We start from the raw sequence: 68594 nt of genomic DNA, 5'->3' as shown, positions 1-68594 counted from the left end.
TCTTTTTCCTGAGCTCTGTCTGTGGTCTTTCCAGTTGTTTTCCATGCTGGGACTCCGCTTTTCGGTCCTTTGTCCAGGCAGGTGGGTTTCAGGTATGGACTCTGCTGTGCACCTTGTATGACTGTGCCTGCATCTGGGGCCAGGCGGCGGGAGGCACAGCAATGGGGATCATTTCCCACTTTCTTGAGAATCACAGCTCCTCCAACCAGAGGCAGAGATCCCCCTCCCTCAGAACTTTGGGTGCTTGCAGGCTCCCATGGCCAACTTTATCACCACTGAATTATCTGGGAGCTGGAGCTCAAGAGAACAGAAGAAAAGAAAAGACAGAGGATTTCCCTCCACTTTCTCAGAAAAAAGTGCTCTGCAGTCAGAGAAAGAGGGCCCCTCCTGGAGCTTTCTCTGTGTGCCTGAGTGCCCGCAGAGCTTTCTCTTTGGTTTTGCACACCTTTGGGTCCAGGATATGGGATTAAAAAAAATGGGAACCTCACAGCCTTGCCAATGGTACTGTGAATTTTGGGCTTCTCCTCTTTGCCTATTTTTCAGAGTCCTCAAGTAGCTACTCCATGCATGCTGGCCAGGTTTGATGGCTGCACTCAATGCTAGAGGCAGGGTGGAGTATGCTGTGCTTATTCCATCCCATCTGCAACTGCGACCCTGCAAGTCTAATTAACTTTAAAACCTGTATCTCAATAATACATACAGGCACTATACCTACATAAATGTGTGGATATATTTCCTTTGAAAGAAAATACACCATGATAATTATCTATGAATAGGAGGATCATAGTATTTTTTCCTCTCTTTTTCAAATTTTCCCCACAGTTACCATAAATTACACCAGAATAAAACCTAGTAAATGTTAATTTTTTATTTTTTTTAAAGATTGATTTATTTATTTTAGAGAGAGAAAGAGGGGAGGAGGAAAAGAGGGAGAGAGAATCCTAAGCAGACTCCCTGCTGAGTGCTCAGGCCATCATGGGGCTCAATCTCATGACCCTGAGATCATGACCTGAACCAAAATCAAGAGTCAGATGTTCAACCAACCGAGCCACTCAGGTGTCCCTAAATGTTATTTTTTTTTTTAACGAAGCCTATTTAATACAATTGAACATTATAGTTAGAAGTTTATAGCACCATTTAACACAAAACATTTTTCTTTTGTTTCTATATTAGAAACCAGCCCTAGAAAATGCAGAGGTTTGGAATATTCTATTGTTTTCCCCTTTGGGAAACATTTTGCCAGTATCAGATACTATTTTGATGACTATAGATTTTTTTATTTTTTTCAAGATTTTATTTATTTATTCATGAGACACACAGAGAGAGGCAGAGACACAGGCAGAGGGAGAAGCAGGGGAGCCTGATGCGGGACTAGATCCTGGAACTCTGGTATCACGCCCTGAGCCAAAACCAGACAGGCTATAGCTTTCTTTTTTCTTTTTAATTTTTTATTTATTTATGATAATCACACAGAGAGAGAGAGAGGCAGAGACACAGGCAGAGGGAGGAGCAGGCTCCATGCATCGGGAGCCCGATGTGGGATTCGATCCCGGGTCTCCAGGATCGTGCCCCGGGCCAAAGACAGGCGCTAAACTGCTGCGCCACCCAGGGATCCCAGGCTATAGCTTTCTAGTATGTTTTGAAGTTGGAAAATATGAGTCCTCCAACTTTATTTTCCCTTTTCAAGATTTTTCTGGTTATTTGAGTTCCTTTGTAATTCCATATTAATTTTAGGATAAACTTTTACATTTTTGAAGAAGAGGCTGCTGAAATTTTCATAGAGATTGCATTGAATCTGCAGATTACTTTCTGCAGTATGTCATTTTAATATTTCCTAACAATCCATGAATATGAGATGTTTTTTTTTTGTTTTTGTTTTGTTTTTTTTGAGATGTCTTTTCAATAACTTTGGTTTTCTTCATTTCAGCAATGTTTTGTAGTTTCTAGTGTATAAGTCTTGAACCTCCATAGTTAAGTTTCCTAAGTATTTTATTCTTTCTGATGCTATTGTAAATGGAATTTTAATTTCCTTCTCAAATTGTTCATTGGTAGTGTATAGAAATCAACTTATTTTTGCGTATTGACTGTATATATACCCTGAAACTTTGCTGAATTAGTTTATAAGCTCTAATAGTTTATTTCCTGTGGATTCCTTAAGATTTTTTATGTACAGGATCATGTTATCTGCAAATAAATAGCTTTACTTCTTCCTTTTCAATTTCAGTGTCTTTTATTCTTTTTCTTGCTGATTTGCTCTGGCTAGAACATATGCTATAGTGTTGAAGAAAAGTGGTGAAAATAGGCATCCTTGACTTGTTCCTGGTCTTAGTAGAAAAGCTTTCACATAGTTACCATTGAGTATGATGTTAGCTGTGTGTTTTTCATAAATGCCCTTTATCGTGTTGGGCAAGTGTCCTTCTAGTCCAATTTTGTTGAGTATTTTTATCATACAAGAGAATTGTATTTTTCAAATGCTTTTTCTGTATCAAGTAAGTCGTTTGTCCCTCCCCTCCTTTATCCAATCATTTATAGAGTATTACATTGATTTTCAGATTTGAACCATCCTTGCATCCATGGGATAAATCCTCTTCGGTCATGATGCGTAATCCTTTTAATTCATTGCTGAAGTTTATTTGCTATCATTTTGTGGAGGATTATTTCATCTATATCCATAAGAGATATGGGTCTATCATTTTCTTCTGTTATCTTTGTCTGACTTTGGTATCGTTATAATTATAGATGTCCTAATAGAATGAATTAGGAAGTATTGCCTCCTCTTTCATCTTTTGGAAGAGTTTGAAAAGGACTAGTGTTAATTCTTCTTTAATTAAATACTTAGGGGAATTCATCAATGAAGTCATCTGGTCCTGAGATTTTTGTTGGAAGGTTTTTGATTGCTGATTCAGTCTCTTGACCTGTTATAGTTCCTTTTAGATTCTCTATTGATTTTGAGTCATTCATATTGTGTGTGCTTCTAGAAATTTGTTCATTCCATGTAGGTTATCTAATTGGTATGCAGTTGTTCATAGTATTCTCTTATAATCCCTTTTATTTCTGTAAGGTCTGTAGTAATGTCATCACCTCTATTTCTGATTTTAATGAAGTCTTCTTTCTTTGGTATCTTTTGGTCCATTGAGCTAAATGTTTATCAGTTTTGTTGACTTTTTTCCCAAGAACCAAGTCTTCATTTTGTTGATCTTCTTGTCTTTCTATTCTCTATTTCGTTTATCTCTGTTCTAGTCTTGATTATTTTCTTCCTCTGCTAGCTTTGGGTTTAACATGTCCTTTTTCTGTTATTTAGGTATAAAACAGAGTTAACATGTTCTTTTTTGGTCTCAGTTATTTAGGTATAAAACTGAGTTATTGATTTAGGATCTTTTTTTTTTTTTTTTAAGTATAAGCATTTACAGTTGTAAATTTCCCTCTGAGCACTGCTTTTGCCGCATGCCATAAGTCTTGATGTGTTGGGTCTTAATTTTTCTTCACATCAGCGTATTTTCTAATTTTATTTGTGATTTCTTTTTGATCCATTTTTGTCCAAGATTGTGGAGGTTAAGTTTTTTATATTGTAAATTTTCTAGGTTTTCTTCTGTTACTGATTTCTAGCTTCATTCCATTATGGTCAAAGAAGATACTTTGTATGCTATCAATCTTTTCAAATTTATTGAGAGTTTGTCATATGGTCTACCCTGGAGAATGTTCCATGTGCGCTTGAGAAGAATGTATATTCTGTTGTTTGGTGGAGTTTTCTATATATATCAGACAAGTCTAATTGATTATTAGTGTTGTTCAAGTCCTCTGTTTCCTTATTGATCTTCTATATATTTGTACTGTTATTGGAAACAGGATATTGAAATCTCCAGCTATTTCTACCTTCAGTTCTGTGAGTTTTAACTTCATATATTTTGGAACTTTGTTGTTAGGTGTGTTTAAAATGGTTATATCTTCTCAACTAATTGATTTTTTAATTAACAGGTAAAGCCTTTATTTCTATCTTATAATAATTTAAATTCTATTTTGTCTGATATTAGGGGTAGCCACCCTGGGTCTGGTTACTATTTAATTGGAATCTCTTTTTCCATCCTTTCACTTTCAAATTATTTGTAGGTTTGGTTCTAAAGTGAGTCTCCTGTAAGAGTATTTAGTTGGAGTTTTTTTAATTTTTAATCCATTCCACCTTTTAATTGGGAGAGTTTAATCCATTTGAATTTAAAATAATTGTGGATGGGAAAGGACTTCTGCCATTTTGCTGTTCATTTTCTATATGTTGTATTTTTTTGTTCCTCTAATTCTCCATTACTGCCTTTCTTGTGATTGACCTTTTTTCCTCTTGTATGATTTTTATTCTTTTCTTGTTTCTTTTTCTGTATATATTTTAGTTTTTTCCTTAGTGGTTACTCTTTGGATTATAAGTAGCATCTTAAAAACTATCAAGCTTGAATTAAAACCAACATAGTCTCAGTAGTATATGAAAGCACTGCTTCTTTATAGTTCTGCCTCCCCAGCATGTTGTTATTGTCCCAAATTACACATTATATACAGTGTGCCCATTAACAAAGACTTATAATTGGTTCGTACATTTGTCTTTTATTTTATTTTATTTTATTTTTTTATTTATGATAGTCACAGAAAGAGAGGCAGAGACATAGGCAGAGAGAGAAGCAGGCTCCATGCACCGGGAGCCTGACGTGGGATTCGATCCCGGGTCTTCAGGATCGTGCCCTGGGCCAAAGGCAGGCGCTAAACCACTGCGCCACCCAGGGATCCCCGTACATTTGTCTTTTAAATAAAAAGAGAAGAATTACAAATTTTTAAAAACCACAATAATACTGTGTTTTATATTTACCTATGTACCTATGCATGTACCATTATTCTTTCTTTGTATGGCTTTGAGTTACCCCCTAGTGTTCTCCTGCCTGAAGGCTTTCCTTTAACAGTCTGCATGGGGCATGTCTACTGTGACAAACTCCCTCAGGTTTTATTTATCTGTGTGTCTTAACTTTTCCTTCATTTTTTGAGGAATAGTTTTGTTGGATACAGAATTCTTGATTGACAGGGTCCCCTTCAGTGCTTTAAATCTGTCATCCCATTGCTTTCTAGCATCCACAGTTTCTGAAGAGCAATCACTGTTAATATTATAGAGGATTCCTTGTATGTGTTAAGTTGCTTCTCTCTTGCTGCCTGCAAGATTCGTTGTCTTTTGACAGGTTCACTATAATGTATTTTGTTGTGGATCTCTTTGATTTTTTTCTGCTTGGAGTTTGTTGAGCACCTTGAATGAGTAAAGTGATGTCTCATCACATTTGTAAAGTTTTTAAGTACTATTTCCTCCAGTAGTCTTTCTGCTCTTTTCTCTCTTATCCATCTGGGATCATCATTATGCACATGCTGTTACATTTGATGATATCCCAGATGTCTCTTTGGCTCTGTTCCTTTTTCTTTATTCTTTCCTATTTCTGCTCTTCAGTCTAAGTAATCTTCATTGGCCTGTCTTCATATTCAGTGATTCTTTTGTCTGCCTGAATCTGCTGTTGAACTCCTCTAATGAATTTGTCATTTCTGTTATACTTTGCAGCTCCAAAATTCCTAATTGGTTCATTTTCATAATTTTTGTCATTTTATAGATATTCTCTATTTGGTAAGAATCCATCCTCCAGGTTTCCTTTAGCTTTTTGTCCAGGGTTTCCTTTATATCTTTGGGGATATATAAGACAGTTGACTTAAAGTCTTTTTTTTCTTTTTCACTAAAAAAAAAAAAAAAAAAAAAAAAAAAGGCTTGGGCTTCCTCAGGAACTGTTTATATGAGTTTCTTTTTTTCCCTCTGCAAATGGACTATGCTTTTTTTTTTTTAAGGATTTTATTTATTCATGAGAGAGGCAGAGACACAGGCAGAAGAGGAAGCAGGCTCCCTGCCAGGAGCCAGATGCAGGACTCTATCCTGGACTCTGGGATCACACCCTGAGCCGAAGGCAGATGCTCAACCCCCGAGCCACCCAGGCGTCCCTATCCTTTTCTGTTTCTTTGCATGCCTTAGTAGGTTTTTGTTTTAAAAAAGACACTTTGAATATTTTAATGTGGAAAACTTAGAAATCATATTTTCCCATTTCCTTGGTATTTATTGTTGCTATTTGTTGTGGGTCATCATTTAATATTTTTCTGAGCTATTTTGTTTTCTATATATTCCATGTGTGGCCAATGAAATGTGTGGCCAATTCCATTAACTTAGTAATTAGCTAGCATTTTGACAAAGTTTTCTTAAACACCTGCAGACAAGAAAAGAAAAAGAAAAAAAACCCCACTCTTTTAGTTTCTGCAGAATGCCTCTGTGTTATGGCACTCTTCGTGCTTAGCTGAGCCATCTATAACTCTGCCTTTCCCTTCACTTCTTGTTTGCAGGAACCTGAGACTCAGCCATACGTCTTCTCAGGCCTTTCCTGAGCATCTGTCCAGCCCTGGTCATGTGCTTGGTCTTCTTAATTCCTTGGTATACTTGGTAGCTTTTAAAAAAAATCTCATATTCCCCCATGTATCTCTTTCCGAACCTCTTTCTTTCCAGGCTTTTTGGTTTTTTATTGCTTGTCCCATGTATTGTCCTTTACCTTAGTCTGCTGTGACCAACACATTTGCCTTGAAATGTTTTTTTTAAATATTTTATTTGCTTATTTTAGGGAGAGAGAGAGAGAAAGAAAGAAAGAGCATGACTTGGGAGGGGGAGAGGGAGAGGGAGACAGAGAGGGAAATAAGCTCAGCAGACTCCATGCTGAGTGCAGAGCCCAACATGGGGTTTGTCATGGGGCTGGATCTCACGACCCTGAGATCAGGACCTTAGCCAAAACCAAGAATCAGATGCTTAACTAACTCAGCCACCTGGGTGCCCCATGCCTTGAAATGCTTTTCGCAAATGGCAACTGGGAACCTGCCCCAGCTCTGGGAATGCTGAGTCTGGCAAAACAAAAGCCATCCCTTACACCATCCTTCAGGGAGCTGCTAGACTGGTAAACAAGCAAACAAACAAATACAACCTCAGTTATTTGAGAATAAGGTTTTTTTTGTTTGCTCTTCACTAGCAACCTGCATTGGGAACATGAGCTACTATTTTCATGTACACCATTGGTCTGGAGAGTGTGGAATGAGGTGGGCAATTTAAAATGTAAAGCATTCTCTGACTGCAGTGTGACAGCAATAAGTCTCAGTAATTGCGACAGCCTCTTTCTTTATTAAGCTTCCTATAAATTCTTGACTAGATTCCAGAGTGTTACAAAAGTTGATTCAAAAGATTTTTTTTCCAGGTTATTAGTTGATTTTTGTGGCTGGATAGAAGCTTTGAGTTTTCTAGTCCACCATTTTCAGTGATCTCATTTCCTACTTTTTTCCTTTTTGAATCTTATAATGGATCTTTATATATTCCCAAAAAGTATGTGTTACAAATCTTATTTTATTTTTATTAAAAAGGGATTGTAGGTTATCTTTTGGCCCCCTTTTCACCGAATACTGTTTAAATTCATCCATATTTGTGTGTGTGATGTTGTGGTTAATGTTTTGACTGCTGAATGGTATTCCAGCGTAGGAGTATTTTCAGGAGATTGTTTAGCTCTTACTGTGTAAATATTTTGTTTGCACGCCTTAATTGAGATGAGGTAGTGTAGGAGATGGCTTGTTTTTCCAGGTACCAACTAGCAGGCCATTTTAAGGCACCTAGTATGTGCAGCATGGTACTGGGCTCTGAAGGGTATGTTGGCATGGGAGGGTAGGCCCAGCTGGTGCCTAATTCAAATGTGAGATAAGAAAGGTGGGTACAGAGGTGACTATTTGTGAACACAAAGATGGAAGGAGAGAATTCCAAGGCACCACTGACAAGCTTTGCGGGAAATTAGAGATAGATGGTAAAGGATCAGAAATTGAAACAACCTCTCAGGATCTCAAGTCTCAGAAGCTGGGGTATATGTGTTTGGGGGAAAGGATGATTCTGGGAAGGAAAGCAATGGAGTTTTGGAAAACAACAATGCACAGCAGGATTTACATCGTATGAATGTTTCAGGCTACGTTGTTCTTCAGGTTACTCCTGGATCAAGGTGGAAGTTTTACCTCTTCTCTCTGATTTTGGAATGCTTTTCCTCTAGAGTCTAGCTTGCCTTTTCCTGTCAGGTGGAAACCTTCATTTGCCTCTCTGCGTGGCTCCTTGCCGCCCTGAGTCCCAGCTCCTGGCTCGCCTGCTTGCCCAGCCCTCCCCACTCCCTGCCCAGGTACCCTGCGCCTCCCAGGTGAAGTTGGGGCAATGCTCCTCTGCACCAGCTCCAAGTCACACCATGTGGCTTCTTGGCTGGTAAAGCCCCCATGGCCTTACCATCTCCTGCTGCCTTTAAAATGCTGGAATTCCTCTGGGGTCCAGCTCAGGTTCTGCTTTCTCCCGTGAAATCTTTCCGCATCCCTTTCTTCCTTTCCAGAACAGCTGTCATATCTGGAGAACTTATTGGGATTTTGTACTCAACCAAAGTCACATATTGTTGAAATGACCTAAAATCTTTAAAAAATGTATAACCTGAATCTATTTATCTTTCTTCCATAAATAAACTATTCATATTCTAGGATAATATCTGAGGGAAGAGTTTGTGCTTAAATTATTGAGGGCAAAAGCAGTAATCCTGTTGAAAATACTCCATGTGGTTACTCTGCCATTTAAGTTAAGGGAGTTAAGGTTTAGAAATGTTTGCACTTAAACAGCATTTATGAAGTGAATGTGTACTCGACTTGTGTATCAAGAGTTTGAGGTCGTCAAAACTGCCCCCTCTCTGTTGCCTGAGGCATAGCTGTCCGGCAGGGCAGTTGCCGGAGCTGGCCAAGGGCACTATCCAGCCAGGTGCTCGCCACTAGGTCTCTGGGGTCAGGTGCCCTCAAAGCCCCATCATGAAACTGGTCACTGTGGCTTACACATGCTGCTCATTGGAAACATAGCCTTTTGCTTGGTATTTTGCATTCATCTGGTATTTTAAACCAAAGCCAAGTTTCTTCAGAGGCTTGTCAGCAAAGCTTCAGAGTTGAATGTTGCTGCATGGCAGTGAAATCAACTGTGGGCCTTGGACACATCGAATTGGACTTATGTAATCAGTGGGGCTGGGGGGACATTAGGACAATTCATGCGTAAAGCACAGTGTGTGCGTAAGGCAGGGTTTGGTTTTTTTTTTCTTAAATTTTATTTATTTATTTGAGAGAGAGAGAGATAGAGAATGAGCAGTGGGGGGGGGGGGGGGCAAAGAGAGAGAGAGACATGCAGACGCCCCGCTGAGCAGGAAGCCTGATGTGGGGCTCGATCCCAGGACCCTGAGATCACGACCTGAGCCTAAGGCCGACACCCAACAGACTGAGCCACCCAGGCACCCCATAAGGCAGGTTTTAGTTTGAGTTTATGAAGGCAAATTAGAGATACAAAGTCCCTGTTGGTTCAGTTTTCTGAGTAATTACATCTTTGCCAAAGTCAGCCAGTCCTCTCCGAAGGGGGTACAGGGAAGCCACTGTTTTAGCTCTCGGTGCAAATGCAATTTCTTTTATCTAACTGGTTAACATTCGCTACCCGAGGGGAATCTTTTGACTCATTCAGCATTCCTACGGCCTTGCATTTTATCTTTTTACATAAGAAAATCGTCTTTTATGTACACGGAAGGTGCTTAGGTAAAATTTTATTAAAACCTTATTGCGCATCCCCGGTGCTCCATCCTCATCCCACCTGAATGACCACGTCTGTTGCTCACAGTGATGCTGTGGGGTGGGCAATCGTTTAGCCTGCTTTACAGATGAGGAAGCAGGAGCCAAGCCATTAGGAAGCCTGCCCCAAGGTGGGTTCGCTCGGGGGAACCAGAGGGCCGTGCTCCCACGTGCTGCACTTCTGTGTGCTGCCAGTTGACATCTATCTACTGAAAGAATAAAAGGTGGCCTAGATTTAGTGGGGATGTCCTCTGAGACCCACACGTAAGGGTACTGAGCTTGGAGCTTCCAGATCCTTCCCTCGCTCTGAATTTGTGTCCAGACTGCAGAAGCCTCCTGCTTGTTTCTGAAAGCACCACTCCTCTGCCTAGGACATGGCCCTCCAACCCCGCGCTTCCAGTCATTCTGGAATTCAGAGGGCAGTTAGGCAGCTCTGCTCTCTGACTTCTTGCCAGCTCTAGGACCTTGGTGAGCACCGGCTACTTGGGCTCCGTCCTGCTCTTGAAGCCGAGTTAGAACATAATGGCTCCAGTTCTAGCCACAAGCCTAACCTAGGTCTACAGTTCACATTAAACATTAGCTCGCATTGCCTCCGGGTTGGAAACCAGTGTACCCAGAAGAAATTTACAAAGAGACAGATGTTGAAATATTCTGTGTGCTGTGTGCGGACAAGGACAAGGCTATGTTGTCTAAAGTCCCTATTCGATCCTCATTTTTTTCCATCCCATCCCAGTGGCCTTTTCCTCTCTGGCCCTTCAGTAACCTTATGCCCGAGCATTCCATCTCCCTCTTTCTTAAATGCCTCTGATGAAATATGTATACGTAAAGTCTCTGACTTCATCCCCGAAGAGGTCGCTTTAAATGTGGTTTCATTCCCTGGAGGGATGGTGCCGCTGCTGACGACCAGTTGGCAAAACTCAAGATTCGGGGCACCAGAAAAAAATGCTTTTAGATGCTCATATGCCGAGTCCAGAGGGGATTTGGTCAGCAGAATTGTTAACTGGGGCCACCGCATCCTACCTTTTGCTTCCCACAGTCGAGTATTTGGTGCACGCGCTTCTTCTGGATGCTTGTGTTCTATTGCTTTCTAGTGGGAACGGGTTTCTCCACCCCTTCTCACTGTCTGTGATCTCGGTTCTCTACCGTTCCACTGCCTGCGGGTGCAGCTAGGTCAGAGAGTGGGAGAGAATGAAGAGAAAGAGGGATGCTGTCGTTTATTGTATGCATTGATTTAGGACGTAAGCCTGTCCACTTTTTTCTTGGTCAAAGCAAAAAAAAAAAAAAAAAAAATGCAGGAGTCACGTGAGCAGGGTGTTGATCAAGCATACAGGACTGAAAAGGTAGATGTCTAATTTATCATATGGAAGCTTTGGGAAACGGGACTCTGATCATTTCCCTGTAATGAATCCGTCTCTCAAGAGACCTTTTGCCCCAAAAAGCGTTGTCTTCTGTAACCTGTCCAGATGCATTTTAGCATCTTGCTTGTCGATGTGACTGCCAGTGTCTTAGAGACATTGACAGTTTAGGTGATTTCTATTAGCAGAAAAATATGGGCTGAATCGCTTTTCTTCTTAATGAATGTGTTGTGTAACATCCAGGCTGACTCAGAATACAGGTGCATGCTTTAGCTCTGAGAAGGGAAAAGAAGGGGGAGAGCCCAAGCCCGACAAGGTGTGGGGAGCGGGGGGGAAGGGCAGCACCCACCAGCCCAGACCACCCTGTGTGGCAGTCTGAGCCTAAACCCTCTCTCTGGGAAAGAGTTCCTTGCTGCCTGTTTGTATCCCTGAGTAACCACAGACCCCCGCCCTCCAACGTGGGATGTTAACCTTGGAGCAACATGGAGATTAGCTGCAGAGCTGAAGCAGAGTCCCAAAGGGAGCTTGAGTTTTGCGGAGTCTATGCAGCCCTCTTTACCATGCATTGACCGGACACGAGGGCTCGGGACGTCCGAGCCGAGGACTGGAATACTTCAAGGTAGGAAGAACCCCCTCCCAGGAAATGGACTCCTCCAATTTTCTCACATGATTATTCAGGCACTTTCACTTTTCCATATATAGGAGTCACTCAGGAGCAAGCGGTGACCAGTCGGAGGGAGTGACACATCCAGACTTAGGCCCTCCCTCCTCACCATCCTCACCTTCCTCTCACGTGCTCGCAGGCGTTCGGCAGGAGGGAGCCCTGTGGCTCTGCCAAAGACGAGCCTGTTGGATTTCTAGAAATAAACAACAGCAACAACAAAGCCACAAAACAAACCTCAGGCAAAGTCACAGCATTGAAATTGTTCCCTTGAAGAGACTGAGAAGCGTGCAAAGATGAATGGCCCGGTGGATGGCTTGTGTGACCACTCTCTGAGCGAAGAAGGCGCGTTCATGTTCACGTCGGAGTCCGTCGGAGAGGGACACCCGGGTAAGTAGGTGACCGTGACCATGGGTGGATGGCAGCCTGTGCCAGGGGAGTCGGTTTACAAGGGGCCTTGGAAACAGTCTGGGTTGGTTTCTATGCAGGACATCTAGGTGCACCCTACGAGGCACTTCTTTAATTCTATTAATTGGTAGTCTTGTAGGACAGTCACTGAGTATGAAATGAGAAGTTGTCAGGTAAGGAGGCCGTGCGGGCTGGTGCTGCTGCCTGCCTCCAGCATCTCAGCACGATGAGGCTACAGCAGAGAACACACAGTGGGTTGACTGAATGTATTATACGTTGGACACGTATCATCAGATAATCAATTTGATGTATATATATATATATATTTTTTTTTTTTGGAGGGGGAGATAAAGCTTTATTATCAATGAGTGACTTAAGTCAACAGAGAATGTTGGACAAGCCCCAGTCACTAAGCTTTGCACGTAAGGCCTGTGTAGTCTAGACATGAACAGCACATTCCAGTAGCCTCTGAGAGATAGCTCACCAGGTCCTGAGGACCTCAGGTATGTTACCCAAGACAAGTACAGGTGACCTCCTGGAGAAGAAGAACATCCGAGCAGGTTTTGGTGATGTGGGGACATGAGCAAGGCTCGCACGTGTGCCAGTGAGGACAATGATCAGAGCCTCAGGTCAGTGGTTCTCAGACCTCGGGGAACATCCCCACCACCCAGCGGGCTTGCTAACGCAGAGTGCTGCGCCTCCCCTGGTGTCTCTGATTTAGCAGGTCCTGGGTGAGGCTCAAGGTTTGCATCTTTAATAGGCTTTCAGGCGATGCTGTTGCTGCTGTGGGAACCACACCCTGGGAAGCACTGTCCTAGAAGGATCCTGGGGGCTAGACACACTGATTTATGTCTTTTAAGCACTTCTTCAAAATTCATCTGAGTATTTGAAGTTTTGGTAACTTACCACCAAGGCTACCTTTTCTTCGTCTTCTTCAACCATGTACTTTCCTGCCTTGTAACTCAGCTTTCGACATCTCGCACCACTCTTTCCATATGCTTTAACCAGTGGTTCTCAACAGGGGGCTGTTTTGCTCCCCTAAGGGCATTCCGTATTGTTGGAAAACATTTTTGGTTGTCGCAGTAACTCTGCCTGCCATGAGGGGTTGGGGTGCTGCCGCATTTAATGAACAGCAGCCAGGTGTGCTTCTAAACATCCTGAATGCACAAGACCCTCCCCCCACAACAAAGAATTTTCCAGCCCCAAATGTCAATAGTATCGCTGTTGAGAAACCTTGGCTTAAATTGAGTTTTGTATGTGACTTAGCTCATTTCAAAGCAAATAGCCTCTTTCACTGTGCACAACTTTATGTGGTCTCTAGGTTTACCACTCTCGTAACTTTGGACTCATTGCCATGTCTCACACATGAAGACTATACATGGGTTAGGAGAAAGATTTGTTCCACCTGGAGGATGTGGCTGCTCGGATGCACAGTGGCCAGCGGTCTCCTCGTACCCCTAGCAGTGTGCTCCATGGATGGAGAAGATAAATTCTAGCCACCAGTTGGCTGTTTTGTCTACTAAATGATAGCCTTTCAATTTGTCCGACTCTCCTTTCACTTGCCACAGTCGATTAAGTGTCCATGTAAGTCAGCTTCCCCTAAGGCTTGGTGCTGTCTTGCTTACTGTTCCAGTGCTGACTACATCTCCACCAGGAGAATTATATAGATGCTCTTTTGGCTTCTCAGAAAACCAGCTATTGGCTATCTTAAAGCTACTGAATGATATTGATAGAAATTCTGAAAGCCTAAAGACACAGTTCAGAAAGGGCCTCCTTAGGCATTTCTTTAGTCTGTGGAGCTATCTTAGCACTCTTGCTTGGCTCCAGCTTTATGCCTAATACCCCTTATCCCACCTTCCCATGTGGACTGGGGACATGTGACCCGCGTCCTTGAAACAAGCAGACTCATTCGTGGTCGGCCCTAGGAGTCCTGATGGGTAAGCCTAAAGTGGATATTTTAGCAGCAGACCTTCCTTGGTAGAAAGTGCAGAGGCAGTGGCCTCAGACAACCTAGCTTTACACTCAGGATCTGCCACTGGTGATGGGTTGAATAGAAAGCCTCAAGGTTTAGTAGCAGTTTCTGGAGGAGAGTTTAGAGAATTCCCCTTGAACGGCAGATTAATATTTTAAGTTACATTGATGTTTAGCATTTTAAATGATGCACTTATGAGAGCAGAACCACTTGGTTCTGGATCTGGAATCTTAATTTAAAAACTGAAAAACAAAAAACAGAAGGACATGAGGAAACTCTGGGAGGTGACGGATATGTTTATTACCTTGTTTATTGTAACATAACAAAAGTGTATTCACGTGTTCAAACCCCCCGAATTGTTTAATTTTGTGCAGACTTTTTTTGTACACCAATTATACCTCAATAAAGCCGGGGGGAAAATGTATTAATCTGTTAAGAACAGGGTGCCTGGGTGGCTCAGCGGTTGAGTGTCTGCTTTCGGCTCAGGGAGTGATCCTGGGGTCCTGGTATCAAATCCCACATTGGGCTCCCTGCAGGGAACCTGCTTCTCCCTCTACTTGTGTCTCTGCCTCTGTGTCTCTCATGAATAAATAGATAAAATCTTTAAAAAAAAACTGTTAAGAGCAAACCTCATGGGGATTTTGAACATTAAATGAGATGCAATATATGTAAATAGATGTCGCTTTTACTTCTGAGTCTGGGAACATTGACAGTTTGCACAACCCCAAGGCCAGAGTGGATTTTTCCATAGTGCCATGGCAGGGTCTGCAAACTCAACCTTAAGACGAGTAGTGGAACAATAAGATTGAAGCCCAGTTCCTGTTGAGCTGTCATAAGTCCCACCTTGACAGAGATCTAACCCAGCTCTTAGGACATCTAGCCTACGGGAGGCGGTGTGACCATGGGGGTGACCTGAGAGCTGCTTAGGGAAGGATTCTATAGAACAGCAGTGGTGTGTGGAAGCTCTCTTCTAGAATTCCTACAGGTGGGGTGGTGGATCTGGGCCTGGCGCCGTATACACAGTCCATCGCAGCAACGCATCTGTTTGCTCCATCTGATTTTCACATGTTGGCACCTCATCTTACTGATGTTATTAGCCAATTTAGGTTCTATTTCTAGGAGTTTTCTAGACTTTAGACTTAAAGGGAATATCTTGAGGAATGACAGACTTTTTAATAGGAGGATGTGTGTGTGTGTGTGTGTGTGTGTGTGTATGAATTGCTTTAGTCTCTTAGGACTTATTTTGGAATGTATTTCTTTTTTTAGGGAACTCTATGAGTTTATATAATAGAAATCACCCACAATTAGGCGGGGATGGGAAGAAATAAAAAAATTTTCAAAAAGCTCCTAATTTTTTGTATTAGAAAACTATATTTGATATGTAAACCTACCAAAATATCTGATTATTTTACCATTTCAGCTGGCTATACCTAGTACTTCTGTGATTCATACACATATTCATTCTTGTCCAGATAAGATCTGCGACCAGATCAGTGATGCGGTGCTGGATGCCCACCTGAAGCAGGACCCCAATGCCAAGGTGGCCTGTGGTAAGAATCACCCGCTCCCTCCCTGCTTATGACCTCAGTGGGCTGAGCTTGAGGCCTTTGCCTGTGCCAGGGCACTTGGCATGGCAGAGAGTCAGGGGCCCAGCGCCTGGAGGGCCCCCGAAGGTACCATCCGTGCCGCTCAACCAGGGCCTTGGCCAAGGTCACGGGGCAGGGGTGCCCCACGTGGAGACCAGCACCCCCGTCCTCATTCAGTGCCACACAGACTGTTCCCTCCTTCTCCAGTGCCACCCCAGCCCCTGCGTTGGGCACTGTGGGGACCCGGGCCCTCTGAGGGTGGACCACACCTGGTGTCCTTGTGGATAGCCAGTGAGAAGGTTGGCCCGCCTCCATCTCAGGATCTCAGCCTGGCCTGGAGCCTTAGCATTGAGGGGCAGGAGAGGTGTCCTGGATGCAGGTGCGCGTCGACCGTACTCTTTAGGATAGCCCAACGCCTCACACGGATCCACGCGGCAGTCCAGTGGGACTATTGTCCCCAGGGAGCAGCTGGGGAAGCTGATTGAGAGGTGAAATAGGTGGTTCAAGAAGACACAAGCAGGGGCCCTCGCTGCAAGGGAGGTGTGACCTGTCCTGTCCAAAGTGTAGCTCCCCAGGCAGCATTCACGCATGCTCGGCACAACTGCTGGGCTTTAGTCTGTTTGTTAGCATTATTCTTTTATTTCTGGAACCCGGGCTTGGGAAGACTCTGGGCGGGAGGCCTGGGAGTGGGGCTCCCCCGCACAGGCTCACAGCCGCTGACATCCCCCCTCCCTCACAGAGACAGTGTGCAAGACGGGCATGGTGCTGCTCTGCGGCGAGATCACGTCCACGGCCACGGTGGACTACCAGCGGGTGGTCAGAGGCGCCATCAGGCACATTGGCTACGACGACTCTGCCAAGGGTGAGGCGGGGCCTCAGGCCAGAGCCCCCTGCAAGTGTGAACACCGCCGGGGTGGGGGGGCCATCGCTGGGCCCGCCTGGCCGGCTCGGGGGCGAAGTCTCCAGTGACAGCGTGGTGGTGCAGGTGACAGCGCCCAGCTGAACTACCCGTGTCACCCTGGAGCAGGCAAAGGCTTGGGGGGAGAGACGCACCCGGGAAGGGTGTGTTCTCGGCCAGGGGATCTTGCTGTGCTTTGCAGTCGCTTTGCAGTCGCTCGTCTCTCGAGGCCTTCGGCTGTGCTTCCCCCGCAGATGAGGAAATCCAAGCACGGGAATGTCACTAATTTGTGTAAGGTGACAGCCCACGAGTGGCTGCCTGTGTGGACCCCTGTGCCTTCTGCTCCACGCGGCTTCTTGCTATAGACAGAGAAAAAGTCGACTTGGCCCAGAGCTGGTACTCCGGGCAGGTGAAGGAGCCGGGCAGTGCGGGAGCTCGCAGCCCAGGGAAGGGGCACAGGCACCAGCGGGACTGGGGAGGAGCCCCGCGGTTAGGTGGAGGCGACAGCTTTAGGGAACAGAGGGCCCCAAAGCCAGCCCAACGTCTACAGCCAGGCCCAGCCCGGAGCAGCATCGGAGGACAGCCTGCGGGAGCCAGATGCCACGGGCCTGGGTGCGCTGGCACCCCCTCCTGGCTCTGGGGCGCCGTGTGCTGCCGCTTGCGGGTCGGGGTCCCCGGAACGATGCGCTGCACACGTGAGTGACGGCCTCTCGCCCCCGAGGCTCAGACACAGAGGCTCGGTGCCCCTGACTTCTGAGCTGCCCGGAGTCCTCGCTTGAGCACATGAAAGTTTAGGGGGCTCTCGGGAATCAGCGGGAGCAGAGCCAGCGAGCACGGGCTGACTTCCCAGGCGGCACAGCAGGGTGTTCCTAGAGGCCACACGCTGTCCCCGAGCGGCAGCCTCCCGATGTGCTACTGCGCAGGGCCTTCGCCCCGCCGCACGAGGAGGAGCCCATTGCCTACCTGCGGGTGGACCTCATTCAAAAGCAAGTCTTGTTCTGCACGAGGCAGAAGGCAGCCTTCCCAGGAGGCCACGTCTCCTAGAGAGAGAGCAGTGAGAGCCCAGCCCTGCTGCTGGCTGCCAAGGACTCCCCAGTTGTGCATTACGCCTTCTGCATCTCTCCTGATCACTCTACGAGGTGCAGTAGGAGGTGCCCAGCGGGGAGTCGGTGGCACAGTGCAGTGAGGGGAAGGGGGAGGGAAGGTCCGGGGATGTTTAACGAGAGCCGGTGGGATTTGGGTGTGTGTGGAGATGGGGAGTTGGAGGAGGAGCATTCCACCCGGAGGTCCAGGTCCGCCCTGAAGGCTGCACCGCGAGAGGCTGGAGCAGTTCAGCTGGGAGGGGCTGCGTGGAGCGGAGGGGCCTGGTCCTGCTTCATTTGGCAGCAGGTCCCACGCGAAGCAAGTACGGAACCAGTAGACTGGTTGGGTGGGTGGGCGGGTGGTTTTAGTCAGCTCCTGCTGCGGTAGGGAGAGCAGCCTGGCGAGAGAGTGCGGGTTGCTCAGCTTGTCACTAACACTTGTCCTTGTGGTGGGGCCGCTCTGGGTTGCAGCCCCTCATTCACGCAGCCCCCATGGCCAAGCCCAGCAGGGCCTGAGGACCTCCCGGGAGAGAAGTGTGTGGTATGGGCACCGAGCCCCTTGCAGGGCCTCCTTGGGCGGGGCTACCGCCGGCCAGACCCCTATGGAGGGTTCCCAGCCTGTGGCACCTCGCCTGGGGGGCGGGGGTGCAGCCTCCATCTCCAGGCCTGAACCTGGGGGATGGAGACACAGCTTTTCCATTCTGCTCCAGGCCCTCGTGCATAGCCTGGTATCAGAGGACTCTGGGTCTGGGAGCCCCTCTGGACAGTTGCCGTGTGCTCTCTTAGTTCAGTCTAATTCATACCCGCGTGAGGCATACACCTGGGCTTCTGATCTATAGGGCTAGAAGGTGATTTTCAACCCAGATCTTAGGAGGTGCCTAAGGGGGCAAGACCATGCATCATCCATCTGCTCTTCAGCCAGAACAGCTGTACCTCTTTATCTGATTTTTGTGTTGCAGTTCTGTGTAGGATATATATTTTTGATCTAGGCATAACTTAATATAGTAAAATGCACCATAGAGGATTTTCTTTGGCCAGAGTTCCAGATGATCCTATGGGAAGGATACATGGGCTTCCCCATCCCTGGGCCTCAGCTCTGAGCCCAGACAGACCGTAGCTGGTTAGAGACCACCCCCGCCCCCAGCTGAGCAGCCCACCAGGAAGCTTGCAGACCCCTCTGTCCGACACGGGTCCCCAGTAAGGCCCACATTCCCTCCTGCCTAGGCTTTGACTTCAAGACCTGCAACGTGCTGGTGGCTTTGGAGCAGCAGTCCCCGGATATTGCTCAGTGTGTACATCTGGACAGAAACGAGGAGGATGTTGGGGCCGGAGACCAGGTGAGCAACGTGGAGCAGGGGTGCACGGTGTTGGGGGGTCAAGGTAGTGTTGTCTGTCTCCGCCGTGGCTGGGAGCCCTGGGGAGGAACTAGCCGAGGAGCTGGGGAGCTGGGGAGCACCGGATCGGGCTCACGCCCACGCGGATGCTGCGTGCACCAGGCACCCGATCCGTGCCGGAGCACCAGCCGGGGTTGAGATTTGAAGAACGTTGTCCCGTCGTCTAGAGCGGGCCTTGCTCAGTCGGCCCTCTCCCCCGTCCAGGGTTTGATGTTTGGCTATGCCACCGATGAAACGGAAGAGTGCATGCCCCTCACTATTATCCTGGCTCACAAGCTCAACGCCCGAATGGCAGACCTCAGACGCTCGGGGGTCCTCCCCTGGCTGCGGCCTGACTCCAAAACTCAGGTGAGCCTCCTCCTCTCGCCTCCCGTGGAGCCCCAGACACACACGTCCACACACATCCGGCACCCACCCACCCCCAGGTCCTCTTGATCCCTGTCATTATTAAGATCCAAATGCTCGGTCTGGGCACTCAGAGAATTGCTGGTCATGAAAGGAACTATTTGTGTGGAAACTCTTTGGGTCTCGATGTTTGCTCCCCCAGTTTTTTTATTTATGGGAAGTTTGTAATATACAGAAGATTGGAATCAAGAGTTCTAGAAATTTTTTTTTCTTTTTTTGGCCCTCTTAGCGTATGTGCACTCGGGTCATGTGATTCCCTGGTTCCTGCCACGTAGCGCTTACTCGGTTTCAGGCTTTCGGCCACTGCCCTTCCACCTCCACAGGTCACCACACCTTGAGCACGGTGCTGTCTGCGCCTCGCTGGGGCCCTTTACCCTGGTTTCTCATAAAAAGGCTTTCCCTCTGCTATTTGGGACTGTCCCCCACAGGCCCTGCTCCATGCAGTGGGGAAATCCTCACCCAAGTCCACATTTGAAGGTCGATGCTGATGCAAGTGCTAGCGCACATGGAGGCACCCTGTCCTCGCCCCCTCGCTGCCCTCTTTGACCCTGGTGACCCCGCTGGCCCCTTTCCCGGGGCTCCCCCCCTCACCGGTTCCTCTTCCACCTCCACAGGTCCTTGGCACTTCTTGCACACTCTCTCCCCCTCCACCCGTGCTCACGCACCACTTCCACCTTGTCCCACTCGACGCCCAAAGCTTCCACCTGCTGGTGTCTGAATCAGCAGCTGTGTTTCTCATCCGCCCTGCAAACACATCGTGTGCAGCCTCACCGTCACCTCCTCCTCAGCTCAAGGGAGTGCGACAGACCCCCCCCCCCCAACAGTGCCCTCTCTGTCTCCACCTTGTCTTGCTGCTCCGGAGCATTCCCTAGAGAACATCTCTTCTGCTCCAGCCCAGTTCCCAGCCCAGTTCCCAGGCCAGGACCAGGATCCACACCGTGGCCCCCCAAGGGCTCTCCCTGCCTGGAAGCTCCACTTAACTCCCTTTGGACTTCTCACTTCCTAATACTTGCTCAGACTCCTCTACACCTTTCTGCTCCCTACAGGGGGAGGCGGGGGTGGGGTCGGGGACAAAACCCACCTTCGAATGCTTATTATTCCGGCATTCAAAGCCTTTTAGGATCTCCCGGTTTTACCTGCCTCTACCTCCCCTCCCCTAGTTGTTGCTTAATCTGGCTTATTGCACTCGGGTTCCCCTTGTTTCTTGGAGCTTAGCCCCTGTGCTTCCACCCTTCGCCTCACCCAGAATCTTCTCGGGTTCTTACCTCCCTCCCAAGGTCAGTGGCCAGCGGCGCTCCCACCTCCTGTGGTTTTCCCCAGTGACCACCACCTGACGGGGCCTCTCTGGCCCCCATCCCGTTATCCCAGCTGCACAGAGGTGGGTCCTCAGCCCAGGTGGGAGGCTGCACAGGGCAGAGGCTGAGCCCAGCTGAACATGGGGCAAGGAAGTGCCTTTGTGGCCTAAAGAAAACAAGCCCTTCCCGGTGCTCCCCCCGGGACCTCCCCCCCTTCCATGGGGAGTGGAATCGGCAGCCCTCCGCAGGTGTTCTTGGAGGGTGTGGGCCAGGGGAGCTAACATACAAAGACCATGGTGGCAGCAAAAGAAAGGAGCACACGGATGCTGGCACGCCCAGCCCCGTCTGGTGCCAGAGTCGTACTGTGATGGGAAGTGGGGTAGAGATTCTAGGAACAGAGAATCCTAGAACAGGAGTGGGAGGAGGTGGAGCCACAGGGCTTTTCCCTTTCCTCCTGCAACTGTGAGGCCCAGAGGCACCCCCGTGGGACCAGCTGAAAGGGGAAAGGCCTGCATCACCTCGCATGGTTGTTGAAGTCCACAGCGGAGATTGTGGGGTGAGATGTGCTCTTCTAGGGGTTCCCTTCGTGCAGGGCTCCACGGAAGCCACTTACTGTGACCTTGGATACCAAAGCCCACCTGGCTGCCCCACTGCCAGGGGGCCGAGCCCCTGGCCTCACAGAGCCCTGGGTACGGGGCCGCCCGAGCCGTGCGAGCGTCCCTGCACGGCTGCCTCACGGTGAGTGGCCCTGTGCCACGACCAGTCTCTAGGCCGGCCCCATAGCCTGTTTGAGAGGAACCTTCATCATCTAACCAGAGTGTTGACTGTGAACAGGATGAGTCTTTCCACCTGAACAAATTCTTGCTGCTGATACGGAGAATCGCGTGGCATACGGGTGGCTATTTTTGTACCTGGTCAGAGTGGTGTTTTCCACGGTGTATTTTTCCCCACATCTTGCTGACACGATGAGATAAGAGGCATACTTGGAACCCTCTGCTCCGCCACAGTTGTGTGCTTCCACGCGCCTGTTGCCCGGGGCCTATGCCCGGCCGAGGGGGACGTCCAGGGAGTGGCAGCGTGGGGGATCCCGGCCCCAGCAGCTCCTCGGGGCGCCAGCCTTCGCCTGAGGCCTGATGCTCACACAGTGGGTCCGGCCCCAGAGCCCCCCACCGGGCCTGCCCTCCTGGGAGCCCCCACCCTCCCACCCGGTCGCACCTGTGTGTACATAGCCCAGCATTTAATGTTGCTCTCGGTACACAGATGTCAGTGGGCACCTGCCCCTCGCACCAGGACCGGACATCACCTGGGCAGGGTTCTTTCTCCTCCTCCTCCTGGACTCCACCCTCTTGTTCTTTGAACCAGGCAGGACCTGGAGTAGGAGTTTGAAACAGGCCCAGTGTTTGGTGGATACCTGAGGGGCCTTGGGCACAGTCCCAGGGGGCACCGGTTGCCCTCCGTGCCTCTCAGGGCCCTGGGGTCGGGAGTAGTGCTGTGCCCGCCAGCCAGCGCTGCAAGCAGGGACACGTGGCGTAGCTGCACCTCCACAGGCCCCACACACCACAGGCTCCCTCCCACGCTGCTCTGGTGGGTGCACACTGCCTCGGTGGCACCGGGGCCTGTGGCTCCCACGCGTAGCTCCGGGGCAGAGCCCAGCTCCGTCGACATTGTGCTCCTGACCCAGGTACTTATGGTCAGAAACCTCAGCTCTCCTACCTTTGAGACGGGGCTGGGGACAGCTTCTCCGGGCTTTGGGCATGGCTTCTAGCGCACGGCACTCTGCTTTCCCAGCCTCACCTGCCGTCCTCACCGTCCCCATCCCCCTGGCTCTGCAAGCCTGGCGAGCACAGACTGCGGTCCTTTGTCACCGCTCAGATCCGGCCGCGACGTCGGGCTCTCGGGCTCACTGACGTGTCAGCGTAGCACAGGGTCTGTGCTGCTGTGGGAACGACACCCGATTTGGGATTGGGCAGCACAGGGGATTGGCTCTCTGGCTTTTCACTGACTGCTGTGTGACTTCAGACACGTTGCTCCGCTTCTCCTAGCCTGGTTCTCATTCTGTAAAGTGGAGATGAGAATGCCTCTCTCGCTGGGGTGGCTTAACTATGACTTGCTAATGCACAGGATGGGCACAGAATTGACCCCATTGGGTAGAAGTGAGTAGGAGAACTGCCCCTGTGGCTGGACATGCAAGGGTCCGGCAGGCGGGCTCCTTCCCTCCACGTGCCCTCCGCTTTTCAACTTCCCTTAGCTCAGACACCCGGAGGCTGGACATCCAGAGCTTGCGGCTCCCTCAGTTTCAGCCAGCCTGACCTGAGCTCCTCTCACCCTGTCCCTACAGCAGGCAAGTCCCCTGGCCCCATACGCTTCCAGAGCCCCTCCACTGAGGGGCTGGGGCAGGCAGCCTGGCCCACGGACACCTGTGCCCAGGCCGTGGAGGATCAGGAGAGGGCTTTGGCTAAGGGGACATTCGCTGGCACTCAGAGCCCTCTGAGATAGAAGGGGAGGCATCTAGTTGGGTCACAGATAGAGAGGAAACTCTGTAACCCTGAGTCTCTAAGTGGCACTAATTGTGGTCATGGGTGGGAGCAGCTTACGCTTCATACCCAGTCGTCCCATAACACAGGGCAGTTGCTCCAAGATGAGAATCTGTCAGATTAACTTTCCTGGAGGCCTTTGGAGGACAGGAGGCCCCCCACCCTCGTTTGGCTCCTGGGAGCCCTGCCTGCCTCCCAAGGGTCTGTGTCTGGCAGCGATGTGTCCTCAGCTCAGGGCAGGGCCTTACAGCGTCTCCTCCTGCCCCTGTGACCCAACAGGTGACAGTTCAGTACATACAGGACAATGGTGCAGTCATCCCTGTGCGCATCCACACCATCGTCATCTCCGTGCAGCACAATGAGGACATAAGCCTGGAGGACATGCGCAGGGCACTGAAGGAGCAGGTGATCAAGGCCGTGGTGCCCGCCAAGTACCTGGACGAAGACACCATTTACCACCTGCAGCCCAGCGGGCGGTTTGTCATCGGAGGTCCCCAGGTGCGCCCTTGCCTCTGAGCAGAGTCCCGATTTGTCTCTGTTACTCCCTGAGCAGGAAGGACAAGGTAGCTTGGTGTGGCCCAGCCGTGTGTGGCCCTGGCCCCAGCATGAGGTCAGCTGGCGCCCCGTGGTGCCGGCTGTGTGTGCGTCAGTGCACGAGGAATTTGGGACGCGTCCCCAGGGACTCTCCCACCTTGTGCAGCCTGGCCCTCCCCCAGTCGTCGTAGCCCAAGCTGCTGCCTTGCCCTGCTGAGATGCCAACCCACCGCTACGGAAACTGGCCTTTCCCGGGCGGCACTACGGGGCCCTGGTCGCAGGTTACCTTCAACCCGTGTGAGGGCAGGTGTTTGGATGGGGACCCCCGTGGCCCCCTGTACCTCAGGAGAGAGGACATGGAGGTTGACTGAGCTCCCTCAAGAGGTGCTGACCTCTGCCTGGAGCGCCTCAGCTGGGGAGTCCCCGCAGTGGGTTCCGTGACCAAATTTAGGGCAGAAACACTGGACAAAACACTGTTCCTTGGGGGGTTTCTCAAAGCCCAGATGTGCTGCTAGTGGGATCCGTGGATCTCTAAGCAGCAGGATAGGGTACGTAGTCTTTCCCCGAAGCACTTAACCTGGAGCCCCTGCCCTTTAAACATTGTGATGCAGACGCGTGAGGAAATGGGCACCCCGGCGCCGGTCGGGCGCCACCAGCGCCACCAGCCGGGGCCGCAGCGCAGGGTGTGTCTGTCCCCGTGCAGTTCCCTCCCACAGCTGGATGTCTCCAGCCTGACAGACTCCCCAAGACAAGAGACGGGGGTAGGAGGAGCTGGCCATGATTCCAGAGAGCCTCCGGCCCATCGTTGGCACCTTCTGACGGGGCGCCGGCAGGTCACACCTGGCTTCTGTCACTGTCAGAGACTGCGCTGGGGTTAGAGCCCAAGGCGCCCAGCTTTGGGGGGATGGTCTCTGCCTCCCACCCACCCTCTGGTTCTCATCCCCTCCCTCCCTTCCCTCGTGTCCCCCTGCAGGGCGATGCGGGCGTCACGGGCCGCAAGATCATCGTGGACACCTACGGCGGCTGGGGGGCGCACGGCGGCGGGGCCTTCTCCGGGAAGGACTACACCAAGGTGGACCGCTCGGCGGCGTACGCTGCGCGCTGGGTGGCCAAGTCCCTGGTGAAGGCAGGGCTCTGCCGGAGAGTGCTCGTGCAGGTGGGTGGGCCCCACGCTGAGCGCCCCACCTCTGCCCCAGCGAGGGCGCGTGCACCCTGAGAACCTGGGCGGGGGGAAGTCTGCAAGGCGACAGGCTCATGCGGAGAACGCTCCCTCTGAAGGTGGTGAGGGGTTGGAGGCAGACGAGTCGGCGAGCAGGTCGGGCGGGTGACGGGTGGCTCCAGCTGCCCCTTCCCAAGGATATCTGCACCCAGGCTTCTGTCCCCTGACCCTGGTCTCTCCTGGAAGGTTTCCTACGCCATCGGTGTGGCTGAGCCACTGTCCATTTCCATCTTCACCTACGGAACCTCTCAGAAGACAGAGAGAGAGCTGCTAGATGTGGTCAATAAGAACTTTGACCTCCGGCCAGGGGTCATTGTCAGGTAAGAGTGCCACCACTGTCACTGCTGCCCGGCCCTTGCTCCTCCCTCGCCCAGAGCCTCGGCTCCCCTGGAAGGGAAGCAGGGGGAAGGACTTTGAGCCTCCCTGAAGCAAGAGGGCCTGCGGCCCCTGGCCCTGCACGACACACACCCCAAATGCAGGATGTCTGCTTTTCGGGCCGAAGGAGGCTGTGTAAGGTTCCTACTAGCCCAGAGACCCCGACGCCAGTGAGGCCATCCTGGAGCAGGTGGGGGATCTTAGGAAAGTCACCAGAGGGCCGAATGCTGAGAATTGAGCTGGCTGGTCCGGCCCAGCTGCCCTTGCTTCTGATGCCGTATCCCCACTTTCTGGAGCTTGGCGATGCGGTTGGTGTGCTCCAGGCCGGTGGAGTGGACGGAGAGGAGAGAAGCCCAGGGAGGCCAGGGCTCAAGGTCTGGGGCCTGGGGTTGTGTGTCTGATCGGACTGTCTCCGAGCCTCTGAGCCTGTTTCCTTCGGGCCGGTGGTAGTTCCCGCAGAAGACGTGGTGTGGTGTAGACAGCAAGTTGATGGGAGATCGCTCAGAGTAGTGACACTCCACGTGGACGAAGACCATCACACACTGTTAATTATTCCTGTGCCCAAAATTGAGAAAAACTGTTCCTTTTCCCTTTTCCTTTTAAAATGACCCTTTTCTGTGCTGACTGTGCAGGGATTTGGATTTGAAGAAGCCCATCTATCAGAAGACGGCATGCTATGGCCATTTCGGAAGAAGCGAGTTCCCATGGGAAATTCCCAAGAAGCTTGTGTTCTAGAGCCGGTGGGAGTGGGGCCTGGCCTGCCCCTGAAGGCATCTGGGTGGCCTGGTTCGTCTCCTTTGGGGTCCCGGCTCCCGGCTCTCACACGTCCCAGACTCAGGGCCCCGACTGCCCTCCCAGGGAGTGCCTTCCCCCCATTACCCGGTCCTGGACCAAGCCACACCCCCAGGGTTAGCCCTGCGCTGTCATCATCGCTGTGAAGGGCAGGAGGCTTGCTGGTGCTGGGGGGTCACACCTCAGGAGGGTAGTCACGGTGTTCCCCTGCTTTTCCCTCTGACCAAGGCCATGTTAATTTAGTGGGAAAGCTACCCCTGTTGAGAGTAAACCCCCCTCACTCCCCCCTGACCCCCCCCATCAGCGATCCTGGGTAGTAGCCTCCCAGGCTAGGCATCTGGCCGGGGCAGGAACAGGTGCTGACATCTCCTAAACGTCTGCACATGTGCCAGGGACCCATGAGCTAATTACCGACATCATTTCTTCTTCACTGCAACACGATGAGGTAACACCTTGTGCCCACTTCTATGGGGGGAAACTGAGGCACAGACTGCCTAGGTGACTTTCCCAAGGCCCCACAGCCACACACATCAGGACCTAGGAGCTCTGACTCAGGAACCCCGACATGCCCTGCACCCCCCAGCTCTGTTCCCATCTCATGCCAGACACAGACCTGAGCCATGACAAAGCAGATTTGCAGCGAAGCTGTGTGGCCTCTGCCCTGAAACCCTGTCGTAGCTGTGACTAGGGGATTAACCCCTGGCTCTCGTGGTGAGCCGTGGGCAGTGGTATGTGAAGTCGGGACAGAGAAGTAGCTTGCCCTAGCTCAAGTGGGCAGCCCTAGACAGGGGACCGGGAGCCTGTGTGCTTCAAGTCCTTGTCTCTCTTTGGCCTCGTTGTCTGAATGCTTTCAGAATGCGTGGGTGAGCCCTTCCTCCGCCCCTCCAGAGAGGCCAGTTGTGAGGCAGAGCTGAACCCCCTGGGGTAGACAAGTTGGCTTGGATGTCCTGAGGAAATTCTGGCTTCACCAGATGGCTTCTGGGCCATGGTGCCCAATAGGCCCGCGTGGCCCTCGGTGTGCTGGGGCCTTGGAAGCCACACGCTCACCTGCCCTCCGCCTCCTACCCCTGGCCAGCACCTCCTACCCCACGTCCTCTGCCTGCGCCTCTGACAGGGGCACGTTGGCCTTCTCCCTAGCAGCCTGGGCCACAGGCTCCGGGAGGGGCCTCCACGGGCCCCACGAGAACACTGGAGACTGGGCTTCCTTCCTGGGCGTGTGGTGCCAGTTCTGGCTGGACAGACAGCCCAAGGAGCCTCATCTGGGGAGCAGACAGCCAGCACCTGGGCTCTAGGCCTGACCCGCTTTCTGTCCTGGAAAAGGCAACTCCTCAGGGGAGAAGAAAGAGCCTGGAGCCTCCATCTCAACCTGGAGCTTGTGTCTGCTCTGGAGGCTCTGATGTGTCTGTGGGCTCCGGTCACCCAGCAGGTCTCAAGCTCCTTCCAGGAGAGGGAGGCACAGGTTTGCAGGCGGTGAGTTCCTCTCACTCGGGGCGTGTTAGAAGTCAAAGTTCACAGCTGTGTACTTTCCCCACCCTCTAGAGAAGCAAGATATTTTTTGGGGGGGGGAGGTCGACACTGTTTATAAGAAACTAGAACCTTTATTTGTTAATAGTTCCTGCTAGGACAGGATAAATAAAGCCGAATAAACAGTCCTTCAGTGAACCAACTGAAGGAACAACTACTCTATGCTTCTTTAAAAGATTTTATTTATTCATGAGAAACCCAGAGAGAGAGGCAGAGACACAGGCAGAGGGAGAACCAGGCTCCCTGTGGGGAGCCCAATGCGGGACTCAAACCCAGGACCCTGGGGTCACGACCTGAGCTGAAGGAGTTGCTCAACCCCTGAGCCCCCCAGGTGCCCCTCTGTGCTTAGCTTTTGTCTGCAAACCTCCAGACACCGCACCTTCGAGGAGCAGCCCCCAGCCCCTAGCGAGGGAACTGTACCCCCTGCACCATGTTCCCCCACCCAGGGCCCCCTGTCCCGGGCTGGAGGGGCTTCTCCAGCATAGTTTAAGGTTTCCTTCCCCACCAGCGACCTCAGTCACCATATTTCCATATTTATTCCCCACCACATTCCCTGGGGTTTCCTGGGCAGAACCTGAGGCCCAGAGGGTGAGGGTGTGACGAGGCACCCGGCTGGCGAGGGGGTCCCCGTCTCCTCATGCTCCGTCACTGCACACTAACCCCCCCACCCCACCGCCGGGGCCTGGTCTGCTCTCCCTGCGAGTTACCTGCAATAAGATCATCGTGAGGGGGGCCCTCGGGTGGTTTTGTCCCGGGGCCGAATCATTGAAGTCAAATGAAGGGAGTGCGCGAGGGTCCGGTCAGAGCCGGGCCTTTAAATGGGTTTAAATGGGCATGTCTCCCCCCACACACTGTGTGAGAATTAACAGGTAGCGTTTTTTATCAGAAGAGTGTGGGGGCCGAAGCCCCCCTGAGAGGCAGTCTCAGAGGCTGGGGGAGCAGGGGTGGGACTTCCTGCACCGGTTCCCACAAGCAGGCCGCGGGGAGAGGGACCTGCTCCCCAGAAACGTCCAGGTCCGGGCCAGGAGGCTGTGCGACAGCGGGCAGCCGAGTCCTCGGAGCGGGGCCAGATGAAGGGGAGAAAGCCAAAGGCCACGGTCCCGTCTGAGACAAAAATCTGTGACTTGAGCAGCCACTACGTGGGCCGTGCAGTGACCTTCTCCTAGAACACAATCCACGTCTTGTAGGAACACAAGACACCCGTGAAACATTGGCGTGCTTCCTGCGAGGGAAGGCGCCGAAGGAATGGGCTTTCTGGGCATCGAAGGCCAAATGTTTAGCGAGCAAGAGGGAGAAGCCACTTGAGAGCCGCGAAGCCCTCGCATGTCAGTGTGTGGAAGTGGTGAAGGACACGGGGCAGGGTGGCCGGGGGTAGGAGGAAAGTCAGGACCGTGGGGTGTCCTTGGAAGCCAAGTGAAGACGGTGTGTCTGAGGCCAGGGAGGACTCCCCCACGTGAAATGGTACCGATGGGTAGATGATGGGAGGCCTCAGGAGTCCGGTGACCAGCGTGTGGAGGTGGGTGGTGGCTGGGAAAAGGAAGGCGAGTCACTAAGATGTGCATACGGCCCCATCCCCCACCCCCCTCAGGAGGCATGTATTGGGGAGGATGAGGAGGAGGAAAGAGCTTGGTCTGAAAGGTGTCTCGGAGTTGGCAGAGGATGGAGGAGTAGGGAAACGAGAATGAGAAAGAATTGGCATCTCAGCAGTGGTTGGTTGGGGGTGAAAGTCTCGGAGAGGGAGATTTATTATTTTTATTTTAAAGATATTATTAGATAGAGGGCAGGAGTGGGGGCGGGAGGGGCAGAGGGAGAGGGAGCCACAGACTCTCCTTGGAGCAGGGAGCCCAATGACTCGGGGCCCGGTCCCAGGACCCTGAGATCATGACCTGAGCCGAAGGCAGAAGCTTCACCCCTGAGCCACCCAGGCACCCCTGGGGTGGGGACTTTTTAAATTTTGTTTTGCGGGTGTGGGGACTTTAGAAGAAACTTTTGCCTGTGACAGTTTCCCCAGAGTACGTGTGACACAGGCACAGCGTGAGCAGCAGTGTGACACAATAGCCAAGATATGGAAACAACCTAAGTGCCCATCAACAGACCAACGGGTAAAGAAGATGTGGTCCAGACAGACAACGGAACGTTACTCAGCCGTGAGGAAGGGCGGCCTACCACGTGCAGCAACTTGCACGAACCTGGAGCGCGTTCGGCTAAAATAGGTAAGTCAAGCAGGGGCGCCCGGGCGGCTCGGTCAGTTAAGCATCCAACTCTTGATTTCGGCTCAGGTCATGACTTCGGGGTCCCGAGATGAGCCCCTGGTCCCTGGGCTGTGAAGTCGTCTGTCTTCTTACCATGATACTTTCATGAGAGAGGTTTTGAAGAAGTTAAGGAAAAAGGACTGTGTGCTGGGTGCAGCTCACGGCAGCCCTTGGTGCAGAAAAATGTGGGTCGATAAACAATTTAGCAGGGAGCAGAAAACAACCCCAGGAAACGGTGGAGTTTGCAACCCAACATCCACATCCAGAAGAGTGTTGGGTGTCCCCGAAAATAAGGAGGTGACATGAGAGCCATCTGACGCGGCTCTCACGAGACAGTAGGAAACTCAGAGGTTGTAAAAGGGAAATAACTCACTAAATCTCATTTCACAAAGACGACACTTCCATGCCGAGGGAGGAAACACAAAGGTCAAGAGATGCGACAAGTGAAAATGTAGCTGCAATTTCAATGGTCATGGAATCAGATCAATAAGAAGCGACAAGACCCCAGTAGTAAATGGACAAATTATAAGGACAGGAGTGGGGATCCCTGGGTGACGCAGCGGTTTAGCGCCTGCCTTTGGCCCGGGGTGCGATCCTGGAGACCTGGGATCGAATCCCACGTCGGGCTCCCGGTGCATGGAGCCTGCTTCTCCCTCTGCCTGTGTCTCTGCCTCTCTCTCTCTCTCTCTCTGTGTGTCTGTGACTATCATAAATAAATAAAAATTAAAAAAAAAAAAGGACAGGAGTAAACAGATGTAATGAAAGAAATAGGAAAAACCACAAGAAATGAAAGCTGCTCATCTATATGTTTCAAGAAATTAAAAAAAAAACCTTTTTAAAAACCGCAATATTGTATTTTTGGCAAACAGATGGCTGAAAATTAAAATGTTCCTAAAATCCAGAGCTGGCAATGCTGGAAGCAAAGGGGCGTTCCCAAATACAGCGTGACTTTGGTTCTTTGTTCTAAAAATATAAATGTCCTGTGTGCTTGGTTTGGGTCAGGGGTTGCGAATGCTTTGCAGGATAGGGTGGGCCAGGTGGTCGCACCCGGGGCTGAGGAGGGCAGGAGGGTGGGCTGGTGGGCGCTGAATCCAGGTGAGGGTGGGAAGGGGACTCTTGGGGAGAAAGCCCGGCTCTGTTCCTGGCCACCCAAAGAACAGGGCTCCCCTCCTTGCACCAAGGTTGTGGGGGCTACTGTGGGGTGTTGCGGGAGGCCCCACGGGATGGCCTGGGATGCAGGGGCCCAGAAGAGTCCCGCTCTTCCCAAGCCACGGCTGCAACTGCCAAGCCAGTCAGAGCAGCCTGAGAGGACTATGGAGCTGCAGAGGAAGAAGCCAGTTGAGGCCACTTCTGAGGACCACCCCCCGCATTCAGTAAAGGGCAGACCCTGTCCCAGGGCAGGACAGGAACCTCGGACCACGATTCCCCTCCGCTGCGCTGGAGGAAGCACCTGGCCTGTGGCCCATCCAGCGGGGCCTGGTCCTGCGGCTCCAGGAGGGCTCTCCCCAGGGCTGGGAGGATCCTGAGGCCCGGCCTCCCTTCCAGTTATGAACCGTGCTCATTCTCTAGCAGGGGGGCAGCCCTGGGACCCCAGCTCTTCCTAGGCTTCCTAGGAGGAAGAGAGGGGGCCCCAGCCTCTCCCTGAGTCCCCTGGCCCACCCATCCCATCCACGACTCCCAATTGCAACCACGCACCCGCCTCCCTCCTGACAGGTGGTTGATCCGGGTGGGGTGGAGGCCGGTCTATAACTATGATGACCTAAGGCCAAGGGGGCTATTCTATTTTCATCCTTGAGCTGAGGGACCCCTAAGACAGCTGCAGAGGGCTGATCTCGGCCAGGGCTGTCCCCCTAATACTTCCAGGCTGGGCCCCGCCCCAGCGGCACTGTGTTCCCTCCACCTCCTCGCACCCAGCTCCGAGGGGCAGCTCTGAACCTCCTTCCAGAAAGCAAGGGAGGGAGGGACGGAGGGAGGGGAAACCTCACCTCCTCAGCTCTTGGACTTCAGCATCAAAACATTCAGAGTCACTGACTTCCGAGCTATTTCGATTTGTGTTCGATCTCCTTTCCATTTCTCTGCCTTCCTTCTGTTTCATGTCCCGTTCCTAACTTTCCGAGCCGCGTGTTGGTTCCAGTGGCTTCTAGATCCAAACTTCCCTCGAGGAGTCATAAAATCTCCACGTGGTTGGTTGTCCTTCAGCTGTGCCACTTGTTTCTAGTTCCAGCCACAGGCAACGACAATCATCTCTGTCGTTTGTGCTTCTCAAGAAGTGCTGTGTTGAGGTTTCCACCGCAGTCCAAAAAGGGGAACTTGGCTTCCCTGGGCCTGCTGGTACAAACCCCCAATCACCGTGTAATCTCTCACCTGTGTTCAAATGTGCTTTTTTAAAAAAAAATTGTCTATAAGATTTTATTTATTTATTTGAGAGAGCAAGCACGCGCGCACGAGTGGGGTGAGCAGCAAAGGGAGACCATCTCAAGCTGACGTCCCCCTCAGCGGGGAACCCAATGTGGGCTCCAAGCTACCGCCACGGAGATCACACCCTGAGCTGAAACTAAGCGTCAGACGCTCCACCGACTGAGCCACCCGGACGTCCCAAATGTGTTTTATGAATATTCTATGTTTGTTTTAATTTAAAAAAAAAACACACTCTTTTTACATAAGTTTTATAAGCTCATATTTTTCTCAGCTCTTACTTTTTCTCTTATAAATAGATTCTGGACAGTATTTTAGTAAATAGTGGTTATTTAAATTATTATATTATCATTTCTAGGAAATACAAGGAGTTAAATTTAATGGATTGACATAATTTGATATTTCTTTTTTTAAAAAAAGAGTTTATTTATTTATTCATGAGAGACACAGAGAGAGAGGCAGAGACACAGGCAGAGGGAGATGCAGGCTCCCCATAGGGAGCCCGATGTGGGACTCGATCCTAGGACCCAGGGATCACGTGCTGAGCCAAAGGCAGATGCTCAACCGCTGAGCCACCCAGGGGTCCCGCTAATTTGCTATTTCTTAAACAACATGCTATCATGTGAGGATAGTTCAGCCACCGGAGACATTAGACATCTCAGAATACTTTCCCTCTGCCGATGCTTGTGTCCCTGTGACAAGAGAACAGTGGAGGTCACATCACGATCTCCATAAACAGTAGTTGATGACAGCATGCCTGGGCTCTGCTGATTGCACAGAGATCATGTGTGCGGAGCAAGGGGCCCAGGGGCTCTCCTGGGGCTCCGGACCCAGCAGAGACACTGCCTTGTTACCAGGGCCCTGCCGGGGGTGAGCTGAGCTCAGCTCCTCGGGGCAACAAAGGTGAGTACAGGCTGGGCTTCTCAGCTCTGCTCTACCTCCAGGTAGAGAGGCATCTGGGCCACTGGGGCCCTCAAGAGTGAAGAGCCTGCCGCAGTGTCACCACCATCTGTATAGTGCACGTGCCAAGGACCTTGGTGGCAGCCTGTGCCAAGCTCTGCAGCCTTGACACTGGGGGTTGGGTGTGAGTTGTCGCGCCCGGCAGCCCAGCTGAGCCAGGATCAAGCATGTCCAGGGCTGGATGTAAATTATGGCCAAAGAGCAAAACCGGAGTCTCTAAGTGATGCCGTGAGCAGTCCTGGGACCTGAGGCTGGGGCAAGGTCCGCCTTGCAGAGTAATAGCCCCGGCAGGGCCTGTCCAGGGCCTAATCCACCGCTGTGGGCATGGAGGGCAGAGCAAGCGTTGGGGAAACCATGCTTAAGATACTCTGGGGTCGGCTGGAAAAACGAATGAACCAGGTTCCAGAACTTCCAGGCTGTGCCGCCTCGGGTACGTTCCGGAACATCACTGAGCCTGCTTCCTCCTCTGTTGTAAGGGAGTGAAGACCCCTTAGGAGGAGGCCCCTCCCTCCAGTGAGTCTAGGGGAGACATTGGTAGACGTCGAAGGCCTGGCTAGTCCCTGGTACCTGGCAGTGGCTCCGGAAAGAGCCGTGGTTGACGGGAGGCTCCTCCGGGGTCATAGCCTGAGCCAGCCTCTGTGGACAAGCAGAGATGGGACAATTAGCCCGCAGAACCCTGACAAAGGGAGGCACGCAGGGCAAATTCTCTGTACCCGTCAGGCTAGCACGCGGGAAAAGCGGGGGAAGCAGGGGAGGATTGCACGGATAGAGCCTGGGGCTCAGAGCAGTAAACGGTGTCCCCTGTTCTCCCGTGGCACCTGGACTAAGTCGCCCTCTGTGAAAGTGGGGCGAAGAACGGAGGGGGCGATGGGTGACATTTGCCTGCAAGTCCCTCCCACGGGCTGCAGTTTTTCGTGCAGCCACCAGAGGACAGGGCCGGCTCACGCTCCCTTCTCTGGGCCCGGGGAGATGATGGGGCTGAGGGCTCCCCCTCTCTCACCTCCCTCTCCTCCCTCTCCTCCCTCCCCTCCTTCCCCTCCTTCCCCTCCCTCCCCTCCCTCCCCTCCCTCACTGTGGATCAAGACTTGATTCAGAGCCCCTGAGAGGTCAGGACGCCCCTCCCAACATTCCATCTCTAGAACCCGGTGGTCAGGTTGAGGCAGATGTTTGTGTATCAGCCCAATCAGATTTCTCAGGGCTTCGGTGCCCCTGTGCCCCCTCTTCTCGCAGGCAGTGCTCCCCATTTCTCCTTTCTTGGATTCCTTTTCTCAAGGGGGGAAGGACTGTGCACATGGGTGCTATCCCATGCAGGGCTTGTGACCAGACCAGCGTCCATCAGCCAGGACCTGTCTTTACGCCCATCTTAAAGGTGCTCCGACCATAAAGGTCGTGGCTCAGTCGTTTGAGCATCAACTCCTGGTTTCAGCTCAGGTCATGATCTCAGGATCCCGGGGTCAAACCCCACATTGGGCTCCAAGCTCAGTGGGGAGTCTGCTCAAGATTCTCTCTCCTTCTGTCCCTCCTCCTCCTCCAAAATCAATCAATCCTACACCAACCCATGGCCCCACCATGGCGTAGCCTCTCAGTCATGGGGTGCTGTAGCTCCCTGTTGAGGATTGACTTGACTGCCTTGACCGCAGAGGGGCGTGTAGGTGGCTGCTGGCTGCCAGTGCACCCCCTATTGTTCCTGAGCAAGGGGGAAGCTCAGAAGTAGCCAGGTGGCATTCCTTTTTCTGGGGTTAGTGGCCGCCCTAGGGAATTGGCCATTTTACACCCACAGAAACACGTGCACACACACACACAAACGCACTTGGACGTGACACACAGCCACACACTCCTGCACCGACACAGGCAGAGACACACACGGACAAACACACGGTTGATATGATACCTGTGTATCGTAACCCTAACGCCCCAGACATGAAAGTCACACGGACCTCACAGTCCTGTCCACAGGACACGTCCTAGGGACAGTGCTGCTGAGTTGCCTGGACAAGGCTTTTTGGTGGAAGCACATGTGGCCAGTGGCCGGTGTCCCAGCAGTGGTCGCCTGCCACAGTTGCAGTCCTAAAGGCCGTCTCCCAAAAGTCCCTCCAGGCCTGGCTCCTGGCCTCGCGCAGCGTGGGATCCGTGGCCCCGTGTGTCCCCTCAGGTCTCAGGCGGGGGCATGGCCACGTGGCTTGGAGGCACAGTCACGGCTCTCGCAGAGGCCAGAGCCCACGCTCAGTTTGCAGGGGCCGAGTCCCCCTGGCTCAGGCCACATAGGAAGCATACATTCAGCTTTTTATATTTCTATTCCTATTCTTATTTTTTTATAGTAACAGCATTCCGCAGAGAACCAAGGGGCGTCGAGTCAAGGTTGTTTGAGGTTAAGTGTTGATTTGAAGCTGGATCTGTGTTTGTGGCTCTCCCTGGGCCAGTGACTCGCAGCCCGGACACCCACCTGCAGGCCCCCCTGGCAGGAGCAGGAGGGAGAGAAGTGGCGACACGCAGCGGCTGGTCCCAGAAGACCCTGGTTAGGAACAACACAGATGCCAGGGAAGCCCCGCTCTACCCCCTTCGACCACCCCCACCCGCAAAAGGCGAGCCTTGGGCCGGTGTGTGGAGACACGACCCCTGACACTTGGTATGCATGGGGCAGATTTCCCCACACCTGTCATCCTGCCAGGGCCTCGACCCGAATTTTCACCACGGGCTACCTCTTCAGCCCAATGGGTAGAGAGTCTTGCCACGGCCACTTTGTAGACGAGAGTCTGAGTCTCCGTGCAGCTTAGGGTTGGGCCAAGGGGCCCCTTCCGTCTGCAGAGCCTGCTCCTGCCACCTGAGTCCTTGTCCCTGTCCCATGCGGCTGCCCTGCCCTTCCTGTGGGTTTTGCACCCAGGCTGGTACCAGGCAGGTGCTTGAGAAATACGGGTGGAAGCTTGAACAATGAAACAGATGAAGTCCATCGGGCCTAGAAGGTTGAGGGGGGCCTTATTTCAGAATGAGAGTGGTGGGAATGGTCAAGCCTTCTGGAAATCCAGTGTCTGCCCCTCACCTGGCTGTTTCATCCAGTTCCTTGACTTGTGAGCACAGCAGAAAAAGAGGCGACCCTTCCTAGGAGATGATCTCCCTCAAGGTAGGCCTTTGGGACATGGCCCTGAAGGCTTGGCCAGAGCAGCCAGGGAGAGCTAACCACACGTCACTGCAGCCACCGGGCTCGGGAGGGTGGTGGCGGCGGCAGGGGGCCTCTGACCCACCCCTGTGCGCATCCCAGGGGGCAGCCAGGTGGGGCCGCTCGTCTCTGTCTTCAACGCTTTCTTTCTCTCTTCCTCTCATGAGGGAAAAGGGGCTTTGCTGAGGTGGACTCAAGATGTAGACCCTGCTGGTGGCCAGAGGGAACCTGTGCCCGGGAGATGCCCTGCTTCGGGCCTCAGAGGCAGGGCCCCTCACCGCGTGCTGGTGCTCCCAGGGATGAGGGAGAGCCAGCCAAGGGGACCAGGAGAGCACAGGGACTGGGCCCCGGGCAGAGGGCGTGGGGAGTCTGTGCCCGGGAGTGTAGGGAGGACAGAGCTTTCTGGAAAGGGGGCCACGGCCCGACGTGCAGCGATGCCGACGGCCCATGATGGGAGGCCTGGGCACTGCCCACTGAAGCATCACCGGGCGGTTGTTGGTGATCTGGGTAGGGGCAGAGTGATTTAAAATAAGCCTCTATCTGATTCTTCTCCTATCTGATGCAACAAGCTCAGTTCTCCTTCCGAAAATGATCCAAGTCCCCCTGCCCTGGCCAGTGCCCACCTCTCTGCCCTCATCCTGGGTTCTCCTCTTCACACGCCACACTCCAGCCACCCTGCTCTCCTTCTGTTTCCTGTTCTAGGACCTTGGCACGCACCATTCTTTTCACCAGGGACGCCCTTCTGCTCCGTCCAAATGGCCACCTGCCTCTGGTCCCACAGGTCCCCGCTGAAATGTCACCTGTTCTGAGGGGACTCCTCTCCAGACTCCCTTCCTAAAGTGGGTCCTCTAGTGTTATTTTCTTCCCCAGGACATTTTAGCTTCTTCCTCAGGGGCCCACACAGCCGTGTCGTACACCTGCCCGCTCGCCCTTCCCACAGCCCCCTTTCCTGAAACCCCAGGCTTCCTTGCACCGGGCTCCTCGCTTTTCCAAGTTGGTTTAACGTCACTTCTTGGAAAGATCTTAACCACCCTGACAAATTGAGCCCAGCCCCAGCTCTTGCTTGTTGACACTGTAGGGGTTTCCTTTCCAGCAGTTACACAGGCTGGAATTCCTATGGGGCAACATGAGCCTGTGTGTCCTCTGTCCTCTCCACTGGATCCCAAGGATGCCCCCTTCTGCTCACAGGTTCTATGTGCCGGGCCTGGCTCACAAGAGGGACACAGGTCATCTTTTAGAAGGAAAAAGTCAATCATCTGTCTCTCTCTCTCTCTGTCTCTCTCTCTCCAGCATGGGCAGCAGATCCCCTCTTGGGAGAATGATAAGGACTCTTCTTTGCCTGCCGGACCAGGACTCCCTGACTAGCTCATATGCCCAGAGAGAATGTGGATTACATGCTTTCAACAGAGATCTTTTTGTCCTTAGCCACAGAGATTTTTCTGTTTCTTCCCTTAGTAAAGGGCTCCTCTCTGTGCTCTTGTACATTGGTAGGTTCCTTACTGGGGGTTTCTATTTCTCTCACACCAGAGAGGACAAGAGATGGCAAAGTTGCATTCGATCAAATATTCCAGGAGAAGCTGATCTCAGAGGAGGAAGGTGTGGAAGATGGGGCGAGGGGAGGTGTCTGGGTTTTATTTATTTATTTATTTATTTATTTATTTATTTATTTATTTGGTGGTGTCTGGGTTTTAAAGGAGGTTCTTGACAACGGCCAGTTTGGAGCTGGGAGTGGGCCCTCCCCCAGATCATGCCAGGTTCTTTTAGAAAGGGAATAGCTGTCAGGAGAGAGAAAGGCTGGCCGCTCTAGCTACTCAATGACTGGACACCCCCCTTCCTTCCTCAGGATGTAGGTGGTGACTTCAAGATCTCCAAGCCAAGGGGCTATGAAGTTCAGTCTTGGTCAACGTGATGGATGCCCTGCCCCAGGCTGGGCCAAGGTAAGCCCGGTGGACCTTTGCTGTCCAGGACCATAGCCACCAGCCACATGTGTCCAATGAGTGCTTGAAATATGGCCCATCCAAACTGAGATGAGCTACAAGTGTAAAATACACACCAGATTTTAAAGATCTAATAAGAAAAGAAAAAAGAATGAAAAATAGGTGATGTATGATGATTATATACTGATTATATGCCAAAATGATAATATTTCGAAAAATTTTTAAGATTTTATTTATTCATGAGAGACACAGAGAGAGAGGCAGAGACACAGGCACAGGGAGAAGCAGGCTCCATGCAGGGAGCCCGACGTGGGACTCGATCCCAGGACTCTGGGGTCACGACCTGAGCTAAAGGCAGACGCACAAGCACTGAGCCACCCAGGTGCCCATAACATTTTGAATGTAACAGGTTAAATAGTATTTAACTTCACATTTTTTTAAAATGTATTTTAATGGGGTTGCTAGACAGTTTTAAATGAGCTTCATGGTTTGTATTTCATTTCTAACAGGGACTGTCTACGGTGTAGGCAGCCGGGGTGGCACTGTGGGCTCAGGGCCCCCCGCGGAGGGTGGGCAGGTGCCAGGAATGGGAGCAGCTCCCCTGGTGTGGTCAGGAAGCCCATGCCTGTGGCCTGGCTGCCCTCCAGGGGGCTGTGAGGGACTTCCTGCCCCATTCTTGAGCCACTTGATGCTGAAAGCTCCAGAGAACTTCCTCTTGTCTCAGACATCCAGGTGTTTTAGAAAATGAAACCTGGACTGTAGCCAATATTTGTCCCAAACGTGGGCCTGAAGGGGACACTGTTCCAACACCCCAGAACCCCAGGGACGAGCATTCCACATGTCTACAAAGAGAGGCTCTGGTCCCTTCGGAAATGTTTTCAGAGTCTAGGCCGAATGGGCCGGGGGCGGGGGCTGGGGGGTGGCTGCAGTGCGCGGCCAGGGAGACGGAGGGGCGCGCCAAAGGCCATCGCACACAGATGACCGGGACACAGCCCGGCCCGGGGCCAGGAAGAGCAAACCCCTCCCGACAGTTCTGCGTAGACGCGCCGTGGGCCGTGGGCCGGGTGGCAGCGCGGGGCTGAGCCGGGAGGGGCCCGATGTGGGGAAGGCTGCAGCCCAACTGCCCTGAGGAATACGGGTCGGGGTGGAATGGGGAATACCCGCGATGGGAAAGGTGCCTTGGGTTCCAGAACAGACACGAGGCTGAATCAACGGGAAACCGGCAGATGGGTCTCTAACTGCCCCCCCCACGGGGCGCCAGCGCAGCCCACCTGCGGCTTTGCTGGGGCGACGGGTGGAGGCAGATCCCTAACCTAGTAGCTGCGGCCCCGGCCGGCCCTGCTGGCTGCCCGTCCACACCGCTGACCCAGCTCGGCCCGGCCTCGCCTCGCAGCCCAGTGCGAACAGCCCCTGGTGCCACCCTGGGGTCTCGGCTCCGGGCTCCAAAGCGGTCTGGAGCGGCCGTCCCAGGGAAGGGACGGCTGGACCCGGAGCAGCCCCTGCCCGTAGTGGCCATCCCCGCTCTGATGGACGCTTGTCCCCGGCAGGCTGCTCGAGGCACTGCAGCCGCACCCGGTGCCCCCGCGCTGTCCTGTCCTCCTTACCCTGCTTCCCTCGGTTGGCCCAGGGCAACCTCACCAGCGCCCAGGAGAAGACTCCGCAGTCGGGGCGCAGGCCGGCAACCGAGCCATGAACATAAGCGAACCCTGAGCATTCCCGCTTCCGGCTGCCGGGTCCCCTGCCAGCCTCCCGGAGAGCGGGGTTTGTGAAATACCAGCCTCGTCTATGCCCTACGCTCACTCATGCTCCGGAGCCCCTGCTTACCAGCCACACGGCGCTCGGGAGAGACCCTTCATCCCAAATGTGAGCCAAAGATCAAGTTTAACGATGTGGTCCCAAATTACACATCATTACACGACAGGAGGCCAAAGGAGGTCTCTCCTTCCCTACCAGAAACCTCTGCTCGTCCACGCCTCTCTCTACAGGTAAGGCTGCCAGATAAGATACAGGGTGACCGGTTACATGGAAACTTCAAATAAACATGAAAAAAATTTTAGTACAAGCATGACCCCAATATTACATGTGACACATTGCTATTTAAAATGTTATTTGTTCCCTGTACATTTTTAGGATTATAAACAGGTCTCGCCGCTCTGGGAAAAGGTATGGGGTTTCCTTGAAAACTTAGAAACAGAACTACCGTAAGATCCAGCCATCCCACTTCTGGGATGAAATTTCCTTTGGAAATGGAAACAGCTTCTCTGAGATGTATCTGCACTTGCCCGGTGATTGCAGCATTATTTACAAGAGTCAAGACATGGAAACCACCTGAGCGTCAATGGATAAATGGACAAAGAAGGTGTGGTTTATGCATACAATGGAATATCATCCAGCCGCAAGGAAAAAGGAAATCCTGCCACTTGCCACAACAGGGCTATAAGGCGTGATATCACCTATATGTGAAATCTAAAAAAAACAAAACAAAACAAATTCATAGACACAGCATAGAGTAGTGACCACCAGGGCCTGGGAGATGGAGGAAATGGGGAGATACTGGTCAAACTGTACAAACTTCCAGTTATAAGACAGATAAGTTCTGGGGATCTGATGTATGGGATGGTGAGCATCTAGTTAATGATGCTGCATTATGTTCTTGAAGATTGCTTAGAGAGTAGATCTTAAATGTTCTCACCACAAAAAAGAAGTGGCAAATATGTGAGGTGACGGAGATGTTAGCTGGAGCTCCGGGGGCAATCATTTCACGATATGGGAGTGTCTCAACACCTAAACTCACACCAATGTCGTATGTTGATTATATTTTGATAAAGGCTAAAAAAAAAAAAAAAAGAAATTGCCTAAAACATGATGTGCTTCTCTGGTGGCTAGAAGGGAAATGCTCAGGGCGGAGCGAAAGGCTGTGTTGATACAGTGTTGTGAATTTTTAAATAGATTGGCATTTTTAGGTGATAGAAAAAGCTTTAGGGCAGCCCGGGTGGCTCAGCAGTTTAGCACCGCTGTCAGCCAGGGCCTGATCCTGGGGACCCGGGATCAAGTCCCACATCAGGCTCCCTGCATGGAGCCTGCTTCTCCCTCTGCCTGCGTCTCTGCCTCTCTCTTTCTCCTCTCTGTATATTCTCATGAATGAATAAATAAAATCTTTTAAAAAATAAAAAAAATAAAAAAAAAAGCTTTATTTACTATGCAATTCTTCTTTTAATCAAATGACATTTGTTGGTGAGGCACTAATGTAGTGCGTGTGTGGGTGAGCACGCGTGTGTAATGTCTCCGGGGACAGCTTGAATTCTCCTTCAGCCGTTGGGCTGCCCGCCCCACAGATTTCTGAGATTAGACCTTAAACTATAGTTAACTAGCAAATTAGCTTCTCTATCTCTTGGTAACCCGCCGAATAAGCAGGCTGCTCCAACTGTGGGCATATTATAGCCGAGGGTTTAACACAGATAAAAGGAGGGGCACCTGGGTGGCTCAGTGGTTGAGCGTCTGCCTTCGGCTCAGGTCGTGACCCCGAGGTCCTGGGATCGAGTCCCACGTCGGGCTCCCTGCAAGGAGCCTGCTTCTCCCTCTGCCTGTGTCTCTGCCTCTCTCCCTCTCTCTCTGTGTGTTAGCAAAGACACAACCAGAGGGAGAAGCAGGCTCCCCGCAAGGACCCCAGTGCAGGACTCGATCCTGGATCGATCAGGACCTGAGGTGAAGGCAGATGCTCAACCACTGAGCCATCCAGGCGTCCCTAAATATAAATTTTAAAACTGCCTGCAGTTTTTCTGTAAGTTCGATATGGCTACAGAATAATAATTTAAAAAAGAAAATCAAGGCTCAAAGACTTAAATAACCTGACCAAGGCCACGTGGATAACAGGTGGCTGCTCCAAATTGCAGCTTGGGGGTATCCGAACCCCAGATCTCCATCCTCACCCACGTGGCCCTGGAAGTCCCAGCTGCCTCCCCTGAGGCCCTGCAAGTCCACCCAAGAGGACCCCTCCTCCTGTTCCTTCACCTGCAGAACAGTCCTCCCTCACCCAAGCCATGTTGAGGGCCTCTTGATGGAACTGGTCCCCCACCAGCCCCAGCTCCCCCTCCCGCCTGGCCAGCACCCACCCTGAGGTGGTGGCAGGCAGCAGCAAGGCTCCAAATGGACCCTGGCCGGCTCCCTGCTCCTAGGGGTGGGGTTCTCTTAGCTGAACCCCCACGCTCCAAAAAGTTCTCTCAGTCTCCCCGAGGATCTCAAGATTTTTCAGACCACTCACAGGTCAACATGGTGGTTTTTCCTGCCTTAGTTCCCTGTTGTTACCATCCCTACGGAGAGAGTCCCCCCTAGTCAGGGGGCTTGAGCAGGGACTCTCATCAGTCAGGGCTTTATGTGCTTCTCCATCATTTAAAGGAGTCAGCCCTGCAGGTTAAAGACCTCACCCATAGCCCAGATGAGAAACTGCTGCTGTCCTGTGACCTTCCAGGTGTGGCCCTGCCTCCTCTGGCTCAGCCAGAGCAAAGGGGGGCGTGCAAAGGGTTCACCTGAGACTCTGAACCATGTGCCCATCAACGTAGCTGTGGGCTCCGGAAGCGGGGGCCGGGAGGCCGGGGAGGGCAGTAGGCAGCTCAGTGGTGAGATAAGCCCCGTGACCCACGGCTCGTCCTAGCTCCACCTGGCCACCCTCGGCCTAATCCATGGCTTCTGCATGGCCTGGAAGCAAAGGGCACCCCTTCCCAGAGCTGAAGAGGCTCTGGAGCTGGAACAGCCCCAGGAAGGGGTCACATGGAGACCTCCCTGTAAGGTGTTGATCTGTCCCTTTGCTCTCCCGGGAAGAGGGTGCAGCCCCGCTATATTCACTCCTGCAGGTGGGCATGTGGGGGCAGGTGGCGGTGGTCCCGTGCAGGAGTCAGCAGCCGGGCCCAGGCCGAGGCCGTGTGCATCCGCCGGTGCCTGGGCATGTGCAGTCACCCTTCACGGCCGGGGAAGCTGGCAGGGGGAGCGAGCCCCCCCTCCCTGCCGTGAGGTGTCTCCCTGCTTACGGGCCTGGCATTGCTTTCTAGCAATGAAACGCCAGGACACCTGCACCCCAATGTTTCTAGCAGCAATGTCCACAATAGCCAAACTGTGGAAGGAGCCTCGGTGTCCATCGAAAGATGATGGATAGAGAAGCTGTGGTGTATGTATACAGTGGAATATTCCTCAGCCATTAGAAACGACAAATACCCACCATTTGCATCCACGTGGATGGACCTGGAGGGTATGATGCTGAGTGAAATAAGTCAATCGGAGAAGGACAAACATTATATGGTCTCATTCATTTGGGAAATATAATAATATAATATAATATAATATAATATAATATAATATAATAATATAATATAATATAATAAATTGTGAAAGGGAATAAAGGGGAAAGGAGAAAAAATGTGTGGGAAATATCAGAAAGGGAGACAGAACATGAGAGACTCCTAACTCTGGGAAACAAGCAAGGGGGAGCAGAAGGGGAGGTGGGCAGGGGGGTGGGGATGACTGGGTGATGGGCACTGAGGGGGGCACTCGATGGGATGAGCACTGGGTGTTATGATATATGTTGGCAAATTGAACATCAATAAAAAATAAATTTATAAAAACAAAAAAGAGCCCTAAGTGCCCCTCCAGCCTGAGTGCCCTGTGAGGGAATGTCGCTGTGTAAATAAGACAGCTGCTTCCTGACTGGCCCTTCCGCGAACAGAGGCCCTCGTGACAGGAGCCTCTCTGGGGTGGAGAGGGACCCGGGAGCCTGCAGCCGCATAAATGGTGCTGCCGGCCTCTCCCCTCTGGCCTGAAGGCAGAGATCCACAAGGGTTCTGTTGTCTGGGTGAGTTTACCCCATCCCTGCTGTCTTGCTCAGTTGACGGGTTGCAGGCCGTGAGAGGCAGCCCAGTGGTCACGAGCCTAAAAGGGCCAGACTGGGAAGGAGGGGGCCTCCCCATGGACCACTGGGAGTCGTTCCCAGAAGCATAACTATGGATGCAGGAAGGTGGGCTTGAGACGTCCTCAAGCCCTGCTGTGCTCCTCGGCCAGGCCCACCCTCCCTGGGGACTCTGCAGAGCCTGCCAGTGAGGAAGAGGATGGCCTGCCAAGGGGAAAGGGACACCCCAGTGGTGGGGAGGGGATGGGACACCCCATTGCTGGCCCTGGTCATCTCTTATTTTTCCTCAAGAGCATGGTCCCTTAGACCCTGCAAGTGAGGGTAGCTGAGGGTAGAAGGACAGAGGGAGGGAGTGACCCCATCCCTCCTCCCAACAGCCTGGGAAGGACAAGTCAGGGTTGTCTCCAGGGCACAGAAGTCAGGACAGGAGACGTGAGTTCCCACTGTCACACCACGAGGTGTGAACAGAGACTGCATCAGAAGCCAGGCCCTCTGACCAGCTCAGGTACACGCCACCTCCAGCCCCAGAGGTGGGGCGTGAGACCACAGATGATGCCAGGGGTTTCTGAGGATAGGTTGGGTCTTCCCCGAAGTCCTGTCCACACCTGCCCTGACCCTCAGGCTCAGCTGTGTGCCTAAATCTTGACAAAGCACAGCAAGGGGGAAACTTTGCAGATGCTTCAGATGAGCCAGTGGTGCTTTCTTCCTGCAGGAGGAGTCACTGGGACGGAAGCCATGTGGCTGCGCTGTTTGGCCCTCGCCCTCACCTTGCTGATGGTTTCTGGCATCGAGAACAATACGAAGGACGTCTGTGTTGGAAACCCTGGCATCCCTGGCACTCCTGGGTCCCATGGCTTGCCAGGCAGAGATGGGAGAGATGGAGTCAAAGGAGACCCTGGGCCTCCAGGTACTGGGTGAGACCCTACCCTCAGCTGATAGAGTGACCTGTTTCCAGGAGGCCCACCTGTCCAGGGCTCTGGGCTGGGTCCCACGGTCAGCGGGATGGCAGGGTATGGTGGGAGGTGTCTGAGGGCCTTAGACTGGAGCAGCCCTGAGGAGTTTACCCTCAAAGTGCCCATGGGGTGACAGGTGAGTCGGTTACACTGATAAGGGAGGTCCCTTCACATCAGCCCCAGCCCATCTGTGGGTGATAAATACCACACACCCATGTCCCCTTCTCCCTGCAGGCCCCATGGGCCCCCCTGGAGGAATGCCAGGCCACCCTGGGCCTAATGGGATGACTGGAGCCCCTGGTGTTGCTGGAGAGCGTGGAGAAAAGGGAGAGCCTGGCGAGAGGGGCCCCCCAGGTGAGCAGGACGGGGCAAGCCCGTGGTGCCAACACAGGCCCTGCATCCGCGTGGCCAGTTACGTGAGGGATGACGGGGGTCAGACAGTGCCATGGAGGTCCCCAAAGGGCATAGCGCTCACCTAAGTAAGAGCAGACGAGGCCGAGGGGAGGAGTCAGAGATGCCCAGGTGCAGGCCATGGCGAGGACTGATGGGTGTTGGACACGCTCCACACATCACGACTGCTGGTGGCACACGCAGGGCATCAGGTGTGCCACAGGGACAGCGCTGAGAGGCAAGGAAGGCCCTTCCTTGGGCTGAGACCCGGGGGCACTCTGAAAGGAGCATGGGGTTAGATGGGGTCGAGGCAGGTGATGTGAACGGGAGCCCCCCACGCAGACGGGAACACCAAAGCTCGGCCAAGGTCCACCAGGAGGGTGCAGAGAGAAGCACGTGCTCTACCCCTCAGTCAGAGCAGCCTCCTACCTCAGTGTTTGAACCCAGGCCTCCTGGACAACTGCCCACTCCTGACTGAGCTGCTGGCTGGCCAGTGGGGGGGTGGGTGAGGTTGAGGGAGGATGATGGGTCAGGACCAAGGGTAGAGACCACGGTGCAGGCCTGTTGTGCAAGGCAGGTAGGTGATTCCCCGGCTCAGCCAGGCCAGAGAGAGAAGACAGGTGGAGGGGACCTTGCCTCCAAACCAGAAAAACCCACAGGAGCGGGCAGACAGAGCCACCGAAGGACAGGGCAGGAAAGTAGAGGGGGAGGCCCGGCAGGTGCAGGGTGGACAAGGGTGTAGGCAGTGTGGAGACACACTCCAGGGCCCGAGCAGTGGGCGTGCAGAGGTAAAGGCAGGATGCCAGGCTTGCCGCTGTCATCGGGCCTGCTTGGCAGCAAGTGGGGATCTTGGTTGGCTTGCCCCTTATCTGGGGGGCGGGGATCTCTTGACAGGACTTCCAGCTTCTTTAGATGAAGAGCTCCAAACCACACTCCACGACCTCAGACATCAAATCCTGCAGACCATGGGAGGTAAGGGGTTCTCCAGGGCCGTCTAGCACAGAGGGCCCCCCATAAGTACCCCCATTCCCAGCGTCGGGCTCCGGAACCCAGAGCCTTGGCAAACAGGCAGGGATGTGCAAGTCTTGGGGGGAAAAGAATGATCCTTCCCTTTCCTGATGCCTTCGCGTGGCCCGGAGCAGAGGTAGAAACAGATCGTCTCCCTCAGTCAGCGGAGCGTAAGCTCTCGGCTCTATCTTGCTTTCTATGGAGTCTCAGGAAATTGGAGTTTCTGGCACATGATAGAGAGTCACTAAGTAATAGTTAAATGCATGAACGAAGGAAGAAGATGATGAGAGCACGGAGGGGACTTTCGGGAGGCCCGGGTGGGCAGGGGAGGCGAGGCAGCAGAGAGGGCACGAAGACAGGGACAGGGACTCTGAGCCAGCGGCGGGGGCCTGACTGGGTTCCTGTGCTGCAGTCCTCAGCTTGCACGAGTCCCTGCTGGTGGTGGGAAGGAAGGTCTTCTCCAGCAATGGGCGGTCCATTAATTTCAACGACATTCAAGAGTTATGTGCCGGGGCAGGCGGCCAAATTGCTGCCCCGATGAGCCCAGAAGAGAATGAAGCCGTTGCAAGCATTGTGAAGAAGTATAACACTTACGCCTACCTGGGCCTGGTGGAGAGCCCCGACTCTGGAGACTTCCAGTACATGGATGGGGCCCCTGTGAATTACACCAACTGGTACCCCGGGGAGCCCAGAGGTCGGGGCAAAGAGCAGTGTGTGGAGATGTACACAGATGGGCAGTGGAATAACAAAAACTGCCTGCAGTACCGACTGGCCATCTGTGAGTTTTGAGCAGGCCTCTAAGGCCACAGGAGAGATAGGGCCCTGCCTTGCCTTTCAGCCTCCATCCTGCAGATGCACCCCCCCCCCCCCCCGCCGCCCCCAACCGATCTCTGAGATGCTATAGCTCCATTCCAGCAAAATGGATCTGTGGCTGGCTATCAGAGCGGGAGGCATGCTTAGCCACCCCGCTCCCCGGACAGGCCCTGAGTCCTCAGCCACATCAGCATCGGGAATCATGCTGACACTCCCCCTGAGCCCCCTCCCAACACCGCACACCCAGGGCCACCCCTAACTTGGCCCTTTGGCAAGAGTCGGAGACTTCCTTCTTCCTCTTCTTGCCCAGTTCCTTCTTTTCTAGATGGCAGCAGTGAGGCCCTGGGTTGGAACTCCATCCCCCTACCCACATCCCAGATCACACAGGTGTCTGCTTCCTGGCCCCCTCTACTCTCACTCTGCAGGCCACCCCGGGCCCAGCCTCATCAAGATTTGGCAGTTCTGGTCAAGTATGATAGAACAGGTGGGCCTAGGGAATTCCAGATGTGTGGCGCTACGGAGGCATGGGGCATCATGTGGCCTCCCTCCGAGGGCACATCTGGTCGGTGTCTCCATGAGGTCAGAGGGCCGGCTGGTGCCGCAGCATGGTGGAGGCCGGCCTACCCTAATCATTGGCATGTACCATCCACTGCCTTGAGTCTCGGGTTGCCTCTCATCTCCTGACCTAAAAGCAGCCAGTCTACACCCTAGGGAAGATCTCACCCCCGACCTCAGACATAATCCAAGTAATTTCCTGCTGATGGACATGTCCCCACACCAATCCGGATCTCAGTGAGGTGTTCACATCCCTCACCCCACCACTGGCTGTTTACTGAGCACGTAAATAGCGTAAGTGTCCCAATTCTATGTACGCAGAACCTTGCCAACACTCCTAATACATTTTATGGAATATGATTCATCTTTACACAATGCCATGGGCCCAGCCTGATTTTCCCCATTCTTATGTGAGGACCCAAACTTAAAGAAGTTAAATGTTTTGAATTTTATTCCTTGGAGCAAGTGGCAGAGGCTGTGTTCAAACCTATCTGCCTGGACCTGAAGCTCATGCTCATAACCACCTCACTCACCTCTGACTGGACAGAGATGATTTAAGTGTAATAAATCATGACTGCGTTAACGTGAGTTTTCATTGCTTTGGTTTCAAGAAACAACATATTTCTTTATTTCCAAAAATCAAATTAACACTGGCTCCCCACTTACCCGAAAAATGGAAAATTCGATCTCAAATAATGTCTTCTTTTTGGGTGGGAGGGGCAGCCCGCTTTCTACCCCAAGTTGTAGGAACGTATGGCAAGCTACAGAAAACATCTGGAAGAATGTATGGGCATCCGTGTTGATGGCTGGCTTCAAGATCACTCCCAATCTAACTCCACATGGTTCATCTGTGGGTGGGAATACAATGCCTTCCATTTTCCACGTAGCCACCTGAGTTTTCCGTGGCCCAAAGGTGGTAGCATTCAGGGCCCTGTCCCAGCCTCTGTGAGCCACCTCAGTCTCCTGTCCATGTGGAAGGGGACCATGTCCCCATGCCCCAGGGATGTGTGGGGATCAGACCATGGTTCTACTTGCTTGAGGAGGCAAGGAACACGTATGTGTCCCTCTTCCAGGAAGGTCTCCCCTCTTTTCCCATCTTTACACCTTCAAATGCCCTCCCTCACTGCATATACTTCTTTTCTTGGGCAAAAGGAGGTTCTGGATCAAACCCCACAAATCCGGGTGGGAGTGAGCAGAAACATTTCTCATCTTTCTCAACATTAAGCTTCAATCTGGTCACCCTGCCACGTGTGCTTAGGGCCCAGCCAACAAATTACTGAGTCTTCCCCCAAATTCAAAAAAAGCAAAAGTGGGCAGAGTCTTTTCATTGTTTTATAGGTGAGCAACCTAAGCCTCTGACAATTGATGTCTTCTCATTTCTTATTCGCTTTATTTTTATTTGATTTATAGTTTATTTACTATGGTTACTGTATTATTTGCATCACTTGAAACTAATCATTCCTGGTTTGTAAGGAAACCATTTATTTTTTTTTTAAGATTTTATTTATTTATTTATTCATAGAAACAGAGAGAGAGAGGCTGAAACACAGGCAGAGGGAAAAGCAGGCATCATACAGAAAGCCTGATGTGGGACTCCATCCAGGGTCTCCAGGATCACGCCCCGGGCCGCAGGGGGCGCTAAATCGCTGCGCCACCGGGGCTGCCCAGGAAACCATTTATTTTTGTTGATCTTATCTACAACCGTCTTTTGGGATTCTCATTTTTCCCTTAATATTTCTATTATAATTGATTCTCTCATATTTTGTAAATACTATCTATGATTATATTTACAAATCACAGAAATTGTCCTGTTCCTTTTAATATTTATTTCTTATATGCCATTCTTATCTCATTATACAGCAGGCTGAGAGGCCCTATATTTTGTTGAAGACCCTCAATAATAAATATCTTTTTGGGGCACAAAGTGTATAATGGGAGCCATTGAAAAGGTTTCTCCAAAAAAAAAAAAAAAAGAAAGAAAAGAAAAAGAAAAGGGTTTCTCCATTGAAAATGTTGCTCGTAAAAAAAAAAAAAAAAAATTGCTCGTTTCTGATAGATACCTTTCTGTTTTTTTGAAAGATACCTTTTATCGAGGTAAAGAAAGTCTTTTTCCCAGTTTGCCGAGATTCATTTTAATTGTGAATGGGTATTGAATCGTGATTTTATTTTTAACATTTTCTTTAGTCTGTTAACATCTAAAGGGTGCCGAGCATGGGTTAAGTCACTTCCCACAGTGATGTACTGGCATCTAGAGCTCACAGGTGAGAATAAGAGGGTCTAGGTGCCTCATCATGTAAGGCTGGAGAGATGTCTCAGGAACCAAATCGTGGAACCTGGAAGGAGAGGACTGTTCATGGTGGGTGGCCTAGTAATTCTTTCTCCTTTGGTCGGTATCAGGAGGACTAAAGAGGGCAAAGGAGGATGACCCACCTTGGGTGACGTGTGCACTTCCATAGTGGAAATGATCCTTTCCATGGGGATGGGGAGGGGACTGTCCTAGTATCTTCCTAATCTCAGCAAGCACAGATGCCCAAATCGCTTTGCCTTTCCCAATTAAGTCACTAAGGCAGGACTGAGGCATAATTTCCTGTTCTAAAGTTGCTCAAGTCCTGAAGCAGCAGAGGGCCTCATCTTGCTGGGGAGGGAGAGGGCACAGGGAGGTGGCGATGGGGGGGGGGGGAGGGCGGAGAACAGAGCTGTGAGCAGGAATGTTCTAGGGCCATGTGGATTGCCATCACCTGGATGGAGCTTCCCAGGGGCTATATGGGTGTCCATGTCGTGGAAGCTGGCCAGGTTCAAACACTGCTCATGAGCAGGTTGCTCCTTGGAACACAGGAACTTGAAGACCAAGAATGGAAATATCCATTCTCCCGATGTTGAGGGTGAGGAACATGCAGCTGGAGCCTCTCACAGAGTCCTGTAATCAGTCATACAAAAGGACCCAACAAGCAATCAGGGTGGGACAACAAGCGGCAGTGTCCCCACTGACATGCAGTTCCTCCTGCGAGCAGGTAATGCCCATCATTCTCTCTATCCCCCTTCACACACAAACATGCAAAGAAACAAGAGAGAAGACCACTGCCCACCCTTTACTTCCAGAAACCCCACCAACGGCCAGGGTGGTAATGATCAGAGACGAAATGGAGATCAGATCCCAATGACAAAACTCATGGACAATAGTCATTTGTTTGGACCATGTTTTAAATCAGCCTTAGAAGGTTTACAATGCAGGGGTCTGGGGAAAAAAATGTATGAAACACTGTGAGTCCATGTATTCATTTTGAGAACAGGGTGAGCATCAAGCTTCCAGATTGTACATATTCACTTTAAGACTCTTCATCAAACTTGTTACATGTTATATTAGTGAGTGACATGGATTTATTTTTTGATATTGAACCGTCCTTTCATTCCTGGAATGGATCCTCCTTGGTCTAGCGGCTGATGCTCTCATCACACTTACCATATGCCAGGTACTACACGTACTAACTCATGTAATCCTCATTGACCCTATTATGTAGATGCTATTTTTGTCGCCAGTCTACAAATAAGAATAGTGAGGCCACATAGAGATTAGAGTGATTTGTCAAAGCCCATGCTCATGCAGGGACCGGGCTATGAATACACGAAGTCAGATTCTAGAGGCTGTGCTACTGACCACGGATGCGTGGCTGGACTTTAATACCTACCTTCGACCTCTGGCTTTCAGGTGGCTTTGTGTCTGCTCCACGTTGTTTAATTGTTCTGATATTAGCAGTAGTGGAGATATATTCTTCCCATGATTGGAAAATCCAAAAAGAGGCTGGGTTAAACCTGTAAGCACATGTAAAGCTTCTGCTCCTTTTGTGTCTGCTCATGGTCACACGGTCAAGCCGCCAGGGGGAGGGATGCATGCAGAGTACCCTGCACATCTCTAGGGGCAGGCTCTGTGAAGTACCATGGGGAAGGGCATGGATTATTTTTTTTTAAGATTTTATTTATTTATTCATGAGAGACACAGAGAGAGAGAGAGGCAGAGACACAGGCAGAGGGAGAAGCAGGCTCCCTGCGAGGAGCCCGATGCGGGACTCGATCCCAGGACCCCGGGGTCACTCCCTGAGCAGAAAGCAGACACTCAGCTGCTGAGCCCCCCAGGTGCCCTGGGCATGGATATTTTATTCTATGATATGGAGAAGTAAAATCTCAGGAGCAATGATCCAAACTTCTATGGTCAGATTTGCCAAGTTTATTTATTTTGTTTTTGCAGGGTTTTTTAATATTTTATTAGTAGCTTTATAGTTATGTCCTTATTTGCCTCATTAATTTCATTATTTTAATGTCTATTCTTTCTTTGCTTCTTTCTTTCTTATACTGGCTTTTAAAAAATAGCAATTTCTCTGTTACAGAGAGTCAGCAGTCCTGGGAGGACTCCTACTGAGGCTGGCTGTATTAGCGTCCACGCTGCTTATTTCCTACTGTGTTTGGTCATTTTTACAAAATTTTACAAGGGGAACTCAAACTTAGCTGATCTTTATCTGAGGAAATCCTGAGGCACTATGGTGCACCAGGGTATGATGGGTGGACACACTTGAAAACTATTTTTCATCTTGGCATAAGCAGCAAAATTCAATAATATCTGTCTTAGCAAATAATAATAATAGCAGGCATTAAAACTCAGATCTAGGCGAGGACAGGCTGAAGAATGTGCATCTTCAAGGGAAGATCTCTCCCCCAGCAGAGTCAAGTCTTTCTCATTGTCCCTTTGCTCATCTCGCCGGCCTCCTGCAGTGTTGTCTCCCCTGCTCCCCAAGCCACTTTCTCTCTAGTCTGGAGGATAGAGGGTCCTGGCTTATGTAATCCTCTGTTTCAAATTCCCATGTTTCTGGGATGTCTGCCCATTTGCTGCGTGGGTCGGATGTTCTTTGTCCTCTGGGCCTGGGGCCCTTCAAAGTTGTGTCAATGGCACCAGGAAACCCAGTCCTGAGAGGGGTCTTCTGGCCAGGGGGCCCCAGGAATCTGGAAAGGCTACCGGACGGTGCAGAGTGACCCTGAGTACACAGAGATGATGACCCTTGAGACACCAGAACACCAATCCCAAGGCAGGTGGAAGGGAAGTGGCCCCACCCCGACTCCCCACCAGGGTAAAAGCAAACTTCTCGAAGCTGTTTGGTAAGACTAAGTGTTTCAAAGGGTGAGTGCAAATTTGGAGGAGGGCAGGAATCAAAGGTCAGGTCAGGGGCTTGAAAAAGGCCACTTGATCAGGTTCTGGAGATAAGAGGCGGACGCTGCTGGAAACCAGGTGTGGAGGCCCCGTGGACTTGGTCTGCTAGCTGTTCCAGACACCCTTGAACCGGTCTCTGCTCCTGCTCTCTGCTTGTCCCCCCACCCTCGCTCTCTCAGGGGACCCCTCCTGCGTGCCCAGCCCTGGCGTGCATCGTGGAGGCAAGCCTAGCAAACGCGGCTCCTGCCCTAGAAAAGTAGCTGGGAATGTGGGCACCGATGCCAGCTCAGGCTGGAGCGACATCAGGGGAGCTGCCCCGATGCAGAAGGGCTCATTCATTCTCTAATTGTTTGCCCAGCCGGGTGACTGCTTCCAGGCACCCTCTGGGTGCGGCCAGAACAGCTGAGAGCAAGATCCCTGACCTGCAGGCGTGCTTGTCCTAAAGGAGAGCGGTGGGCAATGAATGTGCAACTAAAGAAACAGGGCGGTTTTGCCAGGAGGTCACTTAGAGGGAGAATGACTGACCGAGTGGCCACTGAAAACTAAATGGTAGAGGAAAGCCCTTGCCCCCAAGAGAGTATTTAAGCTGCGATGGGAATGACAGCAATGACGCAAAGATGAGGGAAGTGTCCCTGGCTGGAGCAGCTGTGGTGCAAGTGCACACGCCCAGCTTTGAACTTGCGTCACCTACAAACACTTCCTCCCCTGTGCCTCGTCCTGGGACATCTGTGCCTCATCCAAAGAGGACATCTGATAAATGTCAGCGTTTAATCCCTGCTCCTTCCCCCACAACCATAAACCAAACACAAGTGGAGGGGTGAACTAGTGAGAGCCACGGACACAGGGGTGAGGCTGTATACAGTGGCGTGTGCCGACGGGTGTGTGCTCATGCACGAGCGTGTGTTCGGTAGCATGTCTAATCGTGTCTCTTCTAGAAATAAATATCTGGAGGGAACTATTGCCTAGACTGCGACTCTGGAGGATCAGAGGGGCAGAGCTGTGGGGAGGGATGTGTGGGAGGGAACAGCAGAAGGAAGACTTTTAGGGTGTTTAAGTAACCAGCTGCCCAGCACTGGGCCAGGGACCCCGGCCGCGGCATTGGACAGCCGCCCAGCATACAGCCGTTCTAGGGACAGTTGTTTATTAATCTGGGGTTGAAGGCCAGTCCAGCACTGTCCCCAGTCACCAGGTTAATTAGGCCTGACATCCCTGGGCTAGAAGACCTGCTTCCCTGCCATAGCCTCCGTGCTTTGAGGAGGCCCTAGTAAGTCATTTCTGGGGGACGGAGGCAAAGGCCCAGGCCAGGGGTCCAGCGGGGGTTTTGGTGCGGTGGTTGGGCCTGCTCAGGGCCTGTCTCCGTCTGACCTGGGGCATTTGTATCCTTCCAAGGTCCGCTTGGCCCTTCTGCAAACTAAAGGGTGGTCTTTTCAGCCAAAAGGAAAAATGGAAGTGGGCCATATATGCCAGCAGCATGTTTAAGCCCTGAGCTTGGCTTCTAGGATGATTAGGGGAAGTTAGGAAAAAGGAAGGAAGGAAGGAGGGAAGGAAGGAAAGAAGGAAGGAAGGAAGGAAGGAAGGAAGGAAGGAAGGAAGGAAGGAAGGAAGGAAGGAAAGAAGGAAGGAAGGAAGGAAGGAAGGAAGGAAGGAAGGAAGGAAGGAAGGAAAGAAGGAAGGAAAGAAGGAAGGAAGGAAGGAAGAGGCTTGCATGGCCCTCCAGGGAAGCCTGGAGGAAGGAAGGAAGGAAGGAAGGAAGGAAGGAAGGAAGGAAGGAAGGAAGGAAGGAAGGAAGGAAAGAAGGAAGGAAAGAAAAGTGAAGAAGTATGTGATCAAGAAAGTTCTCCTCCAACATGACTTCCCACTGTGTCCTGGGGGAAGGGAAGGGTTAAGGTAGCTGACAGGCCAGGGAAGGCAAGGCCAGATGCAGTGGTCAGGGAACAAGGGCCAAGGACACTGGGATTAGAGGCCAGAGAGGCCCATGGGGGCTGGGCTGCCCAGCTCCTGGAAAGGAGGCCAGCTTGAGCAAAAGCTGGATGGGACGCGGAGCCAGGGAGACATCTGGGCAGCATGCAGAGGATCCTGCCAGGAGAAGGAACAAGAGCAGACAGCTGGACAGGTCCAGCGTGAACAGAAATTTCGGGAGCCCGGGTGCTGGCTGGCAAAAATGACCTCTCCGCAGAAAATCTCAAGCCAAGGGAAGGAGGAATCCGTCTCATCCAGCCAGGATCAAGTGCCCTCGGGAGCACTCCGGGTCCTGAGCCCCACTCCCACCCCCACTCCCACCCCCAGCAAGGGCCTGTCACACAGTAGAGACTTCCTACAAGATGATTGACAAGCTGCCTGGGAAACAGCTGAGGCTGATCCTGAGGGCAGATGGAGCCTGGAATAAGGGCTTTTTAGGTGAAATGAGAGAATGGATGCCATAACCCAGGCCCGGCCATGAAATGAGTCTTGTGGGGCCGCGGGCTACCTGCTAGAGTTCAGTCTAACTTTAGGGTCCGTAGGAAGCAGAAGAGGGAAACTGAGGCACCCTGGGACCTCGGGAAGGGAGTCAAGAAGGAGGAGCCGTGGCCACAGCTCTCACAGGCGGTCAGGGCCCAGGGGAGGGCCAGCTGCGATCGCCAAGCCGGGGGGTGGGTGGGTGGGGGGAGCAGGGGCCCTGGCCTGTCTCTCCTGCGTCAGCGGCTCTGTTGGAGTCCCTCTGTTTTCGCATCCCTAAAGCACCTCTGCACTTTTCATGTGTCCGCGTCCCCAGTAGTTCGGGAGTGATGTCAAGCCAAGAGTCATGATGGCCCCTGCTAGGTCTGCTGCCCAACAGGGCCCAGCACCCACAGGAGGTGGTGAAGGCCGATGAGGCAAGAGGGGACACAATGATTTTCCTTGACTTTCTCCACTCGAAGGTTCAGGACCATGTTCTTGTCTTCGTCACTTCCTGTCCTTCTTCTGTGTATGATGACAGCGGCCAGCGCAGATAAAGAAGCCTTGAGTGAGGCCCAGAGGACATGCCCGGTGGTGACCTGTGCCCTCCCGGGCAGAGATGGGCGAGATGGACTCAAGGGAGAAAAGGGCGAACCAGGTACGGGACAGGCTGCTCTGACTTCTGAAGTGTCTACGTGGGTAGCGATTCACTCAGAATTGTCCCTGCAATAGGTCATCTTCTCCAAAACAAAGATGCTTCCCTGGTCCTCAGGACCCCACATCTCCACACGGGAACCCACAAGGGGTGGGCGCCTGCAGAGAGCGGATGTCCCGCCAGTTCAGGGAACTGGCCCTTGGAACAGGCTGTCCTCTGGAACACAGGATGACTTTTTGGGGGGAGGGGGGTGGGGGGGTCACCACTGGTTCACTGAAGGTTTTCAGGCTCAGTGTAAATTGAATGGAACTTCTGGAAAAATTGAATGAGCCGCAGCCCCTGGATCACTTTTCCTTCCTCTTATAACAGGGCAAGGGCTCAGAGGCTTGCAGGGCCCTCCAGGGAAAGTGGGACCTCCGGGAAACACAGGGGCTCCCGGGGCTCCAGGACTAAAGGGCCACAAAGGAGACCGTGGAGACAGTTCAGGTAAGGAGCTCACCCCAGCGCAGCGTGGGCCCAGGGGACTCGCGGGCCGGAGCCTGCTGCCAACCCAGGACACTCGTCCCCCTGAGCGTGTCGCCGGAGTGCAGACTTCCAAACCCTGCCATCCCCTCCCCAGGCCTCTGTGGGAGACAGGCCCTGGCTTCATCCTCAGCGGACACGGTCTGCGTGGGTCTCCAGGATGGTGGGGAACAGAGGTGTCCTCTCTCCGACGCCGGGTTTCTGTCTATTGTCAAAAGAAAAGCATGAAAATATTCGGTTTCCTAGGCCCCCTGAGCCATGGGCAACCCCAGGACAACGTAGTTCAGAGTCAGATGAAGTACATTGACCTCTTGTTAATATCTGCCAGCTGGCCCATCAAAATCATAAAAATATTAAAAAGTTGGTCTGGAATAAGAAATGAGAGAGAACGATTAAGAATGATGTTCGAGAAGGAGAATAAACAGTTGGGCTTTTTCTTACAAAGGATTATATAATCTTGCAACATTTAAGCAGGATGTGAACAGAAGGACCCAGAGCCATAATGTATGAGTTATTTATCATCATTGTGATTATTATTAGTTCAGAACAAATAGTTTACGAGAGCCGCTAGGTGTATCTCAGAAGCAGGAGTCCCGAGGTTTTCTTCCTTTTGCTGCTTCTCTGTTTCTTCTTTGTCCACAATAATCATACTCTTCAGCAAGCTTTATCCCTCCCTTCTGGCAAAATACTGTCCTCTCCAATTGAGAGTCTTCTTCTCATTAAACGCCCTTCTCCCTCTCACTTTGCAGTTGCTGAGACCAGGCTGGCTAGCCTAGAGAGGGAGATAAGGAGCCTGAAATCAGAACTGGTCCACATCAAAAACTGTAAGTTTGTTTTCTGCCCTGAATGTGGCCTTGGCTCTCACCTTCCTCTTGCGGGCTTCAGGTTTCGGGGAGGGTGGACACAAGCTAATGTTTAGGAACACTTACTGTACCCCCTGGCCTGGGAGAGGTCGGCATTCCCTCATTCCATCCTTTCACCGGCCCCACCTGTGGGGACGATACCCAGGTTATTTAGGTGAGAAGAAACAGGTCCAGGAAGTATAGATAATTCATTCGCTGTCACACATCTAGGAAGTAGCAGAGGAAGATTCCACCCGAAAGTCAGCCACTTGCAGCATCTTGGCTCTTTCTGCAGCAACCCCTGCCTTGGATAGCTATCCATCCATGCCTGGTGCCCAAGCCTGGCAGGGCGGCCTGAGCATGCTTCCCTGTGTCGCCCTTGCGCCAGGACCGTCTGTAACAGATGTTTGTGTCGAGGGTGGGATCACCCAGAAGGGTGTGAACTTTCTGCCAGAGTCCCGCCCTCTGGCTGAGGAAGGAGGTCTTCCTTACTAGGATCTGACCTGCTGGTTGAGCATGGGGCTCTTTTTCAAGAGGTCTGGGGACTCCCGGGGGAGGGCTTTCTCGCCTACTGTCCTGGGCTGAGTCCAAGCCCAGTCAACCTCTCCCACCCATTGCAATTTCAGTGCAAACCTTCTCCTTGGGCAAAAAGACTGGAAAGAAGCTCTACGTGAGCAACGGCGAAAAGATGTCTTTTTCTAAAGTGAAGGCTCTGTGTGCCGAGCTCCAGGCCACTGTGGCCACCCCTAAGAGTGCTGAGGAGAACAAAGCCATCCAAGATGTGGCCAAGGAAGAGGCCTTCCTGGGCATCACGGACAAGGTGACCGAAGGCCACTTCATGTATGTGACCGGAGGGAGCCTGGTCTACAGCAACTGGAGGAAGAATGAGCCAAACAACCACGGCTCGGGGGAGGACTGTGTGATCCTCCTCCAGGATGGGTTCTGGAATGACATCTCCTGCGAGTCCTCCTTCCTGGCCGTCTGTGAACTCCCAGCCTGATGAGGCAGCTTCCTCAGCCCCCTCCCGGCATTCCTGCTGTGCTCTCTGCTGCCCTGAAAGAGAATTCATGGTCCCCTTTCCCAGGCCCTCCTGGTGTTGGCTCATTCCTTCAGGGGGGTGGGAGGAAAAGTGTTTGTGGGGTGAGGAAGCGAGAAGAGGCTGACAGTGGTCCAGTTGGTAGCGCAGAGCACTGCACCTGGTCAGAGGTGGCCATGGAGAGGGCCGGGTGAAACCCCTCCGTCTTTAATGAGTACACCATGGCCCACCAGGGACCAGTGGGGACCCCATCTGTGTCAGAGCAGTAGGCCTCAGCCTCCAGGAGGTGCAGATGCTTGCCCCTCTGGATGCCAAACATTCCTACCTTCTGTGCCTTCCCATGGCTAACCAAGCCCTGTCGATGACAAGGGTACTGATCCTAGTTGTTCACGAGCCACACCACAGAACCTGGCACCACCAGACCATGACACCCAGCAGTCTCCCATGTAGGTCACAGGGGTTAGCCCCAGGAGTCCCCTTATCCTGCCCAAGTGGCTGTGGCCTCCCTGTTACCACCAGGGTGATCCCGAGGACAAAGGGCAGCCTTTCCCTCCTGCAGACTTTTGGCTATGGATGGATATGGTGATGAAGGCCAGCATCACAGGAGGCTGTGTCCCTCTCTCAATCCCTCCATGCTCAACATCCCCTTCCTCCTGTGACATCCTCATCCCAGCCTCGGTTGACAGGTCCATTATGATAGAGACAAGAGGTAAAACTCCCCAAAGGTGAGTTCACACCCTGTCAACTGATGCAGCATCACTCAAACTCTGGATGTCACCCAGTCAAATGATGCAGTGCCACCCAGTTAGCAGATAAGACACCCCCCTTCCCCCCCGCCTGAGCAGGGTTCTGTTGTTGCAGCCTTGGCCAGCAACCCTGCTCAGGACCAGGGATGGTTCCCTGCCACCCCAGCGCAGGTGGAGCTGAGATTTATATAGGGCCCATGCAGCCAAGCGGGAGAGGAAGGTGAATCCCAGCTTCTACGGTACCGCCATTCGCAAAATGAGATTAGGAAATATTCCATGAATGGAACGCGGGCCGCTTTCACCTAATGAAATACTTGTGTGGAAATCCGTTTTCTCTGCAACTGAATTACCAGAGAGAACCCCTTGTACTTCGCAAGGGTTTGGTGAGTATCTGTCGAATGGGTAAGGCGAAGAATCTCCAAATAGATGAGTGGGTGGGACGCGGAGGGGTGACTAGAGGGTGAAGTTCTGTCCCTGGTGAGCTCCTGCTGCAGGACTCGTGCTGGAGGCGTGGGCACAGGCAGCGACACGGTGGCAGGACCTGCATCCTTGGCCTCTAACACACCCAGACTGTCCCATCGCTGAATTCTCCGTGAGGCCCACCCCTGGGCACATGCCTGGGCGCCGCGAGACAAGTGCTATAGTGACGCAGAGCAGAAGGGCTCTCTGTTTTCACTCCCAATCCCACTGCTTACCCAGGGCTTGGGAAAGTGCTTACAGCTTAGGGGCACTCCTGGAGCCGTAGGTATGACAGCTGGGAAAAGGGAAGACCGGACGCTTTTTAGAAGGAAAGAAGATACACGTATGACAACCCCGGGCAAGAGATTTTTCTATCAATAAGCATGAAAGGTGCACCTGAATTTTCTCCTGGCCGAGACAAAAATGAGAAAACAGATGCCCACCAGGTATTTCCTCCTGATTTATGTGAGAGGGAGGGGTCACGTCTACCCCTGGTTTATACTGGGTACAAAGGAGAGTATCTCTAGCTGGAAAGCAGTAGAAGGTACAACCGTGCATTGCACGTGGGCTCGTTCCCCAGGATGCACGGATTGGCTCCTAAGCCAGGGAAACGCAGGAAAAAAATCTACAGGACAAGCTCAGGTTCTTCCATTGTCCTTTCAGGATTCCTCTTGGCTTCTTCCCTGATCTAGAACCTGACCATCTTTCCAGGGCTCCTCTCTCTAAAGAATCCCCTTGCTGCCGTTCTTCCCTCAGTCTAGACCTGGGCCCCCACCCGCCCTCCCCATACCGTGCGTATCAGCAAGCAGTGGGGGGCCGGCAGCCTGGCTCCAGAGGAGGGGGAGCTGATTTACAGATACAGGATCTCACAAGAGTCCCAAGATACAACTTGCACTTCCTCCAGGCTTCCCAGGACCTGGGACAAGAGGGAAATTATGGATTCGCGGTGACTTGCCCGACAGTCTCTCTCAGTCCCCCAGGGCCGAGGGCCTGCAGTTCCCCTTGCTCCGGGGCAGGCAGTGACTGGTATCTCCTGCACAAAGGATGTAACGAAGCGAGGCGCTCCAGGGACAGACTTTTAGGGGCTCCAGGGGGCACATCCTCGTGAGCCCTGTTGTTTGTTCTGATGCAGCGGGAGTCTCAGCCATAGCATTCCCCAGGTTGGCTTTTGGGACCAGGGAACTGGGAGACCTATCCAAGCTGCAGTCGTCCTTTGCTGCCTCTTGCAAACAGTAAGAACCTGAAAATCAGGCCTCAGAGCATTCCCGGAAAGGAGGCTGGTGTCCAAACCTCTGGAGAGCCCTGGCTCCGAGGTCACACCCAGGGGAAGAACAAGGCCTAGGTCTCCGTGTGCTGTTGCGACTGCAGGAGAGGCGCCTTGGCGGGTGGGAAGCTCAGGATTTGCAAGACAGAGACTGCGGTTTGAGGTTAGTTCCCTGACAAGGCGCTGAGGGGTCTGTTGGCTCTCTGGGCCTCAACCTCCCTATCTGTAAATTGGTCTGTCGCGGCTTCTTCTCTTTGAGTGTTGTCTGAAGCAAAGGTGACATAGGGATTCAGCTCCGCAGCACCGATTTCACGAGCAAAGCTGCAGGATCGGAGAACCGTTGTCAAGTTTTGGTTTCGTGTCAATCACTTTTGTCCAAAAAAAGGACACAAATCATGGCCTGAACGCTTAGCACCTATTTCTCAAGTCCTTAGAAAGCCAGTATGAGTGAGTTAGAACAGCAACTGGTCCTTGTTCTCAAAATGGGAACTTTGAATCTAATTTACATCTGCAGGTCAACGGTGTCCGGTGGAAGCATAGACGCGGCCAATGTAATTGCACTTTGCTTCCTGGGCCTGCAGGAAAACAACCACCAAAGCTCACAACGTGCAAGGCCCGGGCTTCAGCCTGAGTTTGGCTCCTGCAATTTCAGGGCCTTGTTCCTGCAGGACGATCTTTCTTTGGAGTCCCACAGCTCTGCTGGTCTCCCTCCAGCCGTGCCCCAAGCCAGCGGAAGGGGAACTCGGGGTACCAGCTGAAGGCCTGGCTTTGGCATTTCTCAAAGCCCCTTCCTGCCTGGAACCAGCCCGCACCCCTTCTCTGCAGCTGTCAGAGATCCCCCAGCGGCAAGGGTCAGTCAGACCACGTGGCATGCAGAGAGCCTCTGACCTGGAATGTTGTTTGCTCATGACTGTGAACTGATCCGGGGTTCGGAACTTGCCAGGAATCAGGGACTTCCTTCTCATTAACCAGGAAGGGTTGACTGTCACTGTGGGCCTTGACCTTGGAGAGGTTGGGAAGTGGATTGTGCAAAAGCGATGCTGCCCTGGGACCCTGAGTGGCTGATGGAGTGCTGGAGAGATGGGAGGAGCTCCGGGCTTGGAGTCTGGGAAGGAGTGCTCGCCACCCGGGCAGCAACCTGTGACGGGAGGAGACAGTGTCTCCAGCTGTGGACCAGAGGTTTGTCCAGGCAAACACAGGTGTCATGCTCTAAAAAAGTGGGTGCAAAATAAATAAATAAATAAATAAATAAATAAATAAATAAAAATTAAAATTAAAAAAATAAAAATAAAAATAAAAATAAAAAAGAAGTGGGTGCAAGCAGCCATTGATTAGCTAAACCAGCGCCTTGGGCTAGGCTGGCCACTGCCACCCCGGGGTCCGGCGTGCTCTGTCCTGGGAGGCAGAGTGTTTGTGCCATGTCGTGCAGCCCTTCGGAGTAGTGACCAGGAGAACTGCCTGGGATGCTTGACCAAATCATAGGATCTCAGCTCCACCCTGGATGAGGTGAATCAAACCTTCAGGAATCTGTCATTTTCTGGAGATCCCAAGCAAGCCACGTGAAACCACTGGCCCTAGAAATATGGTCGCTTATGGGGCTTTCTGCCTGCATCTCACCTTTGTGGGGAGGCCTAGAGCCAGGAAGCCAGGACTTCTCCATTCCGTGCAGGCCCTTCATGAGGTGGTGATGGTGGGGGGGGGGGGGCACTTAACTCCACACTGTCAGAGACCAGATAATGTCCCTCTGTGATCAATGCCCCACTGGTGAAAAGCAACTGCTGACCCAAATCCTTCCCTATGCATTTCCAGAGCCCTACCTTCCAGGGTGCGACTTCAGGGAGTGGGTCTGGGCCTGGAACGGCTCTGAGGAGCCTCAGAGAAGGTGAGGCGCTGGGCAGGTGAGACTCTGTGTACATGGAATTGTGTGTACGTGGATTGGGGGGTATTTATACTTATTTTTGTGCCTGTGTGACTGTCTGTATGGAAACCAACAGACTCAGTGTTCGAAAGCCCCGGCATCCTGCCATGAGGGAGCTGGGCCTGCCCCCGAGCCTGTGTCCAGGTCTCTCTCTGCATGCCCCTCACTAAAGAGCATCAGCTTGGGGTGGTTCCAAGGGCTCTAAGTGAGGTGTGTGGGTGCTCAGACATGGACAAAGGGGTCCATGAGTGGCCCTGGGCTGTGCTCAAGAGAGATTGTCTGGGTGCTAATGTGATCCTGCTCCCCGGCCAGGATTTGGATGATTTGTCACCATTATCCCCCACCTCCCTGCAAAGTCCTTACCCGACGACTGAACCTAAGTTTGCCTCAAACCCAGGCACCATCACAACACTTCATTTTTATTTTCTTGTTAGCAATTCTAGTCACCTGAAATCATCTCAACCATTTACTTGTTCAAGTTCTAGCTGTGAAGTGGGTGCCTGGGTGACGCAGTTGGCTAAGCGTCTGCCTTTGGCTCAGGTCATGATCCCAGGACCAACAATCCCACGACCGAGTCCCATCTTGGGGAGTCTGCTTCTCCCTCTGCCCTTCCCTCCTGCTTGTGATCTCTCTCTCAAATAAATAAATAAAATCTTTTTATTTATTTATTCATGAGAGACACAGAGAGAGGCAGAGACACAGGCAGAGGCAGAAGCAGTATCTCCGCAAAGAGCCTGATGCGGGACTTGATCCAGGACTCCAGGATCACTCCCTGAGCTGAAGGCAGACGCTCAACCTCTGAGCCACCCAGTGCCCCAAATAAAATCTTTTTTTTTTTTTTTTAATTATATCTGTGAAGCAAAACCATTAAGACTTTGGATTCAAACCCTGGCACTACCACCTTGGAGCTGTGTGACCCTAGGCAAGTCACACACATTCTGAGTCTGAGTTCCCTTCTGGTAAAACTAGGATACTAACTGTGGCCACCTCACGGGGTTGTTCGGAGGGATAAATGTACTGACGCAAGTAGGGCACACAGGGCGGCCCTGGCCTGCAGTCACTGCCATGCAAACGTTCATTCCTGCTGCAGTTGTGACTGTCACAACACTGGACCATTCCCGCTCGCCATCCCAGGGCCCGGGAAAGGGCTGGAAAGCACGTACAGTCAGTGGCTGTTGAATGAACAAGTGAATAACTGAATCTCAGCCCTGTCCCAAAACGTGTGACCCGACCTCCTGCCCTGGAACTGGACTCCAGAGAGAAGCAGCCAGACTTGGTTTGAAACATGGCTCTGGGCCCACAGCCTATGGCCGCCTGCTGCCCTCTGCTGTCTGTCCCTAAGAGATTCCTGGGCAGCAAAGAGTGGAGGGTGGTGTGGGGTGTAGGTTAGGCCCCTTAGACAAAGGAGCCCTTTGTCTGCAACTTGAGGCCTCCTCCGTCTGCCCGTCTGCTAGGCCTTTCCTAAGCGCCTCTACCCTTTCCTGCCAGATCCCGACGCACACTCCCTCCGGGTGACCAGGGTCCAGCAAGCCCTTGCACTGCTGAGATTCTCCGCTGCTTGTCCCTCCATCTATCCCATTCCCAGACCTGCCCGGGAGTTCTTCAGGGCAGGACCCGTGTGCCACCCCCTCCTTGTCTGCCCACCTCAGATGGCTGCGTCCAGGGCAATTTCAGGGACAGGACTGCATGGCTCACCCTTTTGAGCCTGGGTTTGTGGGCCTCTCACCGCTCCCCATGGACTTTCTGGGTACCTCCTTCGAGTCCAATCAGAATCAAGCCCAGCATTGGGGTTTTTATTCCCCGTCCCCTGGCCCAGCATCAGCAAGGAGGTTCATCTGGGATTTGGTGAACAAATTTGTGGTGGTGGTGACACCCCGCCCCCCATCCTCAGGACTGAGGATTCAGGCTGAGGATCTGTACCTCAGGAGACTTGAGAGACTGCCCGGGGACCCTTGGGCACCAGAGAGGGCCCAGCACACGGGCCGATGGGGATGCCCTGTGGGTCTCAAAGGGAGAAGGCAGTGCTGGGCTGCTGCCGGCCAGTCCGTGTGGTAGTTCGTCCTCCTAAAGCTGGAAGCCAGGCTCGTGGGAGCACAGAGCCTTGCAGGGGTCCCCGAAACCCTGGGGGCCTCCTCCGTGCTGCGCTCCCTGGGGTCCTGCACAGCCGGGCCCTCCTATGGCAAGAGGGGAAGCGCCCCCCTCTTCCCCTATGTCTGGGGAGGACAAAACCCTTCAAGCACATCCTACTCAGCCCGATGAGACCCTGAAAGCCCTTGGACCCTGCTGTTACTACCCAGGGATCTGGACGGTGTGTGGAAAGGCCCGACTGTCCGCCCCTGCCCGGTGCTCCCGACAAGTCCAGCTGCCTGTTCGCAGAAGAACCTACGGCCTCTGGGCAGCGCGGGGGGCTCAGCCCGCCTTCAGCCCAGGGCCTGATCCAGGAGACCCGGGATCGAGTCCCACGTCGGGCTCCCTGCGTGGAGCCTGCTTCTCCCTCTGCCTGTGTCTCTGTCTCTGTCTCTCTCTCTCTGTCTCTCATGAATAAATAAATAAAATCTTTAAAAAAGATTTTTTTAAAAAGGTCAATTGTATGGTGCATGCTTTTTTTTTTTCTTATTTAAATTTATCAAGATGTATTTTTCTCATTCGGCTTTAAGATATCTGGTTTCTCCGTTAATTTCTAATTTCTATCATTTTTATTGATTTTGTATTTCATTAGTTTCACTTTGTTTTGTCCTTCCTTTGCTTTTTGCTGTTTGAAAATTTTGTTTTAGAAAGATGAATATTTGGTTCGATTATTTTCAGTTCACACATAAAAATTTTTTTTGTAATAATGAAAGTAAAGTATATATCCCTTGAATATAACTCTCGTCCATAGATTTTGGGACACTTGCTGTTGTTAGATTTAGCTTTTTTAATTTTTATTTTCTTTTTTAAGATTTTATTTATTTATTCATGAGAGACAGAGAGAGAGAGAGGCAGAGACACAGGCAGAGGGAGAAGCAGGCTCCATGCAGGGACCCTGACGTGGGACTTGATCCCGGGTCTCCAGGATCAGGCCCTGGGCTGAAGGCGGCGCTAAACCACTGAGCCACCTGCACTGCCCTAGTTTTTTTTTTTTAATTACTACTAAGATTTTGCTTTTTGTGTGTGTGTTTCAATACTATTAGACATCAGTATTCCTTCTTTTAAGAATTTTTTCTTCTTATTCTTATCCCATTTTTCCTTATTCATCAGTTTCTTATTGTTTTTTCTCTTATGTACTTTGCAAATAAATCAACACTTTAATTTTCATTATATCTTGGGTTTTGCTTTTTGGCAGAGAAGTTTTATGTATTTTTTTGTGTTGGTCTGATTTATCAATATTATTGTTTTGGGTTTTCTTCTCTGATACCACTCTTAGATAGCTCTTTTCCTCTCCAAGACTATAGAAATCATGGCTTACATTTTCTTTTGATTTTGATTGGTATATGTAAGTAAAAGAATCTGATTTTATTTTTCCTCTAAATGTTTAACCATTTACCTCAGCATTAGTAACTGAGCAATCATCATCTTTCTACTATTTTGATACTCTATTTTCATCATGCAAGGTTGATATATATCCTTGGACCTGTGTTTGGGCTTGGTGGGTTTTTACAATGCTGTCTCTATTTCAGTGTCACTAATACACTAAGTAGGTTAGCTTTATACCTTTTAATGGGGTACCTGGGTGGTTCAATCAGTTAAGCATCTGCCTTCAGCTCAGGTCATGATCCCAGGGTCCCAGGATTGAGCCCTACACTGGGCTCCCTGCTCAGTGGGGAGCCTGCGTCTCCCCCTTCCTCTGCCCTCTCCCTACTCATGCTCTTTCTCTCATGCTTTCTCTCTCTCAAATAAATAAAATCCTTTAAAAAACTTTTTAATGTAAGATGACCAAATCCTTTCTCATTATTTTTTTAAGATTTTATTTATTTGAGAGAGAGACAGAGTACATGCACATGTGAGTGGGGGAAGGCAGGGAGAGAGACAGGGACAAACAGACTCCATATTGAGTGCAGAGCTGGATGTGGGCCTTGATCCCAGGACCCTGAGATCATGACGTGAGCCACCCAAGCATCCCCATTCTCATTATTTTTTAATTTTTCTCACTGTTCTAGGATGAGGACAGCTTAGGAACAACTCTTTCCTAAGAGCTTGGGAATCACTTGATGAGATTCTCATAGGACTTGGGATGGAGTCTTTGCTAAACTCACTTCCCTCTGGGTGGGTGGGCAAGGGTGGGTAGGCATCTGGGCGGCCAAGTAGGAGGCTGGCTCAAAACCCAGCCCCAGTTTTTCCTTCCCCTTCATACCTTGCCCCTGCAGCCCTCTGGTCACAGAGTGCCTGTGTTCGGTCCCAGGCTGCCACCTGACCTTTCGGCCCTGGCCTAGGCTCAGCCACTCACACCTGAAATGCAGTGTTCAGGGAACTCGTAAAAGGTCAGAAAGCCTGGTGGTGAAAACACAGTGCACTTTCCTCAGATCAAAGGGCCTGGAAGTATCTTGAAAACACTTTATTTATCCCTACACACAGACTTGCAAGTGGGAATTAAGGATTTCATTCACTCAACTCTTTCATGTATTTACTCCATTCATTCTGTCGATGTACTAAAAAATATGCAAAGTACCATTTTCCCCAGGCAGGGCCCTCATGAGTCGCTCTGTCCCTCAAAGTTGTCTGAGCCAGGGAGTCAGAGAGACTACACTGGTTAAGTAAATGGAAGGCACTGAAGGCAAGGCCAGGCAGCTACTCTTCAAGGTGTCATGGAGAAGGATGGGCTGCAGGTGCGGCAATAACAACCCCCAAGTCTCACTTGGAGCCCAAGTGGGTCCATGTGATCCCCTTGGGTCCACAAGGGCGGTTGTTCTCCTTGAATTTGCTCAGGCTTCCAGGATGCCAGATTGTACCGTAACTTTATAGCCACCAATGCTTCTGCAATCATAGTGACAGCAGAATAGAGGGCATTTGAGGAACGTGCGCCGGTCCTCATCTGCGTCTACCCAGAGGTGACACATGTCCCAGGCCTGCCTTCGTAAGACCTCTCTTGTTGAAATATTGGTGGGAAACAGTAGAATCAACAAAATACCTGCTATTAGCCCTCCAGAGGCCTCAGTATCACAGGTGATTCTCCTGAACAATAGTGAGAGTCTGAGCAGCCTGGTGATTGCACAAGGAGACAACTCCCTATTCTCCTGGCTAAGGGCTTTAGAGCCACCCGCTCCTTCTGGATCTACTTATGGAGGATCTCGATTGCCCATTGCTGGAACACATTCCACAGCTTATCTCTAATGTTATGGATGTGCGGGGTGCAGCATCTAGGAGAGCATAACCAGCTATTTTCATCTCTGAATCCAGTGCCTGAACAAACACTTGACATATAAATTCATATTTTACTGCTCCTGATAGATACTTGCTTTCTCTGCTCTTGTAGATAAGACATAGGTAGCTTGAAAAAT

The 68594-nt window shown here is 51.9% G+C and overlaps 3 protein-coding genes and 2 long non-coding RNA genes across 7 annotated transcripts; 3 read left to right on the top strand and 2 right to left on the bottom strand.

The window, feature by feature from the left end:
* Positions 1–9667: 9667 nt before the first annotated feature.
* LOC112651525 (uncharacterized) lies at positions 9668–11767 on the bottom strand. The gene is made up of 3 exons (XR_003130844.3): positions 11526–11767; positions 10720–10865; positions 9668–9908 (listed from the first exon to the last, which is right to left on the bottom strand). It is a non-coding gene; the product is annotated as an uncharacterized LOC112651525 (long non-coding RNA).
* Positions 11768–11801: 34 nt separating this feature from the next.
* MAT1A (methionine adenosyltransferase 1A) lies at positions 11802–27895 on the top strand. The gene is made up of 9 exons (XM_025434815.3): positions 11802–12105; positions 15568–15645; positions 16421–16543; positions 18886–18998; positions 19260–19403; positions 23569–23787; positions 24797–24979; positions 25229–25362; positions 26050–27895. The coding sequence occupies exons 1-9, from the start codon at positions 12012–12014 to the stop codon at positions 26150–26152; spliced, it is 1191 nt and encodes a 396-aa protein (XP_025290600.1). The 5' UTR covers positions 11802–12011; the 3' UTR covers positions 26153–27895.
* On the bottom strand, positions 16530–22787 carry LOC118354533 (uncharacterized). Its single transcript, XR_004815219.2, has 3 exons — positions 22469–22787; positions 21971–22124; positions 16530–16938 (listed from the first exon to the last, which is right to left on the bottom strand). It is a non-coding gene; the product is annotated as an uncharacterized LOC118354533 (long non-coding RNA).
* Positions 27896–44142: 16247 nt separating the features above from the next.
* Positions 44143–48649, top strand: LOC112651729 (pulmonary surfactant-associated protein A). The gene is made up of 5 exons (XM_025435055.3): positions 44143–44293; positions 45060–45254; positions 45535–45654; positions 46585–46662; positions 47111–48649. The coding sequence occupies exons 1-5, from the start codon at positions 44230–44232 to the stop codon at positions 47485–47487; spliced, it is 834 nt and encodes a 277-aa protein (XP_025290840.1). The 5' UTR covers positions 44143–44229; the 3' UTR covers positions 47488–48649.
* Positions 48650–54373: 5724 nt separating this feature from the next.
* On the top strand, positions 54374–58783 carry MBL2 (mannose binding lectin 2). 3 transcript variants are annotated; one of them, XM_025435061.3, is made up of 5 exons: positions 54374–54527; positions 56161–56336; positions 56703–56819; positions 57605–57679; positions 58324–58783. In XM_025435061.3, the coding sequence occupies exons 2-5, from the start codon at positions 56171–56173 to the stop codon at positions 58695–58697; spliced, it is 732 nt and encodes a 243-aa protein (XP_025290846.1). In that variant the 5' UTR covers positions 54374–54527; positions 56161–56170; the 3' UTR covers positions 58698–58783. The 3 variants fall into 3 exon arrangements, with proteins under 3 accessions (XP_025290846.1, XP_025290847.1, XP_035571305.1); XM_025435062.3 differs by having other exon boundaries at positions 54487–54639; XM_035715412.2 differs by lacking the exon at positions 54374–54527 and adding an exon at positions 55272–55376.
* The last annotated feature ends 9811 nt before the right edge of the window (positions 58784–68594 follow it).

This window comes from Canis lupus, chromosome 4 (assembly GCF_003254725.2).
Source record: "Canis lupus dingo isolate Sandy chromosome 4, ASM325472v2, whole genome shotgun sequence".
NCBI classification, from domain to species: domain Eukaryota; kingdom Metazoa; phylum Chordata; class Mammalia; order Carnivora; family Canidae; genus Canis; species Canis lupus.
This window is presented reverse-complemented; position numbering and strand designations above follow the sequence as displayed.

Coding starts and splice junctions, on each gene's coding strand:
- LOC112651729 (XM_025435055.3), top strand. CDS start 44,230: ATGGTGCTGCCGGCCTCTCCCCTCTGGCCTGAAGGCAGAGATCCACAA. Junction 45,655..46,584: donor TGGCGAGAGGGGCCCCCCAG/GTGAGCAGGACG, acceptor ATCTCTTGACAG/GACTTCCAGCTTCTTTAGAT. Junction 46,663..47,110: donor AATCCTGCAGACCATGGGAG/GTAAGGGGTTCT, acceptor CCTGTGCTGCAG/TCCTCAGCTTGCACGAGTCC.
- MAT1A (XM_025434815.3), top strand. CDS start 12,012: ATGAATGGCCCGGTGGATGGCTTGTGTGACCACTCTCTGAGCGAAGAA. Junction 12,106..15,567: donor CGTCGGAGAGGGACACCCGG/GTAAGTAGGTGA, acceptor ATTCTTGTCCAG/ATAAGATCTGCGACCAGATC. Junction 16,544..18,885: donor CTACGACGACTCTGCCAAGG/GTGAGGCGGGGC, acceptor CCTCCTGCCTAG/GCTTTGACTTCAAGACCTGC.
- MBL2 (XM_035715412.2), top strand. CDS start 55,294: ATGGGACGCGGAGCCAGGGAGACATCTGGGCAGCATGCAGAGGATCCT. Junction 56,820..57,604: donor AGACCGTGGAGACAGTTCAG/GTAAGGAGCTCA, acceptor CTCACTTTGCAG/TTGCTGAGACCAGGCTGGCT. Junction 57,680..58,323: donor ACTGGTCCACATCAAAAACT/GTAAGTTTGTTT, acceptor TTGCAATTTCAG/TGCAAACCTTCTCCTTGGGC.